The sequence below is a fragment of the Myripristis murdjan genome, chromosome 23 (assembly GCF_902150065.1).
Source record: "Myripristis murdjan chromosome 23, fMyrMur1.1, whole genome shotgun sequence".
In the NCBI taxonomy this organism is placed as follows: Eukaryota; Metazoa; Chordata; class Actinopteri; order Holocentriformes; family Holocentridae; genus Myripristis; species Myripristis murdjan.
In genome coordinates this window covers 932902-1004216 of record NC_044002.1, presented here as the reverse complement: position 1 = coordinate 1004216, position 71315 = coordinate 932902, and the positions used below count along the sequence as shown (strand labels likewise).

General features: G+C 41.3%; 4 protein-coding genes and 1 long non-coding RNA gene across 8 annotated transcripts; 1 reads left to right on the top strand and 4 right to left on the bottom strand.

Annotated features, from left to right (window-relative positions):
• Positions 1-16617: 16617 nt before the first annotated feature.
• Positions 16618-19659, top strand: LOC115355479 (uncharacterized). The gene is made up of 3 exons (XR_003927885.1): positions 16618-16829; positions 16976-17031; positions 19529-19659. It is a non-coding gene; the product is annotated as an uncharacterized LOC115355479 (long non-coding RNA).
• On the bottom strand, positions 17989-23262 carry LOC115355478 (microsomal glutathione S-transferase 1-like). 4 transcript variants are annotated; one of them, XM_030046300.1, is made up of 4 exons: positions 23230-23262; positions 21832-21976; positions 21625-21716; positions 17989-19769 (listed from the first exon to the last, which is right to left on the bottom strand). In XM_030046300.1, the coding sequence occupies exons 2-4, from the start codon at positions 21955-21957 to the stop codon at positions 19523-19525; spliced, it is 465 nt and encodes a 154-aa protein (XP_029902160.1). In that variant the 5' UTR covers positions 21958-21976; positions 23230-23262; the 3' UTR covers positions 17989-19522. The 4 variants fall into 4 exon arrangements, with proteins under 4 accessions (XP_029902160.1, XP_029902161.1, XP_029902159.1 ...); XM_030046301.1 differs by lacking the exon at positions 23230-23262 and adding an exon at positions 22923-22995; XM_030046299.1 differs by lacking the exon at positions 23230-23262 and adding an exon at positions 22422-22479.
• Positions 23263-27965: 4703 nt separating this feature from the next.
• mgst1.2 (microsomal glutathione S-transferase 1.2) lies at positions 27966-32053 on the bottom strand. Its single transcript, XM_030046488.1, has 4 exons — positions 31984-32053; positions 30276-30394; positions 29963-30054; positions 27966-28610 (listed from the first exon to the last, which is right to left on the bottom strand). The coding sequence occupies exons 2-4, from the start codon at positions 30390-30392 to the stop codon at positions 28364-28366; spliced, it is 456 nt and encodes a 151-aa protein (XP_029902348.1). The 5' UTR covers positions 30393-30394; positions 31984-32053; the 3' UTR covers positions 27966-28363.
• A 7638-nt stretch (positions 32054-39691) lies between these two features.
• Positions 39692-46993, bottom strand: LOC115355355 (uncharacterized). The gene has a single exon (XM_030046125.1). The coding sequence runs from the start codon at positions 46903-46905 to the stop codon at positions 40036-40038; it is 6870 nt and encodes a 2289-aa protein (XP_029901985.1). The 5' UTR covers positions 46906-46993; the 3' UTR covers positions 39692-40035.
• A 43-nt stretch (positions 46994-47036) lies between these two features.
• On the bottom strand, positions 47037-50907 carry LOC115355547 (uncharacterized). Its single transcript, XM_030046403.1, has 12 exons — positions 50647-50907; positions 50428-50531; positions 50045-50317; positions 49811-49904; positions 49623-49666; positions 49300-49518; positions 49050-49184; positions 48613-48675; positions 48419-48487; positions 48216-48308; positions 47214-47841; positions 47037-47095 (listed from the first exon to the last, which is right to left on the bottom strand). The coding sequence occupies exons 1-12, from the start codon at positions 50747-50749 to the stop codon at positions 47037-47039; spliced, it is 1884 nt and encodes a 627-aa protein (XP_029902263.1). The 5' UTR covers positions 50750-50907.
• Positions 50908-71315: the final 20408 nt, after the last annotated feature.

The window sequence follows — 71315 nt, the reverse complement described above, 5'->3', positions numbered from 1 at the left end:
ATCTGATTTTGCTGCTTTTTATTTTGGTTTTAAATTGGTCTTGTATTCAGCTCCAAATAGCATCAAAAAGGTTAAGTAAAGTCAGTAAGTAAGTAAACTAAATTTACCCACCTGACAAAGTCACAGTAAACATTGCAGCAGGCAAGGTTTGACCAATATGGATTTTTGAAAACTGAACCCAGTGTGGATATTTTTACACTTCAGCCTCCAACAACTGATATTCTGTGATGTATTCAGTTTCTTAAATTTGATGAACTAATGACCATGAGTATACAAGTATACATGTTTTTCATCAAATTTGTATTCTTGTCAGGGTGAGGAAGATACTACGGGCCCTATCTTGTGCCACCGACTATCCGCTGCCACTACCGCAAATTGCGGATTTAGGAACTTCCGCTATCCCTAAACGGTATCTTGTGCCCACGCTACCCGCTATCCATTATGCCGACTCCATTATTTGCTCCTGGAGGTGTGTCCGTGGGCGTGTTTCATGCGCTATCCCTAAAATTGCTATCTTGCGCACACACTTTAGGGCTGTTACAAGAGCGTGCCCAGGCGGCTTCAATGTGCGCCCCGACGGAGCCTCACCACGCACACGGTCGGACTGATACCGGGACGCCGCCGGAATGGACTGAGTATATTACTCATATAGACTGTTTAGAGGAAAGACTGTTTTAATTGGACACTTACCCCAGCACGTTTTATTGTTTTATCATAAGCCAGCAGCTGTGCTATATTTTTATTTTTAATATTTTATTTGCCCAATCTACCTTGTCAATAAATTAGTTTACACATAGTTCCACCTCTGCCTCTTGTGTGTGGTGTGGCCCAGGGGTTCCGAATTAACTCGCCTGTAATATAATATATAATATGTATATATATAAAGCCAACTTGCTTTAGCCTCAGTAGAGGCCCTGAGAAAATCTACCTTCCTCTCTTCATCGCGGGTTTAGGATTTAGGATTTAGGATAGCGCATCCTGCCCTTAAAGGCAATGGCACCTGGCACACTGATTGGTTTAACTGGCGTAACGCCCAAAACACGCCTATGCATAATATAGCGGGTAGTGCAGGTGTTTTGCGGATAGCGGGAGGTGCGAAAGATAGCAACTTTTACGGGGGAACACCTCTTGCGCATTGCTAAATCCCTAAATAACGGGTTTAGGGACTCTGGCGCAAGATAGGGCCCTAAAGGTCTGTTGTTCCATTTCTTAGGGTTAACTTCTCTTCTGTCCACAAAACAGCATAAATGAATGCCTTTCTGAAAATATAGCATTTTTTCTCTATTGGTGGTTACCATATGATGATCACTAACTCGGGGTCAGAGTTTACTTTGCTTTTTATTGACTACTACATCCGTATTTATTAGACTTCAACCCATGCTGAACATTTCCTCTATAACTAGCTGACTTGAAAAAGTTTCTTGTGTCTGAGCTTGAGTCAGCCTTCGCCAGCTTCCCTGTGTCTGTCTCAAAGTTGGAGTATCCCTTCACATAAACACTCAGCCGTACCAAAGGCATGCTGAACTGGGAGGCACAACACTGCAAATCTGTGTTTTATTTAAGAGTCTTTATTATAATATCTGGCACTCACAGCTCACAGGGGCCTTCGGTGAGATGTGTGCTCCTCTCCTCCCTACACCCAAAAAAAAAAGAAAGAAAGAAAAAAAATCAAAGTCGAAGAAACCCTGAGAAAAGTAAAGAAAATGAAAAAGCAACATCTCGGCCTCGTCCCTGGCAGCAACAGTGAGCTGACGAAGCACAAAGAAAAACAGAGAGCCTGAGCTCTCCCACAATAGGCTCCACAGTCATTAGGAGCATTTAGAAAAAGCATTAGCTGCCAGGCTGCGTATCGTTAGCGTCTTCATCCCTCCGCTACAGCTGACCCTGGAGTTAGCGCTGGGTGTGCAGTTAGCCCCGCTCTCCTTCGCCAAACGGCTCCAGGGGCAAAAATAATGATCTTTACAGACATGCCAATGCTATCTGGACCAGATAACACTGCTTTAATGACTCCTTATCCTTTGGCCCTTTCAAGGAGATGGGCGCCCTGGCAAATATATTCCCGTTGTTGGGTCATTAGCTCTTTATTGCAGGGATAATGGACTTTTGTATTTTTGGTCTGATTTGAGTGTACTACCCAACAGAGAACACCCCTCCAAAAGATTAGTCAGCCCTAAGTAATGACGCACAATGCTCGTTTCACCATTACTGATCCGCCAATCATAGGCTGGTAGCGCCAATAAACTATGGCATGTTTTGCTTCATAAAAAGAAAAGAGAAAAAGTGAAATGAATATATAATTGGATGGATAATGATTACTGTGCGCTAAGCTGATGTCTCTCTGAAGTCATTGTTGTGCTCCGATGTAGATGTCTTGGTTGCAGGCCAGAAGTATAGTTTCAAGCTGCTTCTTTTACAAATGCTTTTTTGAGGAATGTCATGCTATGGTCTACTTGTGCTCATAGTCTCAACCGGTGTAGCCTCAGGGTCCACATTCGTCCTTGGTCATTAGTTCATGGTCCACACATGAGCGAACTTAAATGACCGTACTAGTGATTTTGCATGATGTTGCTGTGTAACATCTACAAAATGTCTATACATCGCATTTTTGCTGATCTTTTCCCAAAACAAGCAGTCATATTTTAGAACTCCAACATCATTTTTCCTACCTTTTATCCATCCAGTGGTTTCCATTCACTCAGACTTTCTTCACACCAGTATTCCATCACCATAATAAAGTCGTCCACATTAGTTTTCCGAAAAGCAGCAGCATTGTTGTGTTTTGATGACTTGATGACTTTGATGACCCTGGTGAAGGGACCGTTTCACTTCACCCAGTGGTGAAGTGAAACGGTCCCTTCACAAGGGTTAATAGTCCTGGGGAAATCATGATAAATGATAAGTTTAATAATACACGATGCTTTGATGCACTGTTAACTACAAAGATGCACATTAGTTGGTAACCACGGTAATTTTTTACATTTACCATTTTGAAATATTCTATGCCTTTCATATTACATTTTCTTACTTTTTTATGTAATTGTTGTTTTTTATCATACATATTTTTCTGGGTATTAGGAAATGGTGGTTCCAAATAAAAGCACTGTGGTGGCTTTCTGTTCTTCAAAATAGATAGATAGATAGATAGATAGATAGATAGATAGATACTTTATTCATCCCGAAGGAAATTCACAGTTTTCAGCAGTATCCACAGAGTACAAGATTAAGTAAATAAAAAATAAAGAATAAAAGATGACACTCGAGATCTAAAGATCTAAGTACCCAATGTGCAAAAAACAATGTGCAAAAAACCAAAAAAAAACAGTGTGCATCGATGTATACAATGAGGTTTCAACAATGTGGTCCTTCAGGCTTGTGGTCTACTTTTGGACTAGGACCCACCAGCTGAGAACCACTGATTTACAAGTATCATATTACCACCACAGCAATAGCAACAGGAAACAGTCACCTGCAGTATTACTCATGAAAAACCTGCAAAAGTTGAAATGTATTTTCTGCAGGTTGTGTGGCAGCATTAGAAATCTATTATTTTGTCTAATTACCCGGCAAATCCTCCAACAATAACTTCATAGCACCGTGTAGCTGCCACAGTAAAATAAAGACATTTGATGCAGCGTGACAAGTTAACCCAGAGACTATTGACATTCTAAATAGCATAAGATGCAAATTTCCCTGAGACACACAATTAGCACACCATTGATTGTGTAGCTGCATCTCAAACACGTGTTCCAACACTAATCTGACCCAGTCAACTGATCTGCTATTCACAGAATGCATTAGCCGTGTTATCACCAGTGAAGAATCTGCCTGTCATTAGCCTCGGTGTACTCAGGATGCATAGTGAGTGGCAAATGGCTCGGGGAGACACAGGATTCTGGAGGCATTCACAGTTTCCTGGGTCTCTGAAGTCGTTCTTTTGATGTAGCTGGGTAACCTCTACCAGATGCACATGTAGGCCTCGGTCTACCAGCTCAACCATGCAGGGAGAATTACTGGACCTGCAGTCCACCACCCACACACAAACAACAGCTGATCAACCACGACCATGCACTGAAATCTCAGTCTAAAGGGATGGTGAACCCAGTTAAAACTGGGATTTTGTTATTTAGTATTATTCTTGAATGTTATCTTCATCATCCACCAGAGAGTTCCTGAAAGTCACCATCTCTAAGAAAATGGACTTTTAGTGGCTACATTTCTTTCTTAGTGGCTTTGCTAGCCCTCGTCTCCTCTTGTCTTTTGATATAATCTTTGGCATGCCATGCTAACAAGCTAACAGTTACTGTTATATAGGCCGAATCAAGTCGCTTAGTTCCTGAATCCCAGTACCGGGCGTCAGGTTCTGCCACTTGGTTCTTGGTTTCGTGGTTTCATGCTAACTCTCCTTATCTATACAATCATGTATATACTTCAGCTCCATCTGTATATTGTCATATTCATTACCATATGTATATTTTCACATCTCATATCTCTTTTTCTTAGGTTAGCCCTTATTGTATATTTTTAGTTTTTAGTCTTTATAGTCTTTATTGTATATATTTAGCCTTTATTCTTTTTTATTTAACTTTATTGTATGTTTCTACTGTCGCTGCTGGAACACCAGAATATCCCTGGTTGGGATCAATAAAGTATATCTATCTATCTATCTATCTATCTATCTATCTATCTATCTATCTATCTATCCAGTATAGTTTATTGAAGGTGCAGCTGAAGAATCAATCGGGGACAGGGGAATAAAAACTGAAGTTGTGATTTGATTGGATCGTTCCACAAGTAACTTCATCATACACAGCAAAAACATGGTTTGACTTAGAAGAAATCAACCAACAGGCCTCTCTGCATAGAAAGGACTTCACAGTTTCATATTTTCTATACTCTATGATGACCAAAAAAAAAAAACATTTTAATGAAAAATTGCACATTTACCATCCCTTTAAGTATGCCTTTTAGCATCCCCCAAAATAAATGCTCTAATAAAAGCATGCAGCATGTAGCACTAACAGAAATGTTAATGTTCCTCTCAGATGCCAATACTGATGTCAATACTGTCAGATATCTCAAACACTGAGAACTCGTTTGTTTGTTCAGATATGATTTCTGTTGAATCAAAAGAAACAGCCAAAGCCATAGTGTGTTTACTGATCCAGCCGCAAATCAAACATCTAATCTGGTCATGCTGCTTCGAGAGGAGGGTGGGGGGCCGGCTTCTCTCTTTCTCCCAGTTAGTAACAGAGATCTGTGGATTTCTGTTTGTTTGTGCCCTGGCTTCTCCCACCGCCAGTGTCATGGCAATCAAGGCTGGATGCACCCAGAGCAGAGGGAACGGTGCCACCCTCCCCATCCTCCATCGCTGGCGTGCCGACCCTGTGTGTTTACGATGCACTGTTTCCATATGACCTAATCTCAAACAAATTGGAAATATGATTGTCATCTGCAGGGGGCAGGAGCTGCATTATTCTCAACAATAACCTTCAGAAAACCTTTCAGGAGGAAAAAAGAAAAAATCAAGAAGCGGATTATTCAAAAGGCAATTTTCTCTCAGTTTCCGACCCACCCAGCTCGTTTGGCGAGGAAGCATTGTGCGATGAAACGTCTTATTTTGTTGGGTGAAATGGCGGAGGAGACTCAAAGGCACATCTCTCTCTCTCTCTCTCTCTCTCTCTCTCTCTCTCTCTCTCTCTCTCTCTCTCTCTCTCTCTGGAGGATGAGTGTAATCAAACGGGGCAGATGGGCGATCTAAGGCGAATTGTGTGTATCAGCAATAAACGGAGGCGCAGTTTGAGAAAATACAGAGAGCAGCAGCAGGCCCCCTACCTATACACAACACACTTGCAAACTTTCAATTAAACATGCAAGCAAACATGAAAATTCACAGGGTAGGCTCTATGCAAAATACAAATGTAATCAGCATGAAAACAGTAAAAATGAACACACACGACAATGAACCCAAGAGAATCTTAGTCTTTATTCAGTTGTTTTGTGAATGAAATCAATAGATTTTTTTTCAGCGCTTCTAGATCATGTAGTGGACTTGAACATTATATTACATAACCCAAACTATGAGTTTATTACAAAGCCTTAAGTTTTTTTTTTTTTTTTTCAAATAATAGTTGCACTGCACAACAACATTGCGAGGTCAGGATACCTCTACCAATCAGAACTCGTGTAACATCACACGAAAGCCGTAACCCCCATCATTAACTCACCCTGCATGCCTCACCCTCCTGACTGTTGGTCTGCAAGCTCTATGTACTGAGCGCGTTATTAAGAGGGCTGTGGACTGAGGTGACGCTAACAACAACAGTGAGCTCCACAAATGAGCAGGCCTAGCAGTAATTGTGTAGTGGAAGGCGCGGGGGTTGGCTTGATCAGGCCGCTGGGCCTCCGTCCTAATGGGTCCTCTGGAGACTCCGAGGCTGGCGCTCCTCCTGCCAATCCAGCGCTGTCCTCCTGACACCGGGGGATCTTGACGCGGCCAGGGCCTCGCTGTAATTACTGCTCACCGTCCCGTCACGGACCTGACACCCCTAATACCCCAGCAAGCCCCAGCCTGAAAGGCCAAGGTGGCCCGCAGAGGCCTGCAAAGACTGAGGGAGCTTCATTTCTGATCCGTCAAAAGCAGGAAACAGTGAAAAGTCAGAAAGGATTGTGTAGCTGTCAGAGAAATCAACCCAACGCCAGCAACTGCGCCGTTACCTTGCATTGGATTCAATTGTCATTTGGGATTTATTGTTATGACACTTTGTGATTGTTTGCAGTGTTGATTTAGTTCCACAGGGAGGGAGGATGTCTGTGCTATTGTAAAAAATCACAAAGCTATGTTTGGATTAGCTATTACAATCTGTTTCTTTTGATAGCGCTACAGCTGCTATCTGTCTTCAGCAGCTTCAGCACGACTTCTATTGTCGTTCTCTCCTCTCTAGTACCGGGCTATGTGTTTGTTTGGTGAGATGTGTTTACATTAGTGAAGTCGTGAAAGACGTCTTTTGGCCGCCTCCACTGTTGACCCCTGACCCTACTTGCGCGATTTGGAAAAGCACGCCCACATGCAGCACTTCCTGAGTGTAAATCACTTTGGGTCAGATATGTGGGCAGAGCGAGAGAGAAAGGAAATGAGAGAAAGTAAAAGAGAGAGAGAGAGAGTGGCTAGTGATGAAGGAGACTGGAGTGTTTGTATTTGTCTCTCTGAAGAGGGACCGGACCAGTTGAACAGGATTGTCCCCAGGGACCGGCCAGGCCAAAGCCGCTGCCGGAGGCTCTACCTCGGGGCCTCCCAGCTCCATACAGCACTACTGAGGTAGGATGACTTACCTGGGACTGCCTGCAGGGACAATAAAGAAACCCCCAAAACTGTGCTTATGAATTATAGATATGTGGAGTGAAGAGGGGCTGCTTAATAATACAGCAGAGACGGTGTTATAACTGTAATCAAAATGTTATGCAAATGATTTTTTTTAAAAAGTGCAGACAAAGCACTGAAGGCTTATCAATATCCTTTATATCTGAATGAAAACGTATGCCATGTATGAAATTAATAAATCACCAGCACCTGCATGTGACTACCATTTAATAGCATGGGTTACAGATTTTTTTTTCTGTAGCTTCTTTTTATAGCTTCTTTTCTATAGCGTCAGTGTAATGTCGGCAGAGAACCATATGCATACTGCATCTGATATTCTAAATTCTCCTCAATTTTCTATGTAGTCCAGTTAATGTGACCTTGGATGAATTCCTTGTAGGGGAGACTGGGGACAACAGTAACATGGGGTTAGTTGTTACAGTGTCAGTTCCAACAATCAGGGAAAAGCTAGAGTCATTTTGCCACTGTTAGCATCAAAGGTTTTACAGACAAAAAAAAAAAAAGAAAGAAAGAAAAAAAGATTTTTATGTAGGAAAGTAATTTTTGGACAAAGTTTATATTTTGATTAACACTGGGAATGTTGGAGTTTAAATGACTAAATGTGTGTTAGATTAAACGGTGCTCTTTCAGGTGAAATTTGATGCATTCCACCCTTGCTAATCTCAAGCCACTGTTTTGCTAAAGCTAGGAATGAAGTGGCTCACAGGGAAGGTTGAGGTTCGCTGCAACATTTTATCAAAAGTTTTACCACTAACCTACAATGAAGAATGAAACCATTTTGGCATTTCTGCAACTCAGAGTAAACACCATGTGATGGAACAGGGCATTTCAAGTCAGCCAAATTTGAAAAATAATTGAACTGAATGAGATTTAAGTTTTGTTTTTTTGTTTTTTTTTTTCCAGGATGACCCAAATATGCACTCTTACTTGTATTAAAAGAGATGCCAAATGGCTAAAAAGAGATGCTAAAATCCTGACATTGGGCTCAAAAGCTTCAGCACCAATAGTATGCATTATTTCATAGTGTGGGCTCCATTGTGCCCTGTTTCCTGGCTACATCTTAGTTAGTGTTCCAGCTTCTCCTGGTATACTGAGGTGGGTTGTAACGATGAACTGACTGACAATGCCTCACAAAGACTGCTATATTGTATTCATGTTACTATAATTAAGCAGCTTTTTGTGTAGTTTTTGAAAATTGTACATTTTAAATCACATCCACTGTAAAGTAGTTATTGTATAGGCTCCCTGTAAACATCAGAAACCACAGGCCATCATAAATTGACAAATTGTGGAACCTTTCACAGTGAACAGTCTGCAGAGATGAAAAGTAAATATACAGTATCAGCACAGTAACAATACTTCACTTGAGTAGCAATTTCTAGTACTCTTTCCACCTGCGGGTATTTGTATTTGTCCACATATGAATGCTTCATGTCAAAATTTGAGAGATCTAATGCGGAAACTGGCAGAGTTGTAGGGGCTGAGACAAAATGTGTTACAACTATCCCCGGCCTTCCCTATTTGAAAGCTTCCTTGGCCATTAAAACTGACTCTGATTCAGTATATGATGGAAAGTCAGCTCTGCAGATGCAGCAAAACACTGAGAACAATAGTCACTTCTTCCTCTCACCAGTCGTTGCTCATAAACGTTCTGGTGGTGTTCAGCTGTAACAAACATCTTCCGCCTGGTCAGCAGCCTGCTAAATTCATTACCATTGCTAATAAAGGTTGAACTGGAACATCTGCTGCACTTCGTCTCCACCAATAACAGGATTTTTGCATGGCTCTCCTTGGAAACATTGGCTTTTTTTATTTTAATGTTTGACGGAAAGGGAGATGTCCCATAAGGCAGTATACACACTGGTGCCCTTAAAGTACCCCAATCAAAGCAACTCCATGAAGGCCTATTTATTGGGGCTGACGTTAAAAGGTATTCTTTTTCCCCCTTTTCCTCCCCTCCCTAAACTTAATCAAGCGATGGAGTGAGGAAACAAGGGGTAGCAGATAAAAGTGTTGGGAATGGTAATGATGCCAAGTAATGATTTCCCTGGAGGAAATCTGATCTATTGCCACAGGGAAGAGATGGAGAAGAAAGACCTGAGGGAGGGAGGGGGAATCCACATCAGCATTTCATGCAGGAGCACCTAAGCCATAGGAGAGGGAGGAGAGACCAAAATAATGGAGAGAAAAGATTTTTTAGCACCCTGTGGGTGGCTTCATCTCTCTCTCTCTCTCTCTCTCTCTCTCTCTCTCTCTCTCACTCACTCACTCCCTCCTTCCCTCCCTCTCCCTCTCTCTCCACTTTTTACCTCTGTCTCTTATGTACCATGTAAAAAGACAGTATGCTCATGGGGGAATGTGGGCTTGGCGCAAGGTGAAATTAAACAGCTGAAAGGTATGATTTAACAATGTTCAAAACTCAATAAGAACAAGATAAACAACAAATTAGATGTGTCTGTGTCAGGAAGATGGGAAAGAGGGTGCAAATATCTCTTTATCGATCCCATCGTCAAAAATTAATCTGCCCCTCTTCTTCCCAGAATACACTGCCAAGGTTGGTGAAAAGTAAAGAAATAAGAGCAGTGAGTGAAACAGCACAATTTTGGCCTGCTTTCCACATTCCAGCTTGCCTTCTCTTTTCTTTGTGAATCCGTTTTGTCTTTCATTCTTCTTCCATGAACCGAAATGCTGATTTCCACTTTGATTAATCTTTGCAGGGACATTTTGATTCAAACACCTGCAGCTAGGGTAGCTGAATTAAAACCCCCATCACTGTATCACAGAGGGGACTGAACGGAGGAGGCCTTCTGTAATACTGTACATCAAGGTACAGGGGAAAACTTCATTTATAAGTGTTGTACTTAAATTAATTAATTATTATCATCAGTGTGAGTTGCACTTTCTTTAACCCTGTATGGGCTCTTTCGACTAATTGGTAGATCACATTTTTACTTTCAAAGACTTCTTGAAAAAATGTTATTTTTCATTTTTATTTCATTTCATGTCAATATTGTTCTTTCATATTCATCATTTGTTATTTAGTTATTTTGAATTGATATGGAAGAAAGTGATGATCAATAAAGCTGACTGAGACCCTAAACATAAGACATTCATTTTTTTCCATTTGTCTTATGAATAAATAAATAAATAAATAATCATTTCAATTGTATATTTAAAAATAAATCACCACAAAATTGCCATGAAATTGCCCCAAAATTAAATTGGAAGACCTTTTCAGTTTTTTTTTTTTTTATTATTTATTATTATTATTTTTAAAGAAGAATATATTCAAAATGTCCACCATTTGGTAGAGATTGTTAGTTCAAAACTAAATGGTGACTCAAAAAATAAACCTACTAATGATGAGGGGTAGCCTGTTAAGAAGAACAGAACTCTGCTTATTTATTGGTGTTTACATTAAACGGTAAATGTGAAAATTATTGACTACAAGAGGAGGGGAATAAATTGGTGTTGCCCTTTCAGCTTTTCAGTCTGGTGAGAGGAAAAACTCCTGATCTAGTTGCGTCTAGAATTATACCCAGATGCCATATAAGCCTTGGGCGCAAAAGCATTTACTGTAAGTTGCTGTGAGCCTGCAAACAAATCCCAGAGAGCAGCAGCTCTGTTGCCTGTCATCTCTGAACAGCTCAGCATCTCCTTTCCAGTTCCATCTTTATCCGCACATACAGCTCAAGAATCTACCTGCTTCAGAAAAATAACTCCATAGCTGAGTGCGTTGCCAAGGAGTTATGCCCCAGTATTTCACAATCTCATTATGGAATGGCCACAGTAAAGCAGACCTCACCATGGGGATGTCACCAAGATGCTGGACCGGGTTGGAGTTTTAATCTGCAGGATGAGAGATCGGGTCAAAGCTCCAAGAGTTATTGTGACAGGAAGTGGGAGAGGAAACAGATGAGTGGTTTATGCGCTGGAGGATATGTAAAGCAGTGACAGAGGCCTGCCATGCACGTTGATGTGTTCTCAACCAGGACCACTCTCCATCCATCCTTCAGAAAGGAGACAGGTAAGCAACCTTTTGGAATACAAGCAGCAATTTATTTTGCCTCCAAATGAGTTTTTCTCGCCATGCTCAGAAAGTGTGTGGTGTGTGTAGTAGCTATTATCCTCGCTCTGTTCAATTATTGATTGGTGAGCGCCACAGGGTGAAAGCCAGAGCACACAACACACAGGCCTAATAAATCTCTGTTTGCACTTTTTTAGGCTTTGCCTCCATCTTTCACCCTCTCACGCTGCTGTTTCCAGATGCCAGTTTTCCACCAAGCTGAAACCATCAGTGGCTCTGGGTTTCCCCCACCGCAGCATCCCAGTTCTCACCAGCAGCAGACATGATATTTCCGCAATGTATGAGAAGTGTTTCCTTGACAGATTTCCTCCTCATCCCCACAATCTGATATGTCAGTGGGCTGGCAACACAACTCACACACTAACATCACTCTGTACCGAGTTTCTGCCTACCAAGAAGAGATTTGTCTAAGCCTCCTAAGCCTAGTGTAATGTTGAAATGAAGACACACAAGCTGCTATTGTGGTTAGTTACATCACTGTAGCATAGACACTGAGCAATCTGCTATGATGACATCATCCATAACTTATATGTAAGTAACACCTCCTTTTCCAAGCTCAGGGAAAGTACCTGAGTGTATGATGTATTGCCCTACATCTGGTATTACCTAAAGGTGCCCCGAAGATAGCTATGATCTATTCCTTATCAAGTTTTTTTTTTCTTTTTTTCTGTTTTATGCAATCATGGTATAATATGGACATCATTTCTAAGGCTAAATGCTGACTCCCTGCAGCAACCTCTGACTTAGCTGATAACAAAGCTTTTTATTTCTTTAATAAAATGGGCAGATTTATCTATTATTAAGTTGGCGACTCATAACAGCAACATTTATGTCTTGCTGAAACAGGGCTGAATGATTAGCAGTTAATTAGCTTGCCTCCAGGTTATTGATTTTCCTTCCACAGAACTCACTAACGCCAAACAAGCTGCCTGACTGGCATGGCTGCGGTTCGCTTCTGAATGCTTCAGCTTCTCTGTTTCTTTGTACTTAGAGCATTACTTTAAAGGACCATACCAGTGATTTTTCATCTTTAGAGTAATGTCTACAAAATGTATATGCTAAACTTTTCTGCTAAGCTTTTCCAAAAGCAAGCAGTCATATTTTAGAACTCCAGTGCCATTTTCCTTCCTTTTTTCCAGCCATTGGTTTCCATTCATTCCACTACAAATGAAAATGAACTTTCAGGGACTTCAAACTTTCCTCACATCAGTACTCCATCACCTTAATAAAGTCATCCACATTAGTTTTCATAAAAGCAGCAGCACTGTTGTGTTTTGATGACCTGAAGTTGGGCACAGTAATATGGCCCTCCTTGGGAGAATAGCCCCCAGGGAAAAGTTTGTTTTTATTAGAAAAATCAAGGGATTTTCATTATATGTTAAAATTTTTAGTACCTCTCTCCCACCCAGTGTTACAGTGTAAAATGTAGGTAAATTGTAGTAAATAGGCCAAACATTCAAAATCACTAATATGGTCCTATGTGTTGCCAAATTCTGTGTTACTGTTGCTCTTATATATGGAGATCAGGTGTCTTTACTGCAGCAGGCTTTGGAGGTTATTTTACTTCACTGCAGGTTATGCTCTTTGCTGTTTTGTTACTCTCTCTAGGGTGTGCTTGTAATTATTGCAGCAGCTAGAGGATATGATTTTGAATTGCTGTCAGTTTCACCAATGACTATATGCATACATGGGTGCATGGATACACGCACTCACTCATATATAATGCTGCATACACTCACATAAACAAACAAGTACTTAACACACTGCAAGAAACAAGCATTCAGGAATCTATTGGTTTTGAATCATTTTCTTCTCATATCAGAGATACGTTACACAGGTGTACCCAATGGTTCAATGAAACATGATGCTCCAACCCTGCAGACTGACTGGTTATTGGTTTGCTACACTGTGGACAGTGTCGACCTTCTTTACCTGAAGAAGGGCCCATACTAAAATGTTGCATTCCTAATAAAAGATACTGAGCAAAAGATGACGAGTGTGTGGTAACCTTAAACGTTATAGCCCTACAAGGAGAACCAGCATGGCCCCCCACCATTGGTGCCCCACTGGCTTGGTACATTGGCAGAATGCAGGTGGTGTAAGAATGTGGTTTATAAATTTTGGGTTGACCCTGCTGGAGAAAAGAGCATGAGTTTACCAAAGCTGACCAGGTTCACCCTCTGGGTACCACAAATGTGCTTTTGAAATTTCATGGCAATCTGATCAATACATTTTGAAATATCAAATTTGACATTTTAGAATAAAGGTGGCACTAGAGGAAAGGTAATGGGGTCATTGGAATCTTTTTTTGCACATGCCAAATATCATAGCAACTTGCTAATTAGATAGATAGCCTCTAAAAATCATATAAATGATATGTTCTCATGTACCAGTGCCACACAGCAACAGACACTTTGTGTGGTTTATGCTGGCTGAACATTAAATGAATAATGATGTTGAGTGCTGGGCAGTCATCACCACTGTGTCATGTGTCTTACTAGCCCCGTCCCCTATCTGAGGGACCACAAGATGAAATATGGCAGTTCAGCCTTACTACAGCCCAATTCAGCTGCCACTGAGGTGGGGTGCCTGACAAGCATAAATTATGTTAATAGAATTTAATAAAAAACACTTTATTCCAAAGGTTTCAGTACTTTGAAATGTCAAGATGATCTAGTGTGCTACCTGGAGAGAACTCTGAAGCTTAAGTTAGAGCACTAAAATATTAAAACAAGAAATTGCGATCCCTCGTGAGGAATGGCAGAGCGTGATGAAAAATGGAGAATACACGACTATGTCTCCCAGGTGGAGTTTTCTCCATTTATTAATTGATCTGAGGACTGAATCTAGTCCTCCATTATGGCTCAGTATAATGAAGAAGATATGAAACAGATTTGGGAATATTTTAATGAAAGAATTGCCAGTATCATTTTTTGTCAATTTCATGCTGTAATTTACAACCACACTGTCCTTGTTATCTAAAAACACCAAATTGTAATTAAGTAAGAAATTGGGCTTTTGTGTTAAGGTTGGTGATTAGTAATAACAGTCTATTGAAAAGTAGAATTATCAGAAAATGATTCTTACAAATACAAAAAAAAAAAAAAAAAAAAAAAAAAAAAAATCCCTGTTTTTTTGGCCTCACCTCCATTTCCCCAGCCCTCCCTAACACACACACACACACACACACACACACACACACAAAGTGGAAAAGTAATGATGTTGAAACTGTAAATTATCCACTGCCGGTTGTTAATTGAACAGTTCCATTGTTACCATGACAAACTGCCTATTGATTGGCTATTGGTGCTTCCACCACTTCCCTTTGCCTGGGGATACAGTTTGACAGAGAGGTCTGCAGTTCAGCATAGAGAGCGACAGGAGCAGAGTAAGAGAATAAGAACGGGAAAGAGGTTGAAATAATACAACAGTGAGCTGAAAAAAGCTGGGAAAGAGTAAGAAAAATACAGGGAGCTGATTGAGGAAGAGAGAGCTGGTTGGGGGCGGTGGGGGGATAAAGGTGGGTGCTTGGCCTAGGTGTTCAATTACAGCATGCAGGAGGTTAAATCAATAACATTTAAATTGCTTATGGTAATCACCTGCACTCCAATCACTAGGATCAGCATAAGCAATCTGCTGACCCTAGCCATGCTCAGCCACAGATTGAAACATATGAAGTTGAGTCAGTTGGCTATTGAGGGTCAGCCTGGATTTTTTTATTCTTCGTGTGTGAGTGGGTGGGTGCTTGCGTCAGCCTGGTCACCTGAAATTTTGCGAAATGCGCTTGATGCCTTAAAATGTCAATTAGGTGCTCAGTTCGCCAAAAGTGAGAGAAATGTGTTTCTCTGCAGGAAGAGGATCAGCTGGGGAAACATGACTAAAAACAGGCAGCGTGTGACATTGAAAGAGTTTGGTGGAAAGTAAGGTTTTTTGGAGGTCGAGGGCTGGAGGATGGGCAGATACATTGAGCTTTAGCTCCAACAACCCCGATTCAGTTCCCAGCTCAAGAACTGATAGTGTTTCATTTTGAGAGACGGTTTGCCTTATTTAACCATGAGCAAAATGCAAATCATCTTTGTTGCCAAACCTTAACCAGATGTTTAGTTGCCTAAACACCAAAATTCTGGCTCCACTGAGTGTTTAAAAAAAAGGTGTGAAATAAGGGTATGTTCTTTAAGCATGGTTATCTTTTCATTGACAGATTGCTGTGTTGTAGTCAGGTGGAACAAGGCCTGCTAGGTCTGGGGCACTCACAGCTTCAAAAAGGCCGTTCAGAAACCAATGGGTGATATCACAAGAGCTGCATCCATTTATTTTATACAGTTTATGGTTGGTTTCACAAAGTTTCATAAGACTGTGTTTCCTATGTATGTATCATGTATGTGGCCAAATATGTGGACATGTGGCAGTGAGGGGAGAAGCAGAGCTGTAGTCTTGTGTTGTAGCTGTGCTACACTGTAGGTTTATCATGGTTTCAGAGATGGCAAGTAAAAGGTGGGATGAAAGCAAGCTTGGGTCTTTATTGTTGGAAATGCTCAAGAGGATAGCACACATTTGTACATCTGCAACCGTTGCAGAATGTCTTTCCATGGTGAGAAGAAAGGGAGTAAAGAAAATGTGGCCTCAAAATGTCCACCTGGTGGTACCCAATTGATTCATAATTCTCTTCGCCAGCCATGAGTCGGATTCCTTCTAACTGTTCATTAATTTTTCAGGACCTAGGGTACCGTTGTATGATATAAATATCTGCCTCACCTCAGTGCCGGTGTGGAGTGTGACTTTGAAGTTGTGCCTAATTAAGCGGCTGTACAGTTAACCAGCCTAACAATAAGGCATGGGGCAGATCTGAGGGATGTGGATGACAGCTAATGAAACGCAGACACAAAGCAGACTGAACAGACGAAGAGAGGTAACATTTTCAACTGGAGACACTACTGTATCTAATCAGACTGTCATATATTAAACTGTACAGTACGGAAGGCAGATAATGAGAGAGAAAGAGATGGATTCAGTATCAGCTGCTGACATACACACATTTATACATTCATGCACACATTCTGCACGCTTGCATGTACATTTTTGCATACATATATACACAGGCAGACAAAATCAACCCATACACCCTGCATGCATTGTGAGGTAGTGCACCTGGGTGTGTCTGAGGTTGTTAGTTATAGAGAGTGGTTGGGGCGTTTAGAGTCGGCGCTCCTCCCCCTTCACACCAGCTGTGAAATGCCTGGCTTGTCTGAGGAATGAGAGACCCTGGAGGGCCAAGGGTCCTGAACAAATGAGCTCCCGTAAAACTCTACTTATACAGGGACAGGACACAATGCAGACAAGCAGCCGCCCAAAGCAGCCTTCATGGTAATTTCACTCCGCTATTTACAGTTCCCACCCATGGGTTTCACTAGTCTGCATTGACACCAGTCACCTTCATGTGTGGCACAAAACATTCATCATATCCACAGCTGACAGGTCTAAACAAGGAGGTTCGCTTTGTTTCCTAACAGCTAACACCAAACAGAAGTGGGAATCCGATGAGAACAATTATGATCTTCCCAAAATGGTAACAAAATGGGTCAAATAATATCTAAGCTGTTGTTTTCCCATGCATTTAGTGCAGCAGAAAGACTCTGCAAAAATGTATTGCATCCTGCACAGTGTTTCTGCACTCAGCTGGGTAGGAAATGAAATAAAAAGCTGTATTGTGGGATATGCAGGGGAATGTTTTCAACAAAGCTAATGAAGTTAATTGCTGGAGCTGAAGCACTTTTATGAGCTGCACCTGGTCCATAAATGATTCCTAATGAGGAGCAACTCAGTTGAGTTTTAAAATGCCTCCCTCTAGTGGAAGAAAGAAATTCCATTCCCATATTGTTCATATCAACCACAAGCAGTATATAAGTATATGTTAAGACTAACACATCTCTACGTACAAAATAAAGCCTCCCAAAAATGGTGCAGTAATTAACAAATACATTTTATCTGGATTTAACGGTCACTTTCAGACACAGTTCACCTGTTTAATAACCTCCAAAGTTTTCACGTCATTTTCTTATGCTGTTGGTCTTTTTATTTGTTTTATCAGTTGGTGCCACATTATTACATTTTGAAATTAGCCAGTGGTGTAATCAAAGTGTGATTCAGTTTCATCTCAATTTCAGTCAATACAGGAAATGAATAATAATAATATATATTATAACATCATGAAAAGATAAATAAAGTAAAAGATCATGGTCAGAATTTCAATGCATTTTCTGAATCTATTTTAGAGTCTAAATCAGATGAAAAATGTTATTCGTAATGGAAACAGAAAGATTACTATAGGTTTAGGTTGGGGATGTGCTAATACAGCAAAGCATTTTCATCAAGTTCGTATTATTTCTGAGTGTTTTCCGATTCAACACAGCCAAAGGCTGCTACTTACGACAAAACATAAAAGCATAAATGACACTGCAGATGTTTCACAACCTTCGAGGGGCGCAGCAGGCTGTAAGACTGGCATTTTTAAGTATAGTGGTAATTTCTTTTTAAGAGTGCTACATGTATAGTTAACATCAATGAGTCATTGCCACATTTATTTTTAGACTCAATCATAATTACTGTAAACAAATGAGCCCATTGCTCAGAAGATTAACAGCCTCTACAATGCCTTGTATTTTTGTGTGTGTTTAGTGTGTGAAGATGCTGTTCTTCCTATGCAGCTAAAGCTTTCAGACTTTCTGGCAAAAAAGAAAAAAAAGAGATAGTGGAAGGAGTGACAGGGCAATGGAAAAATCTCCTCTCAACAAAGATGCCACACAGGGACAAGGGGGTAGGAAGCAATGGGGTCTATGACAAATTCCATTTCAGTTTTTAAAAGACATGTTAAATGGTCCCTTTACATCATGTTAAATTTACCATACATATGTACCACAGTGTAAATTTTGTTGACGGAAACTATAACAAAAAGTATTCGACAATAACACTTTTTCCAGGACAAAAGCAAGATGAAATATAAATTAAGGTGAACCATTGTTGACAAATACTACAGCAAAATATGATGACAGTTTCATCAACAAAAGACAAAAATGACAGAAATAGATGAATGAACACAACAGCCCTGACTTCACTTTGGAGGGAACAGACATATGGGTAAGCTTTTATTTTGATACGAAGTAGAGTTTAAAAAAAAGAGAGACAAAGAAGGAAAAAGAGGCTAGATACAATACAAGACAGATCAATCTGTGTATGAAGGGCGCTGAAATAATTTCAGGAGAAATTTACAGAGTAAAAAAAATGTGGAAAACAATTGCATACATCAACTAAAGCTGCCTAAATTTTGTATCAACAAAAACTAGAACAAATCAAATATAAAAACTAAAATGCATTTTAGTCAAGACCAAGACTGAAACAAAATTAAAATTGGCTGTCAAAATTAATACTGACGTGCCATCAACTGAGCAAAAAAAAAAAAAAAAAAAGATCATTTATCGTCACACTATTACCAGTTGTATAACCAGTTGTAGCTGGTTTATGGTTGATTTTTAAAAATTAGATAAAGTTTTAGGCTTTGGGTGTTCCAACAATTCGTCACCCTGATTAGACAATACCACTGCTGTGAGAAAGGGGCTATTTAATATGTCTGCCATGCCCTCATCTGTTCACAGTAATTAAGGTTAAGACATCACACTTAATTTGACAACGATACAATGATGGTTAAAAAAGCCACATGCAGCACCTTTAAACCCTCTCAAACCTTGGTCAAATCCTACATTTGAGACACAGTTGTTGTTGTGGGAACATGCAGATTCTCATTTAAAGGTGTAAAATAAAAAAAATTAAATAACCACACTTTGACTTTTTCTTATTTTATCCTATGTATCTGCATATGTAAATATAAAATCATAAATGAAATCGCTTTACTGCTAGACATGTAAAAGTAGAGTGGCTGTGCTGAAGGCGCCTGTGTGTGTATACAGACATTTCTGCCTGTGTGTGTGTTATTGAAAGTGGTGTTTTCCAGGCAGAGCGTAGCCCCTCCAGACAGCAGAGGCCTGCTGGTTGTACTCTCTCCTCTACAGGTGCAGTGTTACGCTGAGCACCCTGTAAGCCATGCTCACGGTGACCACCCCGCCCACAATGCAGGACAGCCCCCTGCTGGGTTGAGGCAGAGCTCCAACGTAGGCGATGGTGTGGCAGATCCGAGAGGCGGCAAACACACGGAAGTGAAGCAGAGCAGATGAAAGATCTGGTCCGGTCAGAGCATAGAGCAGACCGACCACAACGAAGGGAACGATGTTCTCCAGGTCGTTCAGGTGGCATCTGGAGAGCAAGAGCACAACATTTTGTACATGACAGACAGCACTTTATACTCTCCTTATATTGTTCTTTTATTAAAAATATGATCTGGTCCAGTCAGTGTCACCCACCTCTGATATGATTCATATGATGCAGTTTGATTTATTTTGTACAGTATTTATTGTGGAATTGATAAATACTCATTGGTTGTTTATGGGTATCCCTGAAGCCTGAACTGACTCTAACATATTAACTGAGACTGTCCTCTGGCAAAAACGGCAGCATTTGTACAGCAGCTTATTATGAGCTATAGTTACATTTTAAAGTTAAGCGCAGATGGATCAGTTAATATGACTTTCACTCAGCCAGCCTGAGCTCAAATCCAAGCTAGAGCTGTGTTCATTTTTACATAGCTAATGTTTCATAACCTGAACATGTAAGGTGACCTTTTCCTAACCTTCACCGTTATGACAATTCTTTCCATTACCTTAACAATAACCATTTCCTAACCTTAACGATAATGACAACCTTCTCTTAACCTTAACCCTGTCTCTTTCCTAACCTTAACCATTATGACAAACCCCTCCCTAACCTTAACAGTGTCCTTAACCAAGTATTTTTAGTGCTAGCTCAGTAGTTAGCGGACTAAATTCCAAGCAGGCTGGCTAATGTTTGTTAGCTCGCTAGCTCACTTGAGTCATATTAGAGACGCTCCTTGGGTCATATTAGAGGTTTGGAACTAACAACATATGTGGTCATATGGGTTGGAGGACTTGTTGATTGGATTCTGCAAAATTTGCATGAATACCATCTCCTTCTTCATCTGCTATTATTATCATCATTATTAGTGCAGTATTAGTATTATTATTAGTAGTATTATCATTATTACATGAGGGTTTCAGTGAGTAGTCTTAATGTCCCACTCTGACTTACAGTATTCAGTGTTTTAAAGAAATTGTGGATTTTTCTGGTATTTTTCACAGAAAAATTGATAAATTTAGCAGGCAATTAAGGGAATGATCTTTTTTAAGTCACTGTAATGTTAGTGTTAGGGTGGCAAACTGACCTTTTGGTCCACCTGCCACAGTGTCTGGTGGATGCTCCAATTTTTTAGTACACTTTTTTGAACTGTATTTTTATATATGTATGTGTATATCTATATCTATCTATCTGTATATATATATATATATATATATATATATATATCTGTATATATATATATATATATATATATATATATATATATATATATATATATATATATAAAATTGCATATATATTTACAACTGGCATTTTTGTGCCTGTTGGGCACCTTGTTGTGCTTCCAGCTTTAAGTTTGTCCCCATGACAACAGAGTGTGAGTGCCCCTTATCTGAGGCATAAATTCAGCAAAGTAAACAGCACATCTTCATGTTCTCAGCATTGAACAGAGGCCAAACTTGATCTTCCCCTTGCTTCATCGGGGTGTCACCAAAAAAAAAAAAAAAATTACATAAAAACAGTTGTCCATAATTGGTGATGTAACATGTTTGGTTCCCATAATTCATGCTTCCTTTATCTAAGGTCAGTTATATAACGTCAGCAATCAACAATCATCATCAATCATTTGACCAACAGAAAGAATTTAAAGAGCATGAGGTCTTTCCAATGTGTACGTCTTAATGATTCTTATTGATTTGAGCTGATGGTTTGTACTTCATTTTGGATGTTTGCTGTGACTGAAATATTTTGGACAAATAAAATCTAACAAGTTAATTTGCCACCCTGACGACACACGTACAAAACTGATCATAGGTCAAAAGCAAATTAGTTGCCAAAAAATTAAGTTCACTGATTGTTTAATGAGGAATTTCACAAACAATTTAATTTGTAGTTGTACCTCCGGACTCGTTCCACCTCAGGATCCACACGGATAAATTTCTTGTCTTCTGTGGAGGAAACTAATTTGGTGTCTTCCAAGTTTGCGAATACCTGTATAGGATATGAGAGATCAAATTTGACACTATATCAAACCATTCCTCTTTATGAATGAAGTTCCAGTCCACAGCATTATGTGGCAATAAAGTAAACTTGGGTAAGCAGGCACCTTTCTTGTCAGGCGGAAGTAGGTGGTCATAGGTGCCATCAGCATCATCTTCAGCATGACAATGGTAGCGTAGGTAGAGAAGGCTAAAAAGACTTCACTGTCAATCATATGGGTCATTGCTGCCATTCTTCCTCAGAAAATAACACTGGAGAATAACAGAAAATGAATATTTAATGATGCTACAGTCTACATGTCAGAACAAGATTGTATCATTGTAAACATCACAACATAAATATTTCAATTAGCTACCAAAGTTCCAGGAAGAAAACTGACCTATGATCTTTAAAGCAACGACAGTACATTGCACACTTTCATTATCTTTTATCTATTACTTGTGCTGTACACTTGATTTTTTTTGTTGTTGTTGTTGTTGTTAAACATTGGAAACTGATGGGGAAAATGTCCTTAAAATTGGAGAGGAGTTAATAAAAAACTACAGGAACATGACCAGAAAATTTGAGAAAGTGAAAAAACCCGATAGTTAGCACAAAATGACCAGGAAATTAGCAAACCACTACAGGAAAAGTAGCTAGTTAAATAAATACAGTGGTGTAGTCTACGTGATACGCAGGTATACGCCGTATACTCACTAGAAAAAGGTCCCGAATTTCCGTATAACCACTTAAAAATGAGCAAAGGCGTTCACTTTCCCGTCCAGAAAGTCGCCTTCTCTGTGTTACGAAGCGGGCTCGTTTTGACCATAGGGGCTTCCGTCAGGCGTGACGTTTCGGGTGACACTACAGCTGGAGCTAACGTTAACGTTTCAGAAAGGGAGCCTGTGTGTGTGTGCGTGTGCGTGTGCGTGTGCGTGTGTGTGTGTGTGTGTGTGTGTGTGTGCGTGCGTGCGTGCGTGCGCGCGCGCGCGCGTACACGTGCATTCGCGCGTATACCCACTAGAATAAACTAGACTACACCACTGAATAAATAAATAAATATGCTAATTTAAGGAAAACTATAAGTAACTACTATAAATGTGTATTTAAATTTAATTACAAGAAAGGTACCATAAAATTACCACATAGTCTAATTATCCTAAAATTTTTAAATAAAAAGAAATAAAGTGAATTTTAACAAGAAGGCAAAATAAAAACCTTAAAAACCTTTGCCCGCCCACAGGCTCCTGGATTTCAAAGGGTTGATATTGTTATTGCAGTGCACATACAATGTACATGCACAGAGGAAAACACACTCTGCAGGCATTCTCAAACAAAGGACTTCACCAGTTCTTGCAGATCACAGTGAAGAGACATGCCTCTTTTCCAAACACATTGTGCAACACACATTATCTTAAAAGGAGGGGAAGCAATGTCTTGCACAAAATCAACTGCATATCTTCATTTTAGCAATATCAGTGACAATGTAATGTGTGCAGGTAAACATGCAGCAACTGGTCCTTACCTTGTCTTTGAGCTTTTGCTTTGTCACCGTGATTGGCAAAGTATGAATGTTTCTGGTGGGTGTTTCTTTCCAAAGTACAGAGAGACACGAATGCTTGGAATTCAGCCACATTATGTAATACATGGCAGCAGCCCTGACCTGCAACATGAACACTTTTCACTGCTGTTGTTGTCATCAAGAGCACAAACAACCATTTACTCCTGGGGTTGCAACTGCTTTTGCTTACTTGCACTTTGAATATTTTTTCATGTCAGAAATTGTACATCTACGTAAGCATGTTGTTTGCGATGTGTTTTGCAATGTCTGCAACATTTTCAATCACATTTTTTAAAGGGATAATTCACCCATATTGGAAAATCTGATATCACTGAATGCGCCCCAACATGGTGGTGCATGAAGCAGCAGCAGCGGCTCGGCTCTCACTCAGTGCTTTGTGAGCCTGGTTCTCTCGCACATGAAGACTGTTATCCCACCTGATGTAGACAAGCACCGGTTTGCATACAGGACTAACTGCTCCACAGAGGACACCATTGCAACAGCCCTCCATCTCACCCTGACGCACCTGGAGACAACAAACACCTATGTGAGGATGTGGACTTTGTAGCATTTGCAATGCTCTGCATTTACAGTTTTTTTGCTTACACATTAAGAATATCTGCTTAAACCAATGTGACAAAACTTGAACTCATTGGAACTGTGTTTGCTATTCTACAACACACTTCCTCCTGAACACTAGACACTATTTCCTACAGAAGACACCTCGCTCAAAAATGAAATCATGTGGTAACATTGGGAAAACACTTATGTTCAAAATATAAAACACATCAGGTTATAAGAAAACCTGAGACACACACATGAAAGCACTTACTTAGAAAACTGAACACCAACCAGTTAGGGCCTAAGCACTACAAACAGGCCCCAGGTCAGCCATGTTGAGGACTTTGCAAGCATGGAGGCGGTGAGAAAGAGGCACAGGAGGACATTGTATGTGATGTGGATGATATTTTGTGGCTGTATGTAGTTTGATTTTGTTGTATTGTTTTATTTTTGCTTTACATACTATGTATGTATGTTTATTTATGTTTGTCAACTCAGAAACCCTGGTTTCAAAACAGTAAATCCATCAGCCTAATGAGAGGATCTCTTCCCAAAATAACACATTTTGTTTGCAAAAGGCTCTTACCATGACAAAACATTTCAAACATGCAGCAAAAGCACATTTTGTCACCGCCCAATACAACTAATTCACTCACTCACTTCATTCTCAACACCAGAATGCAACACACCCTTTTCAGTCTGAGCAGGTTCAACCTTACTTTTTCCTGTGTGTATTGCAGTCATATTTTTTTGACAATTTACATCGTTACATATTGTAAAGCAAGTAGCAAAAGCCAATATTTCCCTCAAACAACTCAACTTACTGTATGCCCAAATGAGTAGATTCCTTCAGTCAGCTCTACTGTACTGTAACACAGCTGACAGCAGAATACAAAATACAGCTGTCAGTTTGAACAAGGCTCTCCTGTGTGCTGCACATTCAAATGTGAACTTACAGTAAAGAACTGCATCCAAACTCAGAAAGACTTTGAAGTGAAATTGAGATGGCTGAGATGGCTAGATGCTGCGTGTCACTTCCATCTAGATTACCTGTTCAGGATACCCTGCTGTTTCTGCTGTTGTCTGCTGTCCTAGTTTGTCCCTATCTCCCTGTCTCTGTCTCCTTGTCTCTCTCTCTCCCCTCCCACCCAACCAGTAGAGGTAGATGACCGTCCACCCTGAGTCTGGTTCTACCTGAGGGTTCTTCCCGTTAAAGGGGAGTTTTACCTTGCCACTGTCGCCAAGAGCATGCTCAGGAGGGAATCTGTTGGGTTTCTTGTTTCTCTACTATAATTTGTAGAGCGTGGTCCTTACCTGCTCTACCTGTAAAGCGTCATGAGATAACTTCTGTTGTGATTTGACGCTATATAAATAAAGTTTGATTGATTGATTGATAGAAATTGTACTGTATTGATGGCAAAAACTGAAATACGGTAAGTCACATGCAGTATTACACAGAAAAACTCAAAGGAGTTGAAAAAAAAATACAGAATACAATTTATAGGCCCCTTTTTTGTAGGTGCATACTGATTGATTGGTGAATGGTGATTTGTGGAAAGGGTAGTGATGCAGGTGCACTAGTGATTTCATAGTAATGTAGGTGCAAAAGAGTATGAAAAATATGTGAATTCAATGAAAAGGTATGAACACATTTGCCAAAGAAAACTTCTGCTGTGGTTTGGAGGTGAAGATGATGACAAAGTGGATCCCAGCCATGCGGTTGTAATGGATGCAGTATGCAGTTTAGCATTGTCTTGCTGAAATATGCAAGGCCTTCCCTGAAAAAGACGTCGTCTGGATGGGAGCATATGTTGTTCTAAAACTTGTATATACTTTTTAGCGTTGATGGTGCCTTTCAGATGTATAAACTGCCCATGCCATAGGCACTAATGCACCCCCATACCATCAGAGATGCAGGCCTTTGACCTTTACGCTGATAGCAGGCTGGATGGTCCCTCTCCTCTTTAGTGCAGAGGACACGGCGTCCATGGTTTCCAAAATGAATTTCAAATTTTGATTCATCTGACCACAGAACAGTTTTCCACTTTGCCTCAGTCTATTTTAGATGAGCTTTGGCCCAGAGAAGACGGCGGCGTTTCTGGATTGTGTTCACAAATGGCTTCTTCTTTGCATGATAGAGCTTTAACTTACATTTGTGGATGACACGGCGAACTGTGTTCACCGACAATGATTTGCGTTAGTGTTCCTGGGCACATGCAGTGATCTCCATAACAGAATCATGCCTGTTCTTAATGCAGTGCCTCCTGAGGGCCCGAAGATCACGTGCATCCAATATTGGCTTTCATCCTTGTCCTTTGCACACAGAGATTTTTCCAGACTCTTGGAATATTTTGACAATATTAGAATCTGTAGATGTCCGGATATTCAAAGTCTTCCCAATTTTCTGCTGAAGAACATTTTTCTGAAATTGTTCCACAATTTTTTTACGCAGTTTTTCGCAGACTGGTGAACCTCTGCCCATCTTTACTTTTTAAGAGACTCAGCCTCTCAAAGGTGCTCTTTTTATACCCAGTCAACTTGCTGACCTGTTGCCAATTGGCCTAATTAGTTGCAAAATGCTCCTCCAGCTGTGTCTTATTAGAACCATTTACTTTTTCAGCCTTTTGTTGCCCCTGTCCCAACTTTTTTGAGAGTTGTTGCTGCCATCAAATTCAAAATGGGCTTATGTTTTGCATGAAATAGTAAAATGTCTCACTTTAAACATCTAATATGTTGTCTATGTTCTACTGTGAATAAAATATGGGTTTATGAGATTTACAAATCGTTGCATTCTGTTTTTATTTACATTTTACACAACATCCTAACTTTTTTGGAATTGGGGTTGTACATGGGGAGACACTGAAGGAGATGGATAATCTGAAGTTCCTGGGTGTCACACTGCCGAACCAGCTGACATGGACCAACAACACCTGGTCACAAAAGCTCAACAGAGAATCTTCTTTTTGAGGAAACTGAAGCAGAATAAACTTCTTCAAAACTACTTCTTAATTTCTCCCTAAGTCCCATCGAGTCTATCGTGACAAACAGCGCCACAGTGTGGTATGCCAGCTGCAGAGCCGCAGAGCGTCACAGCCAGCCACGGCCAGCGCATCATCATGTTGGAGCTCCCTGGACTGGAGACCATCTACACCAACAAACTCAAAAAGAAAGTCCACAGAATCCCTAAAGACGTCACACACCCCGGCCACTCCATGTTTGGACTGTTACCATCTGGCAGAAGGTTCAGGACAGTCAAATCCAAAACAAGCAGACTGAGAAACAGCTTTTACCCCAGAGCTGTCGAGTCCATTGCCCCACTTCCACCACAGCAGACAGTGTTTCACGTGCACCATAAGGTTGCTGCTATTATTTATTTATTTAGTATTTTAAGCTGCAATGATGCTTTTCTGTTGCACTGACATTTTTACTGCTGTTGCTCTTAACTTTTTAGAGACATCTTGTATTTGTTTCTGATGTGTGCCTTTTAAATGTTGATGAGTGCCTTTTAAATGTTTTTTATCGAGAGAAGTTGAACAGAGTTTTATTGTACATCTTGTATAATGATATAAAATGATATAAAATTTCCCCCCCAGTAATTTAGTCAAACCACAAATGAATATTACTTCTTCTTGAATAGGATATTTTCTCATTTTATTTTGTGAGACACAAACAGTACACAAAGTTGATGTAAAAATTGAAGATAGTCCTTGGATATTTTCCTTGCATGACAATATTTCCAGCAATTCAGTGTCTATGCAAAGAACATTTCATAATCAAGATCGTTAGATTGCTGCTATTTATACCAAGATATCACCAAAGTGAAAGAGAAAGCCAAAGCACATCCATTGCCTGCTGTGGGACAGAAAAAAAGCATGCAGTACAGACATTTGTCCATCAGGGGCAGTGGTGAGCATTTTGCTAAACAGAGTAGACTGTACTGCGGTCGATGGAGCTATATGCTATAAAAGCCACTTATTTAGCAGTAACTGCGCTATTACTGTCACTGTTCCACAGCCCAATTTATGCTAAGCTGGAATCCATGGTTGTAAAATGATTGAAAAGATTTTATTCATCTAAACACATTGAAATGTACATCCTCCTAAGCACCATCTGGTCATTTTCACCAATGAACATAAAAAATGATCATTTAGAGAGTTCTTCTGAAAAGGTCCCTTTGACTGCTGTTCATTTGACTCTGTTTATTCCATTTGTAGAGCTCTACATCACCCCCTGGAGGCAGAACCACATATTCCTGTAAGTTGAATATCTCCGTCTATAGAATATCTCAGATATCACAGTCATTTCGATAATGCCATACTGATGGTTAAATTGCAACACATAGCATGTTTAACCAATTTCCACCTTAAATTGCTGCAGCAGTAAGTGAAATTAAAAAATAATTTATTTACAGTAAAACATATAACAGCAGACTGGTTTCATGTGGGAATATAGCCATGTGTGTATACAGCCATTTTTGCTTGTGTGCGCATGTGTGTGTAACTGAAAGGGGTGTTTGGTGGTGCTAGTTGTACTTTCTCTACAGGTGCAGTGTTACGCTGAGCACCCTGTAAGCCATGCACGAGGTGACCACCCAGCCCACAATGCAGGACAGCCCCCTGCTGGGTTGAGGCAGAGCCCCAACGTAGGCGATGGTGTGGCAGATCCGAGAGGCGGCAAACACACGGAAGTGAAGCAGAGCAGATGAAAGATCTGGTCCGGTCAGAGCATAGAGCAGACCGACCACAACGAAGGGAACGATGTTCTCCAGGTCGTTCAGGTGGCATCTGGAGAGCAAGAGCACAAAATTGCAATAGATCATGGAATAAAGAATCATTATACCACAGTCTGGGTGAATACTATTTTCTGATTGGCTGGCAAGTGTGCATTAAAACTGTGTATTGCATTGTTCGGCTCAATTTTATTCACCATTCTAAATTCATCCACTACCCAATGTCTAACCATAGCAACCTTAAAAGCTGTCAAAGCTTACTGGTTATCAGCTGCAGCAACACAGCTGAGTTATCCACTTGATCAACCAACAACCAGGAAGAAAAGCACACAAATGGAATTTTTCATATTGTTTCCTCCTCTTTACTTTATATTGTAGGTGGGCTTATCAACAAGCAGGTGTGTGTGGTTGGTTTTATGGTTTTATGGTGCTGGGTGGCTCTTTGCCTCCATGTCAAGCCTTAAACTGTTTATTACACCTACTCAATGATTAGCCCACACATTCCTATTATTCTTATTATTAGTGTCTGCCTGCAAAAGCCTAATGGTCAAACCAAGGTTTTGTCAAACAACCAAGGACTCTGAAGGACAACTAAAGACTTTTAACTGTGACTAATCTCCTGTCTTATCTGGTTGCCATGTGAGTGTGGATGAGTGGTCTGTGGGGACTCTGAGTGTGTATAGATTTGTGTGTTTCTCATCTCTGTTGACCAGTGTCTCTGGCTTTGTAATCAAATCTACAGGTTTGACAGCCAAAAAACAATTTATAGGTAAGAAAATATTTTTCTGGACTAAGTTTGTATTTTTGATGAACACTGAGAACACTGAATTTACAAAGACTGCTCTCTCAGCTAAAATTTGATCTTCTCAAAACAATATTTTGCTAAAGCTAGGAATTTTATGAAAAGTGTTATAACTAAGCCTAAATGAGGACCAATCAACAAAGGCATTTTGGTAATTATGCCTCTCAGAAAAAAATATATCTTTGAATGAAGAGAATGAGAGAGAAGAGTGAGTGAATGAATTCAAAAGGATCAGTACCATAAAGTATTTATTTAGTGTCATATGGTCAAAGTCTCTCTCTCCCTCTCTCTCTCTCACACACACACACGTGCACACACACACACACACACACACACACACACTGAATTTGGCCCTATTTCCTTACATGTTGTATCTTACCCAGGCTCACCGTAGTGCTGGACTAGGTTGTAACAATGGAACTCCTTGTAACTGACATCAGTTCATGAAGCTTGTGATGTGGTAATAGAGACTGAAATAACTGCTGTTTGTCACAGATAAATATGGGCACGATGTGTCAAAATTTGAGCACTTGAATGCCCCCCCACTGCAGTGCTGGAATGTTGAAAAGAATAAAAAGTCTTTATTTCAAGTCTGAATCGACTACCTTCGAACTCGCTCCACATCTGGATTAAGTCGCAGCATCTTCTTTTTCTCCTCTTCACTTTTTCCAGCCACATCTTCTTCATTTACAAAGGCCTTGATGGGACAAGAATGCATTCTGCTAAAACAACAGTGTATCAGCTTATGGCCTGTACAGCTGAAGTGTGCATGAGGTCAGAGGCCAGCTGGTTTACTCAGGACAGGACACGTTTGCTTACATTACAAAAAAGGTGTATGTGATTGTCTTGTTCTGTCGTCTAGCCACACTATATTTAAAACATCTGACAGATGTGAAAGACACTTCTGCAGTAGCTTACCCCTCGTGTTATGCGGAAGTATGCAGTCATTGGTGCCATCAGCAGCATTTTCAGGATGACAATAGTGGCGTAGGTAGAGTAAGCCAGGAATACCTCATCTTCCATCAGGTGTGCCATCTCTACACAAAATGAGTTATCATTGTTTTGACCAAGAGGCTTAATAAAAGCACAACCTACTTCCATATATGCCGTTGGTAACATTCAGCTATTGAGTTGGAATTTCAAACAATGTCCACCTTGCTGAAAAATGTCATTAAAAGTCTAAAAAAGTCTACAAATCTGCACACAGAAGAAAGGTCTGGGCTATAAAGGATCAGTTTACTCTGAATGAATACATTTTCAGACACTGGATTTACTCATTTTTTAAACTTTTCTATGTTCTGGACCCCAACATTGACTCTCAGTAAGCCCCCGACCCCCACTTGAAGTGATTTTGCTGTCAGGACCCTGATACAAAAAGTTATCTTGATTTGTCTTCATTTTGGAGTTGTCAAGGTGTCATACCTATAAAATAAATTCAAGGGTGCGAGATTACAACTTAATGTTAAAATAACCTCTTATACATATTTTGAAACTTGAGCAAGTTCATTTGATTTCTTTCAAAAACATGGGGCAAAGGTGATTTGCAAACTAGCAAAAAAAAAAAAAAAAAAAAAAAAAAAAAACAACTGCAGGAGTATTAGTAAAAAAAAAAAAGAAAAGAAAAAAACAGCAAAAAAAAAAAAAAAACTACTAAATGACATTAAGAATTAGTGGGATTTTTTAATGTCTTACAATTAGCAAAAAAATATTTAAAGAATGATAATAAAACTACACTCAGTGGCCACTTTATTAGGTCTACCTGTACAATCTAATACAATCCAGTCCAGCTGTTGTGCTATAAAGTTTATTCTCCTGCTGCCTATAATGCTCAGCTTGTCTTGTTGTCACAGTAATAGTGCTGCTGTTGGACTGGAATGCATTTTATTCAGAGGTGTTTCTAATATTCTGTCCACCTCATGTATATAAATAGGGAGGACAAAAAAATAGAAACACCTCTCAATATAATGCTGACATTCTCCACAAAAACTGAATATTATAAACTTTCTTAAAAGGTAGAATTTATGGCAGAGCTGTTGACCTGAACTGCATTAGATTGGACAGGAGGATCAAAAAAAAAAAAAAAAAAAAGTGTCCACTGAGTGTATATTACAATGAATAAAATGATTATTTAAAGGTCAGATAACTGATGCTGGATCAGGTTTCTTGTGTTAAAATGTTTGTGAAAGGAGTCTGAATACAAGCGCCTTTAGTGTAATTAAATTATTGCTCATTTTGCTGAGGACCCCCGTGAGGAGCCTAGTACATTTTTGACCAATCAGATAGTATCAGCCTTTAAAAACTGCCTGTGACCACAGTGTGGACAGTGCCTGTGCTCTGTTTCTTCATGATAGTGAGTGGAGAATACATGATAAATGTGTAACATGTGGACTGCATGGGATATGCACAGCAGTCAAGTTGTTCATTTATGTAGGTCATCAAAAGAGAAACTGTAATGCTGCAACAAAACTACTGAACAAACAGATTTCTTACTTTTGTGCATAGAGATTTCACAATGCCCTCCCTAAATTCAAGTCCAAGTCTAACATTCTTACAGAGAGACAATACTGGACAGATTGATCCATTGCAATAAATACAGTTTCATTTGGACTTGAAAAGCTCTGCTTACCTCCTGTTCTGATGCTGTTTCAAAGTGCAGCAGGCTGGGATCTGCTGCATACAGGGAGGACGGCCTGTCACCCAGTAACTGAGGAGGCGGGCCTCGTGTCTGCAAAACAAGTTTGAGGAAGTATGGAGGCCTGTGTGTGTGTGTGTGTGTGTGCGCGCGCGCGCGTGGTTATGTGATTCCAGAAAATCCGCCATGGAGAGAACAGTTTGCCAATCCTTGCCTCTTTAAAGGGAAAGTTGAGGATTGTGACTTGGGTTTATATTAGGATTAAGTTAGGAATTAAATGTCCTCAAAAGTAAATAGTAAGTAGTTGTTTGTCAGTGAATTGCAAAAATGTCCATTTTAATAAGCCATTTCCAAAGGTATTCAGTGTTAAAGTTAATTATGTGCCTGCTTTGCAATGCAAAGAGTAGCACATATTATAATCTGCCATACTTATTACGTGCCTGTTTTGCTGTGCAAAAAAGGCATATATTATAATCCACCATACATATGAAAAATATGCGTCATGTGGAGGAGAAGTGAGGTGTCAATTTTCAAAGCCATCCAACTTATCTTTTTTTGGTTTTTTTTGCAATTGCAGTTAAAATTTCTTCTGAAATTTTCTAGTTTTGTGCCTGCTTTGCAATGCAAAGAATGTCCACACCACTTTATACCAAACATGAAAACTGTGCGGGCCGACTGCAAGAAGTGTGCTATGACTTTATAAGCGATCTGACTCATCAATTTTTCACATTTCCAGTTGAATCCGAATTTTTGGCCACTAAAATGAATGGGCAAATTTTTGCAAAGCTCTACATCACAAAGATTTGGTGCTACGTCCATGCACAAAATATGAAAAATGTGGGTGCAACTTTTGGGATGCAATACACACTAATGGCTGTTTGGAGGAGGCAGATCTGGTCCCCTCTCACTGACATCCACACGCGCCTCTGTGCATTCTGTATGAAAATGTAAATTAATGCTGAAAAATATTAGATCAATAAATACAGAAATAGAAACTGAACATATGTAAAAAGAACACATATGTAGACCCTACTTTTTAAATCAAAATCTCTCATTCCAATGAATTTAAGTGTACATACCTGCGGGCCAGAGAATGTCAAACTATAAAATGATGTGCCTTTTAAGCGCTGTAAATGAGATGGGAAAAAATTCTCATATTAATGACATCATTTTCACATTTTGATACTAAAGGTCCAGTCCGCTAGGGACTTCTGCACTGATAGAGAAAGCACAGAAGTTGCCAGATCTTTCCAGATGTTTATATAACTCATATTTGGTCTACTGTTATTTAGATTCATTTTTTCTTTGCTGCACCCTGTTATTTGCTGTTATAAGAACCCAGTGTCACCGTAAGGATCAAACAAATCTAATTTAATCCAACATCTCTCTATGGATTAAACCGCTGGTTTCAGTGCAGTCAGCTTCTCTCTTTTTTATGTATCCTTCCATCAAATCTCACTGAACACGCCATCTCCAGAGTTTGGCTAGACCTCAGCTGGGTAAAGTCAAAATCACTTTTGTCTGAAACATCCCAGTCATTTTCCTTTAATCAAATGCGTGTCTTGTCAGTATTTTTTGTCAGCCAGGTGCTCCAAACACTCAGCCTCCGTTTGAACAAAGAGTGATGCCTTGCCATCATGAGACACTATGAAAAGTACGTGCAAAACACGCCTTAAAGAGACCAATCTCGTTATTTCTCCCCCTTCAACCAGCCCCACTCCCTCTGACATCCCAATAAGCCCAGTATAGTCTTTGCTGGGAGGGTATTTACCAATTTGGGAGGGGGAAAGCTGCCTTGTTACGAGGAGTCGTGACTGAGCGCTGTTTGCCTAAGAGAAAGAGGATGTTGGGAATGTCTCTATTTGGCCCTAGGCGTGTTCTCCATGATTTGACATTCTGATACATCTGAAAGCATGACATTAATGACAGGTGACAACCTCAGAGACAATGTTAGTTTTTCTCAACTACTCTCTTTCTCACAGTGGCCTATATAGTGGTGGTTGGTTCATACTTGCAATGACTGTGATTATTATCTTTTAAAGCGATAGTTCACCCATTTTGAAAAATGTGTTATTATTTCACTCTAACCCCACCCCCACCCCACCCCACCACTCCCCCAGCTGTTCTGTAGGACAGTAGTGGTGCTATCTTCCTCTCATTGTTACTGAGTGCTGGATACTGGCTGGATGCTCCACATGCTAACTGTTAGCCTCCTGCCACTGAGCTGGACTTCCCCCCAGCTAATTCACTCAATTGTTTAACATCACTTTCCAAAACTGAAACACACATGCAACTAGCAAGTGCACAATATTTTTGCTGCAATTGCTGTTTACAGGTGTATTTTTCCTGTTATCCACATCCAGTAAGATCCAGTAACCTCTGCACTTCCTGCACCATGTATCAGAGGAGCAGTAGCCACCACAGAGACAGGAGCAGATTGCTTTAGTTTGCTATTGGTTGATTTCTTCATTCAGCACGAAGTTAGCATGTGGCTAACTTCTTTTCCTGCACTCCCCTCTATCACATGTTTCACATACCTTTGAGGCCCCTGCCAGCAGTGGTGGACAAAGAACACAGCCCCATTGCTTTTAAAAAATACTTAAGTATTCAAAAAAAAACATTTCCCTTTTCATATCAATCCATTACTGTATTGTTTTCACAATACATTTACAGAAGCTGGTAATTCTCTGAAACTACATACTGAATACGTTGACTTGCTAGCAGAACCACTTCGCTACACAAATTCCCACCTCCATGTTAGTCATTTGCACTTCAGTGGAATGGATCTGTCTGTTTCACAGAGCAGGATGACGTGTTTCTGCTTTTACATCAAACCAAACTGAGAGTGGGTTACTCGCATTAGTTTTTATCCTGTGAGGAACACAGCATATGGCAAATCACATTTTACAAAAGTAAAATAAATTCAACAGCTGACTTCAAAGCTCTGCTTAAAAGTAACAAGCAAGGACAACCTTCTTTGAGATGTAGTAAAGTAAAAGTTATATGTTTCCAAAAAAACAAATACTTAAAGTACAGATACTTAAGTAAATGTACTTTTGTTCCTTACTGTCCACCACTGCTGCCGGCACAGAGCTTAGACCACGCAAGAAAATAGTTCTATTGTTGATTTTTTATTTCATACTGTAAAAATTCTGCTGCACATTATCAAACTCAAACTTTGTTTATTTAACAGTTTCACTAAGGCAGTTATTTTAAACGTTAGCTGGGGGGAAGTCCACCTCAGTGGCAGGAGGCTAACAGTTAGCATTTGGAGCATCCAGTCAGTATCCAGCACCAGTGGCAGCTGGTGGATTTTTTTTTTTCCAGGTAGGGCTACATAAAAAAAAAAAAAATCAAGCAAACATGTAAGGTATCATACCAGTATATTTATGTCAATGAAAGGCGTTTTTAATTTGTACAGCTGAATGTTGTAATGAAATTATAGACATTATAATATATCTATATTATTGCTATATCATAATAAGTTATTATATGCAGTTAGCCAAGCCAAAAAGGCTTGGTTAACTGCATATAATACAGTTAGCCACTGCATGCAGTTAGCACCTTTTAAGTAAACCAGCTTCTTCAAAATGACCTGGTATATTGTTTTCCTCTGTCCTTTTGATGTCCTTCCCAATTCTGATGTCAGGTTGATCAGGTCCAAGCTCTTTTACTCTTTGCTTTGCTTGCAGTGTTCTTCTCTCAAATAGCGTATTTTGCAGTGATTTAACTGAATTTTCTTTTTCCATAATGAATTTACTGTCTGTTTACTTTTCATTTGCGATGCTCATCATCTTCTTCTTTCTACTCTTCATTCATTTGTGATCGCATGTGTACTTGTACTTGCATGTGTGTGTGTATTAGCTTGGGTGGAAAAATGGCAGGAAAAATGTGCCCAAGGCAGCTCCTATCTCTTGTATTGAAGAGGAGCGTATTGCGCATGTCCAACTCAATATGGGAGTCAAGCATAAAGATCTGTGCACCCAAACACATGGGGCGGCGCCCTAGCGCCCTCTATTGGCCGGCCGCCACTGTCCGCCATTTTTCAAAATGTTCTTGTTTCAGATAGCCCTGACCTGGTGTTTCCTCGACGTGGACTATGCTATGGACTATGATATTACAGGTCAATCTGCACTTCTTTCTCTTTAACTTTTTCATTGTTTTGTGTAAGTGAGTGTTTTTCGATGTGTAACTGTTAGAGTCCCTGGACAGAGAGATAATGTATCTCTGGGATCTCCAAGGTCGCTCTGAGATACAGTGGGCCAATGGGTCCCTATTGAGATATTCAATGTATTGTAATGTATTGTTTATTGATTCTTGTCCACTCAATAAAAAAATAAAAAATAAAATAATAATAAAAAAAATGGGACAATGGCATATATATATATATATATATAGAGAGAGAGAGAGAGAGAGAGAGAGACAGTATAATCCACTCTTCGGCAGCTGTCACAGGTCAATGCATAATGATCATATATCATGTGACCTTACTAGCAGCAGAATCTGACTGTTTTGCCCCCTGTTTCGGTCACATTCACTCCCCCACACGGTTTTCCAATCCCAACCCTACCCAAATGAAATATAAGCCAAATGCCACAGAAGGATCTTAAATATCAGCATCATTGCCGTCAACTTTTGTGCAGTAGATTCCCCAGAAAAAAAATAATGTCCTGTGATTTCCCACAAGGAGCAGTAATGGCTAACAGTTGCATTGATTCTGCACCAGCCTGGCCAGTAATTGGGATGCTGGCTGCGATATGCTGCCATTGATTTCTTATGGTAGCCAGGTTATGCTGGTGGTGTAGGACAACAATGACTAAATAACAGCCCAGCCAATGATCTTAATGCCAGAAGCCAAGCACAGGTATTGATTTCATTACGGAATGCCTCCTAGGTTCTAGGCACATACATTTTTTTATTGATCAGCTGCGGTGTCCACATTACTTTCAGCACTGTCACATGCAGCCAATCAATGGCAGCAGAATGCTGAGTGCATGAGATTGCATAGGTACAGTGGGGTGCAATAAATTTGGCACCTTATAATCAGTGTTAGGAGGGTGACCCCGATTGACAGAATTGATAAGTGTGAGTGTTTTCGTTGCAACCAGTGGGATAAACCATAGATATTGAGTGATTAACTTGTCCAATTGGGTTTCATTTGACCCTGTTCACATCTGGCCTGAGGGCAGTGAGCAAATAAGAAATCAGCACCCAGGCAGTAGAAATTCCTAAGATGACCGGTGGGTAGTGATTTATTTGGAGTAAACCACAAGGTAGAGGAACAATCACATCATGACCCCAAAAAATGCATAATATCAAGAAACAGACCTCATACTTAAAAAATTATTATTTTATTCGAAAAAATGTAACTCTATATCTCTCACTTATTCACACATGTTCACAGTTTTCCACAGTTTTGCTCGAACAAAGAGAGAATGAGCTATTTTGTTCAATAAAAATAATATCCAAACATGCTTGTACTAGACCCTGCCAGGCTCTCATCACATTCTGACACCCTGACTGTTCAACACTTTAATATTTTATCTCTTTGGATCTTTGTTCATTATTGATTTCTACACCTGATGATAGTGATGCCTCTTCTGCTGATTATGTCTCTGAACCCGGCAGTTTCCCAGACAAGGTCCTAGCCTGGTCGCAGACTACAACGGCTTTTTAAACTGGAATAACTCTAATTCACTTTCTGGGTCATGGATTGAAATAAATGATCTGATTTCCACGTCAAAGATTGGTGTTTGTGCTAAAGTAAATGAAGGTTTAAATTAAACCTCCAAGGCAGCAGGTTGAATTTCAGATTAAAGCTGCAAGCAGCGTTGGACGGGCCCTCGCCCCCCTGTGCACGTCGGGGAGGACGCACTTGTCGAAGTGCAGACAAGTTGTCCGTTTGTGCCAGTTTTAAGGGTATTTTTGGTGCTTTTATTGTCAAAGAGTTGGGGGCTTTTCTTTTGAAAGGCCGAAGATGTCATACCATTGACCAGGCTTCATGGATCATGCTACAGACCAGGGGACACCAACTCGGTCCTCAAGGGCACCCTGTCCCGCAGGTTTTGGTTTCACCTCTGCTCTTGCACACCTGACTCAATTAAGGCCCATGCATCTTCCTTCATGCCCTGTTCAGGTAGATCTGCCTCAACCAATCAGCATGAAGCCTTTAAATGGATCAGGTGTGAAAGAGCAGAGCTGAAACCAAAACCTGCAGGACAGGGGGCCCTTGAGGACTGGGTTGGTGACCCCTGCTACAGACTCTCAAATGTCAAGTACAACATTTTCAAAATGAAAACACTTCAAAAGGTGATCTTTAGATCTCGAGGGTCATCTTTTATTCTTTATTTTTGATTTACTTAATCTTGTACTCGACTGTGGATACTGCTGAAAACTGTGAATTTCCTTCAGGATGAATAAAGTATCTATCTATCTATCTTAAAAGCTTTAAGTTATTTTCATTATCATTTCTTCAAACCCAACTGAGTGAGCTGCAGGGTTAGATCACATTTACACATTTCCAGTACAAGTCCTTAAGAATAAATCAGATGTCCCTTTGAAAGATTCTGAAGGAAATTACAGAAAGCTATCAACATCAGGAAGGGTAACATGTTACTGAGGGAATACTAGTTATAGATTAGAAGTTTCTGTTTGTCACCTCTTACTTCTTAATAAAGTCAATGTTGTATAATTTCCTCATGTTTACAAATTATGTCTTCATCCATGTCATTAATATACTGTGTTTATCAATTAAAATTTATACATACAGCCCTTCACGTAGTTATAAAATACTGTGTAACAGTAAAGCAGGACTACTATTACTACTTACTACCGAATTACTACCAACGGTTGTTTTTCCACACCATATAGAAACCACCTTCATTTATAAAATATCACAGACAACATTTTGTACTTAACAATATATAAATTATTTTTCAATCCAATTTCGTTGAAAATTTGTCAGTTACTGAAAATGAATGTAATCATCAAAACACCACATGTAATGTCTCTGTCCCACGATCCCACTTGGTACAAGGCCACATCACCATCACTTGGGGGTAGGGAGGTTGGGGACGCTGCACCACAGTAGCATCTTCAATCAGGAAGCTCCCCTCAGAGGAAACAAAGACAACATTTTGAGGCAAACATGTGTTTTTTTTTAAATTTTATTTATTTATTTATTTTTTAAATTAACTGTCCTGTTTTGGCAGCTAAGGCGTACAGAATGGGGAGTCTGTGCCTTGTTGTGCCACAACAGATTTGCTCTGAGTTCATGCACGCCAGACAGAACACTTCAGTATTGGAAGTGAATGTCTTGCATACAGACAGTACACATGAAGGTGACATGAACTCAAACATGTAGAACTATATACATTTAAACTTTAAACAGATACACATTTAATCATTGGATAGATATACATTTAATCTTTGAACATAGACCAACAGCTAACACGTGGCAAACAGAGACTAACACGTCCATACTTCCTAACATCTGTGACACACACCACACCATAACTAAACCTTCTCTAATTCCACCTGAAGCACACAATTTGCTTACTCTAAAATCTCAAGATCATCAATTCCATATAATAAATACATTATCTAAAATCGCAATAATAAATACAATATAAATACTACAAATAAATACAATAAATAATCTAAAAACCCAATAATAAATACAATATAAATACTATAAATAAGTACAATAAATAACAAACTATACAATTACAGTGGGACAGGCTCTACACTTATAAAAAGACAACATTCATAGTGGTAGCCAATGTACACACCATGAACAAGACACCACACTACAAGTCAGTTTCCTCTTTCCACACATAAACCTGACCTATGCCAACACACAAACACGACAACACTAACCTTTGCACCGGGACACTGCAATGTAGCTCCGTTTGACTCATCAAACAATGAATTTACATCAGTAGTGTGAATTCATTGTTTGCCTCCTTTGCCAAACACAACAACCTAATCCTCATCTAAAACCAAGTCTGACTCGAAGAGGCCCTCTACCTCCTCCAAGTCAACAACTCACCCCTGATCATCTTTAACAGTAAAACTACACAAAACACCTTCATGGTCACTAAAATACGTGGGCATGACTGCACATTCGACATTATACCGTGTTGTTTTAACATAAACATGATCAATTAGTGTCCCCTTCTCTGTAGTCTCTTGTGTCACATGCTGACTAAAACCTTTTTCACCCATAAATTTGGAAATTGATGATGTTTTTAAAATGTTCTCATTGAAATCCCCCATTATTACAATTGTGTTACTGATTGGATGTAACCAATCAAGTAACCTCCCCAGATTTTGTTTGAATAAAGAATTTGGATAACATGGTGGACGATATATTACTGCCAACAGTATGTTGAATTTGTTACACAGGCACACCAAACACTCCAGATTCAAATCGGGCACCTGCAGAATGTTACAGTCCAAATTGCCTACACTATACAAACCAACTCCACCATGTTCTAGGTTCTTTAGCTCTAACAATTTGGGGTTACTGCTACTGTAACACAAGCCTCGAGGACGGTTGTTGAAAGTGTAACCTTCAATTTGGACACCGTCTAATGAAGACTGTGCAGTGAGCCACGTTTCTGTCACAGCAATACAGGTAAGCTGCAAATGCTGCGTGCAAGACACCAAATCTACCAAATGGCGACTTAAATTTTGAACGTTCATTAAATACACAGAGAAACTGTGTGTATTTAATGAAGGCTTTGGCTGTTCAATCAAAAATGGAGGTATGCTATCCAAGGCCTCCTTTATGGCGTCCTTGCAGTAAATAACCTTCTCTGTAAAATCCCTGATGATCAGTCCAGACAAGGCACTAACACGACTAAGCGCTACATATGCCTGCCCCGGTGCAAACACCCTCTTCAAGGACACTACCGCCTCGTCCACCGTGAGTCCTTGCACTTTGTGAACAGTGCAAGCCCACGCTAACCTAAGAGGAAACTGACGACGCACACCGCCGCGTTTAGTGGCTCTTTCCGTCTCTGGATCAATGGCAGTAGACTGCAGGCATTCTACTGCTGCATGTGCACGTTTTTTTCTCCTATCTGAACCAATATTCTCATCATCAAATCTAACATACACGGTGAGAGGAAACGTGGAATCCTCTCCAAAAACTAACTGAGTAACTGTGCCACATGCTCCATTGACCAGGCCGTCCGCAACATCCACGTTCTTACACAACATCACTCGCGCATTCCTCGCTAAACACAGAGTCTCCGGTAAAGACGTGTCCGCCGCAACGCCGTGATGCCCGGGCATCCGTTCCAAATTCCCTGTTGTCCTGTTATTCACGAAGTCTTGCGCTTCAACGGTGACATAATCAGGACAACAGTCAAACAGATAATTTAGGTTGTGCTCACTTACTTGCCTATTCGTCGCAAAGATATGCAAGGCTGAGCTCACCTCGCCGGTCTCGCGCATCTTCAGCATTTCAACATCGCTATCTAACATTGGGGTGGCCCTGGAACGCACTCTTAACCTATTAAGCAACTCAGCAAAAACACTATCCTTCTGCCTAACTATCTTTTTCAGCTCCACGATGCTGAAATTGCACCACAGGTCCACACCAACAGGACTACTATACAGAGGCTTCCCTTTAACAGGAGGCAACTGATAGAAGTCCCCGACAGCTATCACACTAACATTACCGAACGGGGAAAAGTCGCCTGTCTGCTTCACCTGCCTCAACCTACCATGCACATAAGCCAACACGTTGTGATCAACCATACTGATTTCATCTATGATTAAAATTTGGACCTGACTCAATTTAGCTCGCAAAGAGTTTAGTTTATCTTCACCCAGAGGGGTGTAAGGTAAACTAGCCTGTTTGCCAATACTCAATGTGTGATGAATTGTTGCTGCATTCAAATTGTATGCAGCTATGCCAGTAGGAGCAGTTAACAAAACACAGATATCGTCTGGTTGATCACAAAGTGTTGACAGCAGCCTCCCTGCCTCATACTCAATAGCCCTAATCAAATGACTTTTCCCCGTTCCTGCGCCACCTGTGACAAATACACGCAGAGGCTCTGGGTTTTTACCCATCACCTTCTGCAAACACCACTGTCTCACTTTATAAAAAACAGCCAGCTGTGTCTCATTCAGAGACCTAATAAGCGCCAAACCGTCACTTCTAGACAACGTGGACCTGTTTCTCTCTACCTGCGCTACCTGTCTGCCACCAACAATCAAATCTGGAACATTCTCCATCGCTTCAACTAACTGTTCCTCAGCTATCTCAGCTTCCCGCTGCTGCCTCTGCTCCTCTAAATCTTCTAGGCGTTCCGCTTCCTGTTCAGGACACAGCTCACCCCAAACATCTTCATCTACCCCGTTGTTCTGCGCAGCTATCTCCTGAGCTAACTCAAGGTGAGGACAATTGACCTCAAACCTGGCCCTATTCTCGCCGACGACATCGCGAACCGAATGCACAGACCCGTCGCTAAACGTCACCTGGCCATCGTTATAGAACTGCTCAAACAGCTCAAAGCCTGCAGGTTTGAGGTCTGAGTCAGTTCTATAAGGAAGAAACAACTGCAGCAGGCTCTGAAAATGTGCCTCTTCCTGTCTATCCAAACTGAAACGCATGTACCGCACCACTGCAAACTGAGTGCGTGTTCTCCTCAGAATGAATCCCAAATCATTGTTCAATTGAATTCTGTCCTTAGACTTTTCATTTTTGCTGAGAACACGATACTCAGATGCAAAGGTGGCCATACACATGTTTGCAAACACATCGCTGTTAGGCCTATTCTTATACCTATCCACTATGCCTGTCATCCACATCTCATCCTCCCCAAGATCACGGGAGGCCGCCTTCTGCCTCAAAACACTAAGGGGCAAACTCATCCTAACTATCTTGCTCCCTGTCGGCACAAACACAACCTTCCTGGAACACTCCCTAAGGTGCATGTTCGTTAGCCTGTACACCGCCTCCTGCGCACAAACATCTCTGTTGTGTAAATATACACTGCCCAGCTTCCGCAGGGCTTCTTTAGCAGAGAGATTCCCTTGTGTTTTGGCTTCTTTTTGGGCATTAGTCAATAATAGGCCAATTTCTCTCTCTGCTTTCGTAATATACGATAGTATGTATATTACTACTGCGTAGGCGTCGGTGACAAAGCTAATGTCCATGTTAGCGTTCCAGCACTTCAACAACTGCTTACTGTACTGATTGACCCAAACCTCGTTCACCCCTCTCCTATACACAACCTTATGCCTCTTCTCTAAACGCCTATAAGCCAACTCGAAGATTTCCTGATTTATTCCTAAAGCACAAAACAAGTCCTCTACACTAACAGGAGGCACATCACTGTCCACAGCCAGCTTAACAGCTGTTAGAATAGCCTGCGCAACGTTTTCTGGCATCTTATCTCTATCCTCAAAACACTTACAGACTGGCCTGTTTTCTGAACCAGGTTCGGTCTCCGCTGTCTTTTTCTTATCACACTTGCATTCTAACATTCTACAAATGAATGTCCGCGCAGAAACAGGTTTTGGGAAATTGAAACGACATGTCGTTTTGTGTTTTCTACACGACTTTGAATGTCGTTTGGAATGTGTTTGAACAGATGACACCGTGTCCAATAGTGTGTCATCATCTGAGGGTAGCTCACATGTAACATAACGGTCAATAAATTTTACCACCTCCTCATCTGTGTTTCTATCAATTTGGGGAGCACCCTCGATCCAAAACAAACAGTGTACATGTGGTGAGCCTCTTTGTTGATATTCTACCCTATAAAAGTAATCGATTATTTTGCCGATTGGTTGACAGGGAGACATGAGAACCTCTTTCAGAAAACAATGCCACCTGTAGTCAAACATCCTCGCCGCGGTGACCGGATTACGACGCAGCAACTCGCACCTGTCAGCCCACTCCAAATCCTCTACCGTCTGCGATCTGCCTTCCTGTTTCAGGATGCTGGTCAGGAGATTCTGCCAGCGCATATCCGCAGACGAAAACGAACAAAACCACGTCGGAATACCCAATTGACGCACGCAAGCCATCACGTCCTTCTGGACAGACTGCCAAAAGGCCGGAGTTCCTCTAATGGGTTTAAGAAACCTAAACCCGTCATCACACGCCAACAACTGCTTCAAGGCGTCCGCATCCGTTAACATGTCCTCAGTAATGCGTTGAGGCCTCTGACCTCCTTTGCCCTTACGCAAAGCGATGGAAACACTGGACACAACCCTGTCCAACTCTGACATGTACTGCGCAAAAAATATGTACTCGACGTTCCGCGCAAAACGACCGTCGGCATGCATAATCCGGTTATTAAGATAACGCGACAACGTCAAGTGATGAGACCGTCCGTCATGGAAGGTCTTATCACCCGCAGGGAACAACACAGGGAAACACTTTGCCTCATTCGTGTGGTCAGAAAGCATTCTTACCGGACTATTCCCTTCTGCAGGCGCAATGTTCAAAATATCCTTAAAATACTGATCTAAAGCTTCCTGACCAATATCAACAGGCATAAGACAAGTGTCCTGAAACATGCAGTGTTGTTGTCTGTCATGTAACAGTTCATCCTGTCCTATGTCTGCTGATTCCTGTACATCACCAATTTCACCCTGACCTCTGTCCTGACGTGACCTAACCTCAGCCTCATCCTCACTGCCTGACTCGGCCTCTTCCTTCTCCCTATCTTCCTGCCTAACAAACTCATTAACCCACTCGTCATTAAAGTCTATATCCCTATAATGCACATTTGTCCTCTTCAAATATTCTAGCGCCTGTCTTACACGCAACGTATCAACAAACTGGTACTCATAATAGCCTTTATACGTGAGTTTCCGCTTCAGCTTAACCTGAAGCAGAGACCCTTCCATACTTGAACGCGGCAACACATTCGTCGTCTGAACAATGTCGGCTGGAACACATGTCACTGGTCCATGTACTCCATTCTGCCCCCCTTTAGGCAGTGCCAACATTTTCATAAATGGAATATGCAACGCTATCAAATGCTGCTCTAAACTATTCAGACATCCCAGTTCAGATGGAATGGGATCAAGTGCCAAGTTATTAACCCAGCATTCAGCTGGCATCTCACCTGCACTAAGCTTACCATGACACGTGAAACAAATCCAAAGCTGACCACGCGATGACACCAAGGAACACGGCACAACACACTCCTCATTACATCTGTGCAAATAATGCTCGCCTATACACCTATCTGCAATAGCAGCTGTTGCTGAACTTCGCCTATAAACTTCCCTTGCACAACTCACCACCTGAAATCTAAACAACAACCTATGACAAACACAGCACACAAAATCTGGTCCATCTCTGACCTTTGCCAAAAAGTGATCCATAACAAAAGCAAAATCTTCTGCCTTCTCCACCTTCTGCTTCCTGCTTAACTTCACCCCAGAAATAACTTTCTGCTTATGCTCTACACTACCATGATACTTACTCTTACTCCTTTCTATAACTTTCTCCCTGTGCTGAATGCTGTCCCTGTATTTGACAAAACTCTTGGCCTTTACTCTCTCCCTGTGCTCAATGCTGTCCCTATATTTGACAAAACTCTTGGTCTTTACTCTCTCCCTGTGCTCAATGTTGTCCCTATATTTGACAAAACTCTTGGTCTTTACTCTCTCCCTGTGCTCAATGTTGTCCCTATATTTGACAAAACTCTTGGTCTTTACTCTCTCCCTGTGCTCAATGTTGTCCCTATATTTGACAAAACTCCTGGCCTTTACTCTCTCCCTATGCTCGACACTGTCCCTATATTTGCCCAAGCTCTTAGCCTTCACTCTCTCCCTGTGTTCAATGCTTTCTCTGTATTTACTAACACTCAGCTTTTTAACCCTCTCTCTGTGGGCTAAATTCTTACAATAATTCCCTACACTCCACACCTTTGCCTTTTCCCTGAACACCACATTTCCTTGATATGTCTTCCTAATTCTCAATTGACGTTTCTCCCTAAGCGACAAATTAAACTTTTCCTGTTTCCTTTGTTTCTGCCGAAGATACTTTGACTTCCCTGACATTCTAACTGACACTAACTCCCTAGCAGCCTCCACAACCTTGTCACTATCCTCTACACCCACAATAGAACCTACTACATCACTACTATACCTAACCGCTGTGTTGTCACTATCTAAAACATCCATCATTCTAGACCTAATGCTATAACCTGCCACTTCCCTAACTTTACAGTACTCAAAGCAACTATGCAGTCCAGGCTTAAACACACAAACCACATTCTCAAAATGCTGTCCCCTAATATTCTCTAAGTACACACACTCTACCGACAAAGGCTGACTACTACAGCTATACCTCAACCAACGTCCATCATGGAACGTAAACACACTAATGCCTAACCAATCGGCTGTCGCCTGAATCTCCACCTCTGTGGCCCAACTGCTCACACGTCTCATTCTGGACTGCTCAATGTACTCTAACACAGAGGAGTACTCACTCCTCAAAAGACTCTGATATCTGTCTGCATTCCTCTGTAACTCTTTACACACAGCTAGCCTGATCCTGCGATGGTGCTTCTGAGAACCACTCACAGCCTGAGAGATGGCTCTGAAGAAGCAGTTACCATCAGCCACAATCCTATCTTTGCTACAAGGAACACCCAACAACCCCACCTCTGTGGATACTGCACTACCAACCTTCACGCAGTCAACGTTTAACTTACTACACAACACTCGACAGACATCTATGCTAAGGGGACGGAAAACCAGCTCTTCCTTTCTCGACGTGCTAACAAACTGTAGGTCCAAACTGACCTCGCTAGCATCGAAGCTCTTGAATTTCTTCGACATACAAGTGCCGGAAGAAATGACACGCTTTCTGCCATTAGCCACTGTTGGTTCTGCCGCTGAACCGCTGCTCACTTCGCTGGAGAAAGTCATAACAGAAATGCCAGACAGTGCCGGACTTGCGGCAATGCTGACACCACACTCAGGCACACAACTGCCTGCAGACACCTCAGTTTTTCTCCCAGCCTCAGTGAGCACATTAGACTCTGGTGCTGGAGCAGCGCTCATCCCACTGATGAGACTCTCCACAGACACACCAGACCGCGCTGGACTTGCACCCCCGCTGACACCAACACCACACAGCTCAAAGAGCTTCTGCCTTGAACTGAGACTGTCAGCCAAACGACAGATGTAGTGGTGCAGGTCGTCAAGACATGCGAAATGCAGAACCACGCTTGTACCGTCAGACTGTAACAAGCCAGTGTTACTGCGTGAGTGACTGTCGACCACAGAGAACCGTCCATCCTCACACACAATGGCAGTAGTGTTTCCACACAGTGTCAAAAGACATGTGCTGTACTGACTGAAGATTCTCTCCAGTCCATTTCGCAAGCTGATGAACACACCGAAGTCGATGTATTCACCTTCGGTCACGCCTATTTCGCCTAACACTGTGTCACCAAAACTGAACCTAAACACTTGTCCATCTAATTCCAAGTGTTGTGGCAAATCTGGCACAGACAGCAGATTAGACACATGGCTGAAGATGTTGAGGTCACGCAAACTGGTGTACAACTCATCACCTTCAACCAACGCGCGATCCAGATCCAGCCTGTCCCACGAAAACGCGGTCCTCACCGTGTGTTTGGCTAAGCTGACCAAAGCTATAGCCATACACTGGACTCCTCCATACACAAAACGCGCATCGCCCTGATGAAACGATCCGCACACAACCTTCACTAGCCTAATCCTACTGCTATCTCTGTTAGACCCTGTTGCCACAGCATTAGCGCTAGACTCCAACTGAACATCACTAACACAAACAGAAGGAACAAAAACAGCCTTAGCTTTGTCGATCTTCTGTCGCTCCTCCAGGACGGCAGGGCCTGCTGCGGTGACCTCCTCCTGAGCGACGACCACCCCCGGCACCGCACTGGCAGACTCCTGGGTTGTCGCCTCCATCTGCCAAAAAAAAAAAAAAAAAAAAAAAAAACAAGGTTTTGGTGAATAAGAACACAAGAGAACCATTTCCCTGCTACCTCACATAATGATAACTCACATATTATATTTAAACAAAGACAAACCTGCTGCACCGCTGGTGTGGGCCCAGAGACGGACACGGTCCCACAGGCAGGTGAAGGTGTTGCCGGCACCTAAAGAAGAGGGGATAACAAAACACTCATTAATATAATGCACTCATTCATTCAGGTCCTGCACGTGTTATAAAAATTCGTCTGTGGCACCTCCGGGACGGCAGGGCACGCTGCGGCGACCTCCTCTCGACCGACGACCACCCCTGGCACCACGCTGGGCGACTCCTGGGCTGTTGCCTCCACCTGACACAAAAATCAAAAACAATGTTTTATTAAATAAGAAAACAGGAGAACCATTTCCCTGCCACCTCTCATAATGATAACTCACATAAAATATTTAAACAAAGACAAACCTGCTGCACCGCTGGTCTGGGCCCGGAAGCGGACTCGGTCACACGGGCAGGTGAAGGTGTTGCCGGCACCTAAAATAGGAAGGGGATGACAAGACTCATTTCAATAATGCACTCATTCATTTGGTTTCTGTACGTGGTATCACAATATATACGAAAAAAATCCACATAGTTCACATGCTAAACATGATACCAACCTGCCGCTTTCCCCCTCTGCGCCTTGTGGCAACACCTCTTGGCGAACGCCTCACACGGGAAGTCTAAAAGAAGGAAAGCAAACCTTGTTAAATGCAGTCTTCAATTCAATTTCATCCAGGACGGACAGACATGCAATGGATGTTGTAAGCACAGAAACCAAAATAACAAAGATCTATGTATAAAATAAAGGAAAAAATGTAAAAACAGTTGGCGGATGAGGAATGCGGATGCCGAGGGGAGCCAGATGTACTGGAGCAGCCTGGGACCTGAGCCACACAACCACCAACACCATGATGACCTGGCTCAATAAAAGACAAGAGCACGCACTCGGAAAAACTCACATCAACCATTCACACACACTCACACAAAGTCAGATCTAATATGGATTCCGGTTTACTTCTTACTATCATGTACATATTATTTTCAGGCAGTTTACCTGGCCAGCTGGTGGAATGGCAGTGTCGTCGTCATCTGAAGAAGGACAAACCGTCTCCATGGCCTCCAACATGTCGCCGCTGAACCACACGGGGTTGGACGGGAGGACAGACTCTTGCACCGGAGATGCTCGAACCTTAAAAACCACAACAACCAAAAAAATTAGTCACCTTTTTTTCTAAAACCACAAAAATGAATACATAGCCAGAAAAAATGCACACATGTACAAATGACTCAGAGAAACACATTACCTTGCCCTCCTGTCCGACTACGGTCCACTCCAGTGGGTCGCGGTGACGGGGCGCGGGGTGGTGTCCCGTCACGACCAGCACGGGGGAGACCCTGGCACGAGGCGAAGTCCGGGGGGGCACCGAAGGAGGAGGAGGAGGAGGAGGAGCCAGCTGGCGGACCGCGGCGTCCCACAGGGCCTGGACCAGGATCGGCGTTCCATCGCTGTCGCTCAGGTGCACCTGGAACGCACATCAAACACATTGCAGTCAAGTTGTGTATTGAAAATGGCAGCCTTCAAATCCTCTACGTGTCATGTCACAACAACAAAGTATGCTGTACTTACACTGTCACGGCTCCACAGCTCCAACCGATCCAAGGGGAGGTGCTCTGCCACAGACACGTACGGGAGACCTGCCGCAAAAGTGAGAAACATCATACATTCCGGTATTAATTACACTCATGTAAAACACATACGGTTCCTTTCATGATATGTCGGTTATAATCGTGCAGATGACCAAAACTAAGACGTACCCATGCGTGCTGCAACACGGCGGAACTCCTGGCGAAACAGCTCCTGCAGGCCAGGCTCGATGTTCAGGCGTGGAGGGAAATCCAGCACAAACACCTACACACACAAAAAACATTTAGAATCACATTTAGATTTCTAAAATAAGCACATGAGAAAACACACACTTACACAGCCTCTAGCTGTGACAGCACAGGACAAAACAAATACTGCCAGCAGCAACTGCTAATTAAACACACCTTCGCCCAGCGGTTGCAGACTGTAGCCAGGAGAGCACCGAAGTCCAGCGACGCCTCTCCGATGTTCCTGCTGGCCGTGAGGTTGTTGCTGGGGGCCATCACGCAGACCACGTCCGGGGTCCAGGGGAGAGCGGCGTGCGACACCTCCGTCCTCAGCTCTGCTGCATGCGCACCTGGAACAGAGAGAAAAGCAAAGGAGACAGGTCCCTCTGGCATGGCGACGATCCCATCCACCATGGGCCGCAGGTGGGAGGCTCCCACGACGAACACCATCTGCAACGACAGAGACACGGCTTTAGAACACAGACACGGCTTTAGAACACAGACACGAATCGTGACTTTTTACAACCAGCACTGTGTTTCTGAAAAGGGAAGACTAATACCTTCTGGTCCGGCTGCTGAGCTGGAGTGACCAACTTGAAGCTCCGCTGGGTCAGCTCCGAAGTTGGCCATCTCCGCACACGATGGCGGTAACCGGTACCGCGCCCTGTGTGGTTGACAACAAAGTTAAGGACGATGACACAAAATTCGTACATCTTCACATTACATTCAAACTGCGTCAGTTAAATATTAAAAAAATTAACAAACTGTTTGATACTTACGAGCAACGAACTCGGGGACAGGCGGCTGGGGGGTCCACGGCTGCGGCTGCACCATCCTCCGCTTCAGGGCCTGGGCACGCCGGTGGGACTTGGCACGGGGCATCTAAAAATGAAAAACAAAAAATTATATTTCCTTCAAACTTCAAAGAAACTTTAAAAATCCATGTGAATCTGTCCCAATCATACTCACAAACAATGCTTTCCCAGACAAGGTCAGCCTTCAAATACACAAATGTTTCAACTTACCTTGGCAGTGGGAAATCAGTTGTGTGTGTGTGTGTGTGTGTGAGTGTGTGTCTGTGTGTTGAAGGAGTAAAAATATGTGTGTTGATTAACAATTAGTTCTGTGTGTTTTTTTAAATGGAATAAATGTGTCTGTGGTAAATTGTTCTGGATCAAGGGATCGCAGATGTAGGTGCAGGTAGCTCGCAGGGCAAATGCAGGTCACTCGGTCTCGACAGCAGCCAAAGCAAGACAACACCAGATCTCACAGCCAACAGATATGAATCTGTAAATTAAATGACACATTGTTTGATTTAAACAACATTACTTGTCTAATAGAAAACATTTAAGTGAACAGAACTTTACATAAAACATTCTGAATACACTTAACTGTAGCACATTTTAGGCTTTTATTTTAGACAGTCTTTCTCTCTACAGCACGGTTAAGACAAACTAGCATCCATATTATTGTGCTCAAGTAACAGAAAGAAAATGGCCACCACCACAACTATGCTGCTCCAAACAGAGACACATCTTAACAAAGAAAACCTTTTCCTCTCAAAACTGTGATTAACCAGCAAACTGGCATCCTTATTACATTATTTACTTCCTCATTACACAGAAAGTGGCTGACAACATCTCACAGCTTAGCCATACTGGTGGACACAGTGACACCCAACTAAATACAGCACAAATTATGGTTCCTGCACACAGGAAACAACACACATGCCTGCACTGAAAAATTTAACTATTACAATTAATTATCAAAATTAAATCAAATATTTCCCCTTTTCACACAAGGAAAATGTTTTCTTTTACAATAATATAAAACCAACCACTAGCACAGCTTTGCCCATGACACAACACCTGCTCTTTGAATACACACAGAAGCCACACACTCAACTACATACATCATAAGCTTAGTTTCATGCAAATAAAACCTGATATAAAACAATAAAAAAAAAAAAAAAAAAACACACACATGCCAGTTTTCATCATCAAGTCCAATAATTTTCCTTTTTCACACAGCAAGAGAAAGTTTTCCTCTCAAAATCTGGTTGAACCACAAATTAGCAAAGCTATGACTATAGCTAGCTAGCGCTAGCTTAGCGCGCTAATCTAATTCATCAAATGCCATCAATAAACTTTAAAATTCATCTCACGTTGACGGTAATGCTTCATAATGAACGTTTCAAGTCAACCACTTGTATCTTAAGAGTTGAAATTATCAAATACAGGTTAGCTTTGCATGTAAAGCTAGGCTGCCCTCCATCCAAAACCAGCAAACAGCACAAAGACGATAACAACAGGCCTCGGGCCTACCGGAGGAACGGCTAGCTAGCGCTAGCTTAGCGCGCTAATCTAATTAACAAAATGCCATCAATAAACTTTAAAATTCATCTCACGCCGACGGTAATGCTTCATAATAAACGTTTTAAGTCAACCACTTGTATCTTAAGAGTTGAAATTATCAAATACAGGTTAGCTTTGCATGTAAAGCTAGGCTGCCCCTCCATCAAAACCAGCAAACAGCACAAAGACGATAACAACAGGCCTCGGGCCTACCGGAGGAACGGCTAGCTAGCGCTAGCTAGCGCTAACGTAGCATGCTAATCTAATTAACAAAATGCCATCAATAAACTTTAAAATTCATCTCACGTCGACGGTAATGCTTCATAATAAACGTTTCAAGTCAACCACTTGTATCTTAGGAGTTGAGATTACCAAACACAGGTTAGCTTTGCATGTAAAGCTAGGCTGCCCCTCCATCAAAACTCACCAAAAGCACAAGCAAACAGCACAATGCAAAGTACATAATCACTCTCTGAAATATAACATTTTAATGTCGTGTTTTACCTGTGTTATCATCAACCATATCCTCATATTAGCACAGAGTAAACACAATAGGCTAACGTTAAGCTAACAGAGATGAAAACAGGTCTTACCTTGGAGGTCTGTGAGAAGAAGTGGGTGGGGCGGACACAGACGCAGGAGCCTTTTAAACGCTGTGGGAAAAAAACGTGCGTGCGCGCGTGTGTGATGCGCGCGTGCGCGTGCATGTGCACGGTCGCGCGTGCGCGTGCGTGCGTGTGTGTAACATGAGTACTGGCAGCTGTGGCATGATCAGACCAAAATGCAGGCAGAGAGAAATCCTCATTCAATCCAATGGCTAAATCCATAAAACCCACCCCTGTTTGAGGTGTCACAGCTCGGTCACCGTTTGAGTGACAGACTTGCTTCAAAGCTTAAACGAGTCACAAGACTCGGATCTATAAATCTCCCATTTACATGATTTTGCTATCTTTTACCGTTTTGGAGTTACGGCAGTTTTAGTTTGAGAGTGTTTTCTGCTCCTTCTGAGCTCTTACAATGGGTGTGTATTGCGCATTCCTGAGGCAGCTAGAGTGAGTCACATGTCCAGGCAGAGTGCAGAGCAGAGCACACCAGAGTCAAAAATGTTTGAAAACTCTTCACAGCTCCCACAAACTTGGTCCAATCCACATCAAAACTACATATTTTTGTAGGAATTTTTGTCCTCTTTCCATCTGCATAGTTTTCAAAGCCGTCAGACTTTTAGTTTAGACTCCAGAGGCTTAATTAGTGCCAAAAGTCAGCCTCTTCACACCAAACTCCATGGGAAAAAATGAGGTTTTGGCTCTGGTCACTCTGACTTGGAGGTCTTATAAAATCCAAACTAATCGAGTAATGACGAAATCCTTCAGAACTTTTGTTAAGCACTGTGTCCTCTGTCATCTGTGCAATTTTCAAGCCGCTGACATTTACGCCCTGGGAGGAGAAAGATTTTGTTCAAAGGCTGAATTTTGGGCGAGAACGTGACTTTGCAACACAAAATGCGGACTTCCTGTTGGTTTTAGGTCGGGGGTGTCAGCGTGTGAATTGTAGGGCTTGATGAGACCTACATTTCGGCGTTGGTTTGGTGTTTCTATCACATTCCTGTGGGTCGCAGGGGCTGCCTTTGTGTGCCTAGGTGGCGCTACTGAGCCCATTTTTGCACCTTGGGGGTCTGTTTGACCATTTTATCAAATTTTTCGCCAGACCTGGCCTGTGTGCCGAATTTGGTGAGTTTTGGAGCATGTTTAGGGGGGCAAATTAAGGGTTATTTAGACGTAATAATAATAAGAAGAAGAAGAAGAAAAAAAAACACTACAAAAACAATAGGGCTTCGCACTGTTCCAGTGCTCGGGCCCTAATTACTGCTATTTCTCAGAGGAGAAACGGCATCCAAACTCTGTTTCTCAATCCAGTTGGGCTTTTCTACATACAGTTCAGGATGTCACTTTAAGAAGAAAGTCACTTTAAGTCCTTTTAGTTTCTGGCTTATGGCCTAGTCCTGTTTTAATTAAATTACTGAAAACAGTCTTTATATGAGTGGCCCACACTCATGGGGTTTTTCCAACTGTTTGTCTGTAGCTTTGGTCAAGGAACAGCCTCCATTATATCAGAGGTGGGCCACAATGAGTGGCTGATGTCTGATATTGAATAAAAGGCCAGAATTATGTAACACACACACGCGCACGCGCACACACACACACACACACACACACACACACACACACACACACACACACACACAGACACACACACACACACACACACACACACTCACATACACACACCTGCACTTACACAATGACACAGTGTGTTTGTAATGGTCTTCCCTGATGGGGGTGGCCTGCTGCTTGGGGTGCTGAAGCTGGCTGCCCACGGACCTTTCCTTTCCAAATGGCTCTTAATGAAGAATCTCATTAAGGATCAGTGCACTCTTAATGAGGGCCACACAGCTGCTCATTAGCCTCAGGCCTTTAGGCTTTGTCTTTTCACCAACCACTGATAATACATCAACAGGCAGGACCTAAAAACATCACGTCCACCTATTTAGCAACCCATTCTGTAGAGATGGACGTGTTGCCTTCAAAGCCTGGTTCACTTTCAGAGTTTCTTTTTAGTAAACACATCCAATGACAGTTACTGAAAGCAATGTCACGAGCTGCTAGGAGGTCAGACGTGTTTGAAACACAGGCAAAGTATCCAAACCTTAGAATACTTTCTCCTTCTAGTGGCTGTAAACTCTTTATCCTCTGTTTAAAGGCATAATTGACCCATTTTGAAAAATGTCATAGTATTTCCTGTCCCCCCCCAGCTGTTATGTAGGACAGTAGTGGTGGTGTCTTCCTCTCATCGTTACTGACTGTAAAGTGATGTTAAACCCTCTTTGAGTGGATTAAGGCAGTTATTTTTACGTATGTTAGCTGGGGGGAAGTTCACTTCCATGGCAGGGCTGTAGAAATTCTGCTACACATCAGCAAACTCAAACTTTGTTTATTTATCAGTTTTGAGTAGATTAAGGTGATTATTTTTAAGTATCATAACATTCATTGTGCATTTTAGTTAGGAAAACAACAGTTGCACTAATCCTGCTATGAGGGGAATTAAGGCTGTTATTTTTAAGAATGTTAGCAGGAGGCTAACAGCAGTGTTGGGACCAATTACTCACAAAACTAATAAGTTACAATTACTAATTACTTCTGTAAAAAAGTAATTTTGATTACTACTCAATTACTGCTGCAGAAGAGTAATTCAATTACTGGGGAAAGTAGTTTTTATGATTACTTTTTTCTTTTCTTAAAGAATGCACATATTTTTGTGTTGCTGTTGCAGTGTGGACATTGCTGTCAAATTTCATCTATCATTGTCAGTGTTGGCCACGTTACTTTGAAAAAGTAATACATTATAGTTTGAAGTAGTGATGTCAGTTAGTCAGGATGGGGAATTGAACCCGTGGTTTTCTGTACGACAGGCGGTGAAACTATCTGCTCTGCTGTCAGAGAACACAGACGATTCTTGTAATTTGTGCTCAGTCATTCTCCATGCATGTTGATAAGTTACGAAAAACTGCAAAGTCCGACCGGTTTGAAAATTGACACACCGCTTTTTCTCCACAAGACGCACATTTTTCGAACAGGATAGTAAAATAATAATAATAATTATTAGTAGTAAGTAACGGCAAGTAACGGCGCATTTTATTGTCAGTAACGGTAACGGCGTTACAACGGGGGAAACAGTAATTTCTTTGATTACTCGTTACTGATAAAAGTAACGCCATTAGTAACGCCGTTACTTTGTAACGCCGTTACTCCCATCACTGGCTAACAGTTAGCATTTGGAGCATCCAGCCAGTATCCAGCTCAGTAACAATGCACCACTACTGTCCTACATACTGTAACAGCTAGGTGTGTGCGGTTCACCCATTTTTCGAGATGGGTGAACTACACCTTTAAGGGACAATCACTGACAATCTGTTAGTTGTAAAAATGAGTTGCTGCCTGTGACTGTAAAGGAAGAGTGCAGGCCACAGCGGCAGAGAGAGGTCTAACAATGAAGACAAGCATGTTTTTTGTGTTGCGATGTCAACATGATGAAGACATAATAACAGCTCCATCATCCCAGCTGCCTACAATCTCAGCACACTGTCTATACTGGGATTGCTTCATTGTTATTAAATGCTGGGATAATTGAACTGCTTCCAACCCTTGTAATATACATTGTTAGGGATGCGCATTGATAAGAGTGAACTTCCTTCACTTAGTGGGGCAGCCTGTTAGAGGGGGCTGATGGGCAGACGTGGATAGAAAGCTGAAATGAGTCATGCCTGTGTCAGGCTCTAAGTGATTAGGGATGTGTCATCAAACCCTCCATATCTCTCTTTCACTTTGGGCCTTCATCTGCCCAGCTGGCTGAGTTTACTGAATAATAAGGAGGTCTCACATAGCATTACTGGCTATTCTACACACTCAGAGAATGCTCCCTGCTTTGCCAGTGACCAGAAGGACATGCCTATGGATGATTTCTCCCAAGTGATCTTGTTTCAGACCTTATTAGCAGAGGCGTCTGGCCCCACTGTGAGTGTGGTCATACGCATAATGTGCTCTGCTAGGCTTCTGTTAATGTATGGCAGACGGCGTTCACGTTGGGCGTCCCTTTCATCTGAACATGTCCTCTCCCATCACACCATGAATGGATAGCCTTGGCACTTGGCATTAGTGCAGTGAGCTTTTGTCTTCATCATCATGCGTCCTTTTTGTCTTCATCATAGCTGTGTTCCAACAGAGCCTGGGAAGTGCAATGAGAAGGGAAAAAAATATTTTGAAGCCGCAGTTTACTAATTCGTGGCCTTGTTACTCCATGTGCTATATGGTTGAAATCCAGTATGCTTCCCTGTTGAAGGGATGGTAAACTAAAATGTGTAACTTTTAATTACAATGTTTTTTTTTTGTTGTTGTCATCAAAGGATGTAGAAAACATCATGAAACTGTGAGAATCTGAAGTGTTTTCTGTGCAGAGAGAGGCTGCCAGTTGTTTTCTCCTCACTCAACTGAGAGTTTTTGTTGGGGATCAAAAAGTTACTTTTACGTTGAAGAGTGGAGTCAATCAGAACACAGCCTCAGATTTGATTCCCCTAGCCTGCATTTGATTGGCTCTCAAACTGCACCTGCTAATCAGGTGCTTTGTTGTACCAGAGTCACAAGCTAACGTTAACGTTCCCCTAGGAGGAGTGCCCACAGCGTCCTGCTGGAAGGGGTCACTGCAGAGGATCCCTTCACTGTGTTACTTACTGACTTTCAAGAACTCTCTTGGTGAATTATGAAGCGTGTCCTCAAGAATGATACTAAAGAATGAAATCCCCATTTCAACCGGGTTACCCATCACTTTAAGAAGTAATGTGTAAATATCGCCCTCTTGGCAGTAGGGATGCTAACCGGTGGCCGTTTGACCGGTTGTTGACCGTTTGAACTTTAACCGAATAATCTTGTCGGTTAAAAACCCTTTAAGCCTGAACTAGAGTGCCTGTAGAGAGAGGGTCTCCTTACGCCGCCATTGCTGTGAAAAAACGGAACCGTTGCAGTGAACGGAGTTGTCGCCACTCTCTCTCTACAGGCACTCTAGTCCGAACATGTCGTCGCCAACACAAATGCGCATGTCAGATTGTAAATACCGTAACTACCGTAAGGTTTTATCGATCGAAAAATTCCAACTGTTCCTGAAGGCGGAGAAGTTGCTCTTGCGCTTACATACAGTTTAATACGGTAAACATGGCGACGGGACGCTCTGCCGGGTTTCGATGACGTCATTACGCACAGAGCTCAGCTCGGTACAGACAGACCGGAGAAACCATAGATATCGATAATAATTATATTATAGTATATTATAATTATATTATAGATATTATAGATATCTACGGGAGAAACGAGCCAAGCTTATGTTTGTCGCGGACGTAGTGGTATGCATCTGGGGCAAGACAATGGTGCCGGTGCTAGTGCTGCTAGCTTCTATTTGTTGCGGTTATTCTTTTATGGTTTACAGACAGTAAAATAATATTCTCGGTTAACCGAAATAAACCGATTAATGAGGCCCAGTGGTCGACCAAGACAATTTTCCATTTTCGCCATTCCTTCTTGGCAGTAACAGGACCCACTCTATGCCAATATGCATTTCAGTGAGAGGATACAGTGTTGGGTCTGGAAGAAATCTTCTGTCTGAATCTCACTCCTGTGTTCAGATATCCTGGTCTATCTCTAATCTCACCTGGCCTCAAGTCCAAACTCAAGCTTACATCAGTTTAAAGGGATACTTCACCCATAATGTATGATCATTTTTCTATCAAGCACTCACCATGTGCTGCATTCAGCACATCCCTGATGAGGAAGGTTTTACTCATAAGCCTTCATGCTAAATTCGTATTCCAAAAAATGCTAGCCATCTCTAGTCCAATGGAAAAAATGAGTCCATAATTTAACAGTTTTACAACAGCAAAATGCTGTCCTAAGTTTCGTCTGTGGGGTTTCTGCAGCAAGATTTGATCAAAACCATTTGTGTTTGGAAAATGCCGAGCATACGACTAGATACCAGAGACTTGTACACTATGATGAGTGTGTATGACGTGTTCAGATATCAGGGTCTGGCTCTAATCTGGTGGGAAGGTGTTTATACAAGCCCTGGTTCACTTGGATAATGTCAAGAAATACTTTAATACAACAAAGTCAACTATTCCACTATGTTTCAGACCAAAGACAACCAAATGCAGGTGTGATTGCACCCTCAGACTAATGCCTAACAGCACTGTCAGTGACACATTCCCCACAGCTCAATGTTGCCGGGGACCTCAAAGGATCCCTTCACCAGCAGCTCCACACATCAAAGTGCTTCTCAAAGTTTTTCGGCGGTGAGTGTGCTAGCTGTGTGGAACCATGGGGTAATCTGGAGGAGCTGATATTGATGCAACCAAGTCTCCTGCACAAATTGAGATAATTGCGGACGGCGGGCCATACTGATTGGTCTGGGTGTGTTCATCAGCAGCAGCTCTCCTCTCCTTGCCGGTGTTCAGCGGAACAAAAGCAATGCACTCTGGGTGATCAGGCTGGTGAGGCCCCCATACAGCAGGGGGGCTGCGCCTCATTAGGGCGCTATTTTAACAAAGCGCTCTCCTTATATGCTGCAGAGCGGCATGTAACCACAGCTCACACATCCTCCAGCTTTCTCTCTCACCCCTCACAAAGGGATATAAATCTCCTTTGGGCAGGATAATTACCAAGATAATTTTGTCCGTAATGATGCTTGTCAGTCAGGAGTGCTGATGAAATTAAAGAACTTCTTCTCTGTGAAATTTCTCGCCCAGATTTATCCCTAGATTTATGTGTCAGGGAAAGAAGAAAAGGAGAAGAGAAACTCAGACTGAGAAACTTTTCTTCTTTCAACAGTGTGGTGACTCCATAGATCGCTGTGGAAGGAAAAGCATTATGCATTGCTCACCTGGCCTCAAGCCCGAACTCAAGTTTATATCAATTTAAAGGGATACTTCACCCATAACGTGTGCTCATTTTTCTATCAAGCACTCACCATGTGCTGCATTCAGTCCCTGACAGAAAACGTTTTACTCACACACCTTCATGGTAAACTCATATTCAAAAAAATGCCAGCCATCTCTGATCCAGTGGATGAACCTAGTCTGTAATTCTGCAGTTTTACAGCAGCAAAACACTCTCATAAGTTCTGTTTGGTTTGTCTTTGCAGTGAGATTTGATCAAAAACACGTGTTTACCAGAGACTTTGATTGTACAGCATGACACGTGAGTTTTTTAAACAGGACTTTTGATAGTGTGTTGCTGTTTAAAATCTTGAAATTGCAGACCCAATTTTTTCCATTGGATCAGATATGTCTGGCATTTATGGAATAAAAGGGCGTTTTCACACCTGTAGTCCGTTTGCTGTTCAAATCAGTAGAATAGTTGGTACTTTGTCACATTGTCCATTTGATTCAGTTTGGTTTCACTAGGCAAAAAAAAAAACTGAATGAACCAAAATGTATGAACAGAAGCCATGGGAGCTCTCAGCCTCATTGGTCAGGATCAGACAGATATGACTTCAGGGAAGCTTTTCCTCTCTCACTTGACTGTACAATCACATTTGGCCGTCAGCAGCTTTAGCATTTCCGCATTATTGTAGAACTCTTTTAAATACCAAGACGGCTTCCTTGGTGCTCATGTTAACCTTTGCTATTGTGTTTCTATGTTGCTAACTGCTAGCTGCTAATGTTGCTGTATTGCTTCTTATATCATTAATTCCACGCCCATATTGCACAGCTGAGCTATGGGAGCTGCTTGAGCCCAAAAGGCACGCTGCTTCCTGTAGTTGGGTCAACTGTGGGTCAGTTCACGTTCACAGCACAAACATACCTCTCCAGAGTTTGGTTGTAAGCCACCACCTCAACAAGGTCTTGGTGTGGTTGTTTTGGTCGGCACCTGAGTGCAATTGCTGGTTTCACACCTGCCCAAATGACCTGCACCGAGGCAGTAAACGCACCAGGATTCCATTCAATCAGACTAAACAATGCAGGTGTGAAAACAGACGAAGTTTACCATGAAGGCTTGCATGTAAAACTTTGTTTGTCAGGGACTGAAGGCAGCACACAGTGAGTACTTGATACAAAAATTATGCATTATGGGGAAGAATCCCTTTAAGGAAAGGTTACAGGCGGACAAATGGGCTTTGTTTACATAGTAATAACATTATTTCTGATGACAAAAATGCTGTAGTGCAGTGGCAGAACATAATATGCTCATTGTGTGCCATTTGTCATCAGACTACATCATTCAACTTGACACTTAATTTACTGTTCACACATACTTGTGGCAGTAAATATGCAGACATTTCTGTTGTGGGCAAATCTTGGGAATCCAGGACAGGCCTTTAAACAAAACAGTGCATTTGATCATGCACTGCAGGAGAAGAAGCTGGTAGAAGTCAGCCCTCGCCCTAGTAGCAGCGAAACTGCACACTTTGATCTTGAATCTGAATTCTCCTGACTTGTCTTAGTTTTTTTAAAAAGGGCTACTTAAATTATTTCCGAGATACTGTTAGGAGGCTCGGTGGCAAAGGTAAAGGCCTCCTGTGGATAAGAGGAGATAAAAGCAAAAAAACAAAAGACATCACTGCCTGAATGTTATAATATTTAGCATAAGCAGTGCCAAACATTCCTTTAAGGAATACATGTCTTGTGCTTTCTTTTAAAAAATTAACGTGGAGGAATTGGGACCCCGTTACTCGTTGTATCACTCAACAAAGGCGACTGAACAATTGCTTATGTCAAACTTTGACAATGACAGAATTAGAGCAGGGTTTCTCGGCTCCCTGTCCCCCACAGGGAACCTGGCATGCACAACTCAGAAAAGAAAGTTTACTTTCGTTGTCATTTGAAATTACACTCATTTGCATTTGCCGGGAGAATGGGGCCACATGAAAAACAACGATGCCACCAAGAGGGGCAAGAAGAGACGCAAAGCATCTTTGAAACGGAACCATGGAACACTTCAATTGGATGTGTAGTGTTGTCTGGTGATCACCCCGACAGTGTCTTAAAGAATGTGGGATGCAGCAGATTGAGAGACCTATCCAGATGGATTCTAGAGATCGGCCTAAACTCTGTTCATCGCACTTCCAGTTGTTTGGTCATTAGCTGAACTTTCTATATTAGACGCCATTTATTAAGGGTTCATAATAAATCTCTGCTTAAAACTTATCTTCATAGACAGGCCTTTTCATCATGACTTGATTTCATTAATTGTTGTAATTGTTTCATTGGACCTTTGTGTATCCATTCTAAGCTTGTAATGATTCTACTGACTAGATGACTAGTTGGTTTGCCTTGACTTTGCCCTTTGATTTGATTGTTATTAATCCTGCTTGCTCTGTTTTAATGGCTTGATTTTCGAAAAGTGCTGTACAATGAATAAAGTAATATTATTATTGTTATGTTCAAGTCATCAGAGTTACACATTAGTGGATGATGGAATTAATTTTGACAGAAAATTCTGATTTAGTTTTAGTCTTTCGACTGCATTTTAGTTTCAGTCACATTTTAATCATCTGAATTTTGTTGGTTTTAGTCTCGGTTTTGTCATCAAAAACAGCAGTAATGTTTGTTGAAAACGAATTTTGTGCTGAACCAAATTTTACATTTTTTCTCTATAAACTCTGCATTCAAATATTTGTTATGATCTTTATACAAAGATTGGGATAAACTCCTCATTATAGCTTCTTGTATTTTGTATCTAGCTTTTATTATTATGGGCAGATTGTCCAAATGTCAGTTCACTTTCAAACTGAGGTGAAACGTATTTTAATTCATCTGTTTGTGGCATTTTCCTCAGATTTTTATTTGTTGACAAAAACGCCGACAAAAACTATAATATCGTATAGTTTTTTCTCATTTTTGTTTAGTTTTCATCTTGATTTTGTACTGGAAAAAGTGTCATTGACAAATAATTTTAGTTGACAAAATTAACTGGTGGCTGAACTACAAAACTTTGTCTTAAAATGAACAACCTTTGAACAGCGGAGCATTTAAAAAAAGAAAAAAAAGGCAATGAAAGAAGAAAATAAATGAAAGAAAAATCAATGAGGGTGGATTTTAGACTGAGCAACGCAGTGTGAAAAATACAGGCGAGCATTTCACATGCTGCTGAACTCAACACTGACCTCCATACAGCGATCTCTCTGCCAGCAGATCAATTGACAGGACGGAGGCCACCAGGGCATTGATTGATTAATCAAAGCTAATGTTCTTTTGATCAGCGGGGCCGCCCTATTAACCGGCAAAGGCAAAGTAAAGCAGCATGTTTTATTTACTCATTCAGGGTCCCTTGCTGGATAACGCTGCTGACTTCAAAGAGGCTGTGACAATTCTGTCATAGCCTTGATTGATAGAAAAAGTTTTCTTTAAATTCCCAGCAGATGCATTCACTAGCATGGATTTGTTTAATCATTAGTCGTTTGCTCTTTCCTAATATACCCCTAGAATAAGAAAAGGCTTGTGTTTTCTTCATGACAGATTTCTTTTTTTCAGCATCATCTTGTGTATTGTCCTCTTTTTTTTCTTGTGTGCTGTTTTGTGCTCTCCATACAGAACCATTACAATTGCTTTCTTTGTTTCCAATACTTTTAGCATTATTATCTGGGTAATTTCAAAGGACCATACCAGCAATTCTGCATGTTCAGCATAATATCTATCAAAAGTATATACACATTTCTGCTAATATTTTCCCAAACAGTTGCATTTTAGAACTCCCTCCCGTGTATCCAGCCATTGGTTTCCATTCATTCCACTACAATATGAAACTGAACTTTCAGAGACTTCAGACTTTCTTAACACCAGTATTCCATCAATGTAAGTGTTGTAATGTAAGTGTTAGTTTTCCTAAAATGGTACACACATCAAACTATGAGTTTTGTGGTTTATGCCTGGTGAGGACTTTGTTAGCTTCCAGAAGCAGAACATTATAAAGTGGCTGTTTCAGCCAAAAATTCAAATTTTTGGCTGATTTTGATTGTATGTTTTTGATTGTATGTTGTGAAATCTTTAGTATCCCTGCATGATTTGCAAAATGGTTTGTTGTGATGTAAAATGTGGGGGAAAGTGTGGAATATGGGCAGAACATTTGAAATCACTGATATGGTCCTTTAATACCATGTTGCCTTTCAGTGGAATTCATGTAACTTTGTGTAATATCCTTGAAGTGCATAAAGCATTATGCAAGCAGCGTGTTGATTTTGCTGTAAGAGAAATAAGAGACTGGTTAGTCACTGTGTCAAGGCATTATTGAATCCTGTGCCATGGCTACACAATGGAACCAATTTAAGTGCAAAGAAGCCAACAGGAGAGGAGAATAGGTCTAAGTGAAGCTTAAGGGCAATCCAGTTCTAATCAGCCTCCCTACCGTTTTCCCCAGCATGCACAGGGAGCTGGAGCTGGTTCCTGACCACAACAAGGCAATCAGCATCACACATTATGTGTTGCGTGCTGTGTTGGTGTGTGTGTGTGTGTGTGTGTGTGTGTGTGTGTGTGTGTGTGTGTGTGTGTGTGTGGGAGGGGGGGTGGGGGGGCTGGCTGCCAGCATCAAAGCATTTGATAACAAATTCAAGGCTGTTAATGTGCTCCAGAGTGAACAAAGTTTTTTCTTTCTTTCTTTCTTTTTATCAAGGTTTATAATAGGGGAAAAAAATGTTTCTCTCTCCGACTCCCAACTCTGTTTTGCTATGCCGCTGTGCTGTATTGAAGGGAATGACAAGGTCTTCTGCTGAATCCTTGCAGTTCAGACCATCTCACTCTCCCAGTTTGCAAACAGAAGTTGTTTCATTTTTAATGATCTCCTCAAGTGCAGATATTCAGGTCTTCCTTTTGCTTAAGGACACCCCCTCCCCGCACCTCCATTTATTCTCACAAACTTGAGGGCATCTTGAAAGCACTGCTTATAATTTCTGAAGAGAATGCAGCTCCATCTTTCTTCATTTGAGAGGCCCCCCATTCCCTCCCCGCCCTTGAGTTTCTCCAATGTCAGTGCTCACTTCAAAAGCCTCAGAATGAGCTCTGAGGACTCCATTGAGATTTCCCATTGCAAACAATTATTCTGTCCATGGTTCTTTGACAGAGATTTCTCTAGATTTATATTACTAGGCCATGAATCAAATTTCTCTCTATCCCAGTGGTGCCTTGTGTTTCACAGTGGTTATGCTATTGACCCAAACCTTGAGCTGAATGCAGATGATTCTCTGTGAAGGGATCTGGGATCTGTTTTTAACTCTCAACAGGTCAGCCGGGATTGAAATTTCTGAGCTGAGATTAGATGTAGGCGATATCTCATCAGGCCCGTTTCGATTCTGTATACGGTCTCTTCGGTTTGCATCCCCAAATCCGGAGTTTCAGAGCTTGCCTTGGGTTGAAGTAGTTTCAGCAGTTCAAAGTTCACAAGTACTATGCAACTTTTAACTGTGTCTCTGTCAACTCTCCCTGCTATCCAACACCCTATCTGGCCTCTGTACCTGGGACATCCACCTGGGCCGAGGGGTCTTTCATGCTGTGCAGCTCTATCATCCAAAATAGATAAGAAAGCCTCTCTCTTGCTATGGGAAACCGTTGTGAAGTCTCCCCAGCAGTGGTCCCAGCAAAGGCCCCACACAACTTGCCAGTGAGAACAAGGGCTGATACTTTAAAGAAGCCTGACTGAAACACAGTGCACATCCCTCAGGTAACCTCCCACGCTGAAGAGAGAGACGTTCCAGTCATGTCCTGGAGGAAATATGGGGCTGAGTAAACATGGCTGAATAAATAAATGCATCAACTTCAGTATTCTGAATTTCAGATTATTGCTGGAGGATTCACAGGTGAAGTTTAGAACCAAACCAGAGCCACTTGAGATAGATTGCATCAGTGGCAAAAATCTGCTACCAGGCCCAAATAACCTCAGAAATCCAACAAATTTTACTGTTGGGGAAGTGTGTGTATCTCAAAGTTTTTGATTGTATTGCCATTTACCTTTCCATCCAAGATTTTTGATAGATTTAATGATAGATAGAATTCTTTTCCCAAACTTTACAAACAAACAATACAATATGAACAACTTTAAAATCCATACACTCCTGGAGGGGTGAAAAAAATACAAATGAAATGGGAGGGGGGGTGGGTGGCGGTGGATGACATTTTAGTGAGGCTGAACATTATGCTGGGGAAATTAGTCAAGTCTTTATGCAAAACATGATATAAAAGGCTGCCGGATCTTTAAAAAAAGTCTTTGCTAGAGCCTCGGGTTATGTGTTTAAAGTGCTCAAGCTTCAAGTGTGACATCACCTCCTCAGCCTAGCATTTGCAGAATGGTGGCACAGGTTTCTTCCATTTAAGTGGGGTCCAACTTCTGGCAAGTAATATAGAAAAGCTATAGAGTAATATGTTTTTGATTTGCTGTTAAATGAATGTCATCTGCACCAACCCCAAATAATGCAGTCAGAGGCTTCGGAGCAGTTTCTTTGCCACATATATCCGAAAATGTGTTTTTAAAAATGCTGTCTGCTACACTTTATTTGACATATTAATAAACTGATATAATTTTGTGTTTGCTGTTAGGAATATCAGGTTCAGCTCCAAAAGTTTTTTGGTTGTTATTTTTTTGGTTGTTAAAGTTCTAACTGTGTATAACTGTGGAGAAGATTTTGCAGTGTCCTGTTAATAGTGACTTGAATCTGAATGTTAGATATAGGAATATAATTCAGTCATCTGTGTTGATTGCTAAGAATACCTGAGATATGTTGTAACACTTTGAAAGTTATCTGGCTAATTTGCTAATCCTGCCCATGATGCTCTTCTTCATTTTCAAATAAAGCTAATTTTTTTGTACGGTAACACTCAGAACACTGGTATTTTGCTCTCACTAGAACAAGTTGCATTAGATTCTTAATGAATAATACTTTTTTGAAAACATGAGAACAGAACTATCATAACGTGCCTCGCATTTTTTTTTTTTTTTTTTTTGTAATGTAATGTCATGAAAACAGGCATCTTATGCTGAAACAGTCCCCCCCAAACCTCTGTGAAATCCAGGGGGTGCTGATTTTCTAATGCAGTTGGAAAACAATGTTTTCCAAAAACTATGTTTTTCAACTCAGTTCAAGTCAAACCCCAGCTGGAAGTGTAATCAAGCGGTAGTGAAAAATAGCTCAGTCTAATAATTTCCATGAAATCTTGGGGTGCGTTCACAGTAAACGGTGTGTCATTTTGTTGCCTTTCACACACGCTCCTGTGAGTTGGACCTGAGCTGAATCAATGGTGATCAACTTCTATAATGAATAAGAGTTGTGAAACTCTGTGTGCCAGTGTCTGTGGAGACAGGTGAGCCCTGGTCTGTTTTGATCTTTCAAACATGTATTCTATCTCTTCTCCACCACAAGGGAGCCTCCAACCAAGGTCAGCGCTCAAAGGCAGGGTGCACCATGGGAAATGAGCCTATGTGAGTGTGTGCTTGCCTCCTGCTTTTGTGGGATCAGCAAGGCATCAGAAGGATCGGACTGACACTAGTGAAGTCCCCCGGCATCACCTATCACTACCTGTTTCTGACACAGAGGAAACCAAAGGCCTGCTCTAATTGTATCATTAATATCATTGCAGTCTGAGGGCCAATTATTCTCCCTCTGAATTTCACCTGCCTCAACCTTGAATTAGGCTCTGCTCGGATATCTAAGTGCAGACTTGCTCTGTTAATGACAGTAGAGTATTTGAGCCATCTGTGATCAAAGCTTTATGGATATTGGATCTTTGCCTAAAGATGCAGCCAATTCCAACATGCAGATGTGCAGCTTGCCTCAAATGTCTTCTAATAAGGAAGCCATGCAGTATTATGTATTTAAAGGGGCATTAAGTAAATTATGACTTATCAGCCTCTATTGGCAACCAGTTGCTGCAACAACATGGACAGATCTAGCAGCTAATGGTTGTCTGTAATTTACATAAATATCAGAATCACATACTGCCAGAGTACAGGAGGTATGTTAGCTAATTAGAAGCAGAAACGTCTAGTGAGAAGATGATATATCACTGTGCAAATATAATAATAATATGCTTTCTTATTTGCATTTCTGGGGCAAGAAAACAGAAAATACTGCATGTGCAGATATCCTCTAATAAGGAAGCCGCGCCAAAAGAGGATGTGGGCGTGGCATATCACAGTATATTAAAGAGTAACTAAAAACCCTGACCTCTCCTGGTGAAAAGTAGAGCCTGGTCGTTGGTGACAGGTGATGTCATCACCTGTTGGACTCTATGGGTGGTGACAACACCTGCCACCAGAAACCAGGCACCCTACTTTCACAGAGATTAGGGTTCGGGGTTTAGTTACTCTTGGCACAAGCTTTTCCACTAAATTTGGTGGGAAGGTTGGTGGACAAAGAATGAGGTAGCTGATTTTTGGCACATCATGGCCAAAAGATTTTGCGATGTGCTGAGCTCTCAGTCTCCCCTCTCCTTCCTCACATATCCATATTCCATTCCCTTAATGCCTCTTACTAACTGGCCATCTTCTCTCTCCCATAGTTTTGTGCTCCCTCCTCTTCCTTATCTCTTCCTCTGTCGCTTTCATCAGGTATTTCTGTCTCTGGAGCTGTGGAGTCTGCATCCATGATGGCAAAGCACCCACCCATTTCTACAATATGTATTTTCGCTGTCATTAGTCGTATCATTACTACTCCAATTATTAGTATGACTCAGTCCCACTACAATCAGACCTATTATTAGTATTATCAGAAGTGGTATTATTATTGTTATCATGATTATTACCATTGTTGCGACCATCATTAGTGTTGTCATTACTGCTATTATCACCACTAATATTACTATACAGCCCTATGTCCAACTTGCATATGTTTCTATGTCCTGCAATGTGCTGCTCCTTCCTCTCTCTCTCTCTCTCTCTCTCACTCTCTCTCTCCCTCTCTCTCTCGAGGGCAGATGGCCGCCCACCCAGAGCCAGGTTCTGCTCCAGGCTTTTGGCCCTTGTTAAAAGAGTTTTTTACCTCACCACTGTCGCCTGTGTTTGCTCTTGAGGGAGACTTTAAAGGGCACGTTGTAGTAAGTGTAGCATATTTGCAGTGCAGTTTCTACAAAGTGGGCCTTGGGGTGTCCTCTAACTCAGCATATAGCTGCAGACAACTTGGTTGATACGTGGCCACGCCCTCTTCTGGTTGTGCTCTATATTGCAGATTCTGGACCACGGATATTAACTCGACTTAACTACTACTACTCTTTCTGTCACAATTTCGATTCTAAATCGAAAATCTAACGAAATGAGTGTCGATTTCAACCTTCAAATTCATAGGCAGGTTTCTGATTCTCCCTGTGCTGTTGGCTACAAGCTAATTCCTCGTCTGTAATGCTTGCTTAACCTCCTTGCTAACTCACAGCAACAGCATAGCACAGTTACATCGGCAACACAGATTTTGTCTTGATCTTGAGAAGCGAGAGCTTTCATCACCACCAGTCGTCATTTGCATGGCCCAATTGGCAACCACTCCCACTTGTGAATCGCTTTGCTGCTCTTGCTTGTCCTGTCAGCTGTGTTACCAAAGATGCGTTACCGTACATCACACATGATACCATGCTGCCTTCTTAAAGAAAAATCTGAAAGTATAAATGAAGTGTACATGTAAAAACCAATCGGTCAGTGCTTGAAAAAAAAAAAAAAAAAAAGATTTGCAGAATCATAATTATTACTGATCAAGTGAGAGGGAGGAATGCACCATTAGTGGCAGACATGCTTACTTGTTAAATATGGAAATAGGCAGACGTGCACATATTTTCTTTTTGTATACAGAAATGGGTTTCATTACACTGTGGCAGCAGGGCCCAGTGTCTCTTAATTATGCTTAATGTAATTGGTGCAAGAGGTGTATTCCTCTGTTAAACACTGTACCAGACAAATCAATGTGCTGGCCACTGATTACAGTCCCAGTCAATGCTGGCCTGGTCTTATCCATCACAGCAGACAGGTGGAGACATGTTCATTGTTCATCAGTATGGGACATTACTATGTCCTCATTCCACCCTATGCATTTCTCATTACAGCATGTTAACCACCATAGGCTGCGGTCTTGGAGGTAGCTGAAGAATTTATTAACCCAAAGGAAAAATTCATCATAAGTTTTGTTAAGGATTTTAATACTTGTGAGGATTATTTATGTATAGTGGCTATATCACACATTTTATATTAGAAGAATATTTTCATGTGAAATGACAAGATTTATTTACATGTCTCCTGATGCACTATGAATTTGTTAAGACCAGATTTATTGATGCTCTGGGAAAGATGGGGGGGGGGGGATTATATATATATATATGTGTGTGTGTGTGTGTGTGTGTGTGTGTATAATTTTATTTTTTCATGAATATGAATATGTGACCTTGTTTAAAAGGTCCTCATTACATTTCAAACTCTCACTTTTTAACAGGCTGTTTCTTTATTTTTTTTTTCCAAAATCAATTACCTTTTGCTGATGTTCTCATTCTTTTTCATACAATTTGACTAAATCTAAAATTATACCTCACCCACTGGACATGGGAAATATCAGTCACACTCATGCATCATGCCATCATGCATCACTGTGTGAAGGGGAGTAGAGAAGCTGGATCCTGGGATATTTAGAAAACCATGTACAATGTGTTTCTTCTGAAGCCACAACCAGCATGACAAATCAGAGCTCCGGCTAATAATGGATAGTCAAGCTATTACTGACACTGTCCCATGTCCGGCCACTTCTTCTTCATCATAAACCATGTGTGGGACGTCCGTGGCTTAGAAAGCGTCGTTTTTCACACCTGCTTCAGGGTAAAGAAACGCTGATGAATTAAACAACAGAATACCAATCAATCTGAGTGAGACGATTTGTCACATGTGAGCGACTGGCTCACCGGCCTGATAACAAATTCAGCCCCGGCTGCTGGTGGCTGTTCGTCCAAACCAATGTGAACTTGTAGGAGGCTGGAGTTACAGCATAACACGCCAACTGTCAAACAACAGACTATCCAATTCACTTCCAGTTCAACTGCAATCCAGCTCAGAGCTCTCGCCTCATGCTCTGCACCTACACTACAGCATACACTGAGGTTTGGGCTTTGAAAATTTGAAAGGTCCAACAGAATTGAATTTTCAGGACTCAGAATATGAACAATGTCCTAACTGTAGCTCATTTAAAGCCTCTCTGTATTGAATATAAGTGTAAGTGTAGGCTGTGGAAAAATGAGTCCAGTGTGATGTAAATCCTTGAATCCTTTAAGATTAGAATTAAAGATGAGCTCACTTACAAGCAATAGATTTATTTATGGATAATTCTAGATTCTAAGTTAAATTTTAAAGGCTATGCAAAGAAGATTCATAAACAGATTAAGGTTTACCTCAGCTGTTTTAAAACAAGTAACTACTTGACATTTGATCATACCTTTCTGTTTCTAAATTCAGTAGTATTCTTGCACCTGTCCTATGGTTTAATTACCTGGTTCCAGGCCAGTCAGTAATCAAATCCATAGTGTCTTTACAATCAGCCCTTGAAAATCTTTG

Coding starts and splice junctions, on each gene's coding strand:
- LOC115355355 (XM_030046125.1), bottom strand. CDS start 46,905: ATGACTTTCTCCAGCGAAGTGAGCAGCGGTTCAGCGGCAGAACCAACA.
- LOC115355478 (XM_030046300.1), bottom strand. CDS start 21,957: ATGGCAGCAATGACCCATATGATTGACAGTGAAGTCTTTTTAGCCTTC. Junction 21,717..21,831: donor ACTTCCGCCTGACAAGAAAG/GTGCCTGCTTAC, acceptor TATCCTATACAG/GTATTCGCAAACTTGGAAGA. Junction 19,770..21,624: donor GAGGTGGAACGAGTCCGGAG/GTACAACTACAA, acceptor CTTGCTCTCCAG/ATGCCACCTGAACGACCTGG.
- mgst1.2 (XM_030046488.1), bottom strand. CDS start 30,392: ATGGCACACCTGATGGAAGATGAGGTATTCCTGGCTTACTCTACCTAC. Junction 30,055..30,275: donor ACTTCCGCATAACACGAGGG/GTAAGCTACTGC, acceptor TGTCCCATCAAG/GCCTTTGTAAATGAAGAAGA. Junction 28,611..29,962: donor GATGTGGAGCGAGTTCGAAG/GTAGTCGATTCA, acceptor CTTGCTCTCCAG/ATGCCACCTGAACGACCTGG.
- LOC115355547 (XM_030046403.1), bottom strand. CDS start 50,749: ATGCCCCGTGCCAAGTCCCACCGGCGTGCCCAGGCCCTGAAGCGGAGG. Junction 47,842..48,215: donor CGTGCCCTGCCGTCCCGGAG/GTGCCACAGACG, acceptor GCCGTCCTGGAG/GAGCGACAGAAGATCGACAA. Junction 47,096..47,213: donor TGGCTTGTTACAGTCTGACG/GTACAAGCGTGG, acceptor TGTTGGTGTCAG/CGGGGGTGCAAGTCCAGCGC.